This window comes from Pan troglodytes, chromosome 1 (assembly GCF_028858775.2).
Source record: "Pan troglodytes isolate AG18354 chromosome 1, NHGRI_mPanTro3-v2.0_pri, whole genome shotgun sequence".
Taxonomy (NCBI): Eukaryota; Metazoa; Chordata; class Mammalia; order Primates; family Hominidae; genus Pan; species Pan troglodytes.
Genome location: NC_072398.2, coordinates 40,454,208 through 40,526,296, shown reverse-complemented (window position 1 = coordinate 40,526,296; position 72,089 = coordinate 40,454,208). Strand labels below are relative to the sequence as shown.

Sequence of the window (72,089 nt, the reverse complement as noted above, 5' to 3'; positions counted from 1 at the left end):
GTTAAAATGGTGATAACATATTGCACTAGGAGAACATTATCTACAGTAACTGCATTATAATGGTTAGGGAATGTCGACAGAACTACATATGATATTCCCATAAACACCAAATGAATGCAGAGCAACTAGGCTATTCATTCCAAGTGTGGCCAAGGCAAGAGGTAACACTTCATCTTCCAGGCCCTCGTTTTCCAAACATTGCAAAAAGGAGACATATGCAGACAAGTGTTCACACGTCAAAGGCAAACAAATGCACATGCTTCTCTGATTTATAACCAATCCGGAAACCCACTTACCCAGCTTCAAGGGAGGGTGTGAGCTCACAAAATGTTCTTTCCCAAGGAAGAGAATGAATGAGAGGGACAGAGGGAATGTAAGATACTACATGAGCAGCAGGAACCATGAGCTCTCTGTCCCCTGTTTCTGCTTTACTCTACTAGAGAATTTAAAAGGGGTGGTTGGGTTGCACAGTAAAGCGTCTGCCCTACTTCCCACTCCCTGCACCCTCTAGGACCACTCATTGAGAAAGAATAGTTAAGTAGATAAAAGTTTCTCTTTGCCACCTTCAGCCCCAAGTTTCAGTACTGTTCTCCTGTCTCTTAGTATCTCCCCAATACTCTTCTCTAATACCTCCTTCTCTGATGTTCCATCTTAAAGTGTTATTCCTCTCATGGTATTTATACTGTAAAGAAGAGTACTACCAGAGCAGAGAGATTCGGCTTATTAGAACATATAGATGTGACTTTTGGCTTCCAACTTCAAATTGGCAATAATAATAGTTACCTTTCATTCAGTGTTTCCTATGAGCTAAGCAATGTGTTTTACATTATCTGTAAACTTCAGAAACATCCGCAAGGCAGGGTTTACAATTACCATTTTAAAGATGAGGTAACTGAGGCTCAGACAGTTAAACAAGTAGCCAGAAGGGAAGTAGCTAGCATTGATATACAACTCTGCAAAACCCTTGTGTTAGGCAGGTTTTCCTTTTAAAGAGCCAAACATCTCTGAGGCCATTCCTTATTTTTTACGTTCAAAAATATTGTTCTACCTTACAAGGCCACTGTGAAGGTCACTTTCCCTTTGGAAATTGCAAACAACTTATACAGATGTCAATAAACACCAGTACAAAGTAAAAAAAGAGCCCTGAGTCTGGAGTTACAAGACTTGGATTCGAGTTCCTCATTGAATAATATCCACTGGGAAAATGGCTTTATATCTTTGTGCCCTGTGATATGGTTTGACTGTGTCCCCACCCAAATCTCACCTAGAACTGTAGTTCCCATAACCCCCACGTGTCATGGGAAGGACCTGGTGAAAGATAATTGAATCATGGGGACAGTTACCTCCATGCTGTTCTCATGATAGTGAGTTCTCATGGGATCTGATGGTTTTGTAAGGGACTTTTCCCCCTTTTGCTTGGCACTTCTCCTTGCTGCTGCCATGTGAAGAAGGACATGTTTGCTTCCCCTTCCACCATGAGTGTAAGTTTCCTGAGGCTTCCTCAGCCATGCTGAACTGTGAGTCAATTAAACCGCTTTCCTTTATAAATTAGCCAGTCTTGGATATGTCTTTATTAGCAGTGTGAGAATGAACTAATACATCCTGTCTTCTTCCTGTAAAATGGGGTTGCTGTGAGCACTGGAATCCTTTACTGCCTGCCCACTATGTGTCCTGTAGTGTGCTGGATCCAGAGGCCTCTGCTCTGTGGCAACTTATAGTCTAAAGGGGCAAATAGATTGCATAAACAAACAGTGATAATAAAAGTCCATCAGTGCTATAATAGAGGTAAGTATAAAGTGATCTGGGAGCACCAATGAGGCAAAGCGACTGGTCCTCAGCAACCTCGTTACAAGGAAACAGATGGATAGTGTTCTATCAAAACTAATAGAATGAAAGATATTGCAAAGGCAATATGTGCTGAGGTGCTTGGTAAACTAAAGCACCAAACACATGGAGAGTTTATGATTTGCTCAAAGGAAGGAATTGCTATCTAGAAGAACAGCTATCTTGCCAGCAGGGGAATATTTTTAGGGGAAATACTTCCCTAAAAACATAACACCTCTGGGAGGCTGCCTAGTCCCCTGGCCTGCTTCAAACCCTGTTTCTTGGTTTAAACCTAAGTCCTTCCCCACCTCTCTCTATTATCAAGGGCAGGGAATTGTGACCTAACATGCTTGTAGGCCCCAGGCTTTCCCATCACCTGGGGCACTGAGCTGTAGGGAATGCCCCAGGGCCAGAAAGAAAGGCCTTTATGCTTTTAGAAAGTGACAGGGAGCTCTGAAACCCTGATCCCCCTGCCCTGGGGGAGCCTGAGGCCAGGGGAGATTTCTGGCAGCCTCTCTAACACTGCAATTCTCCCTGCTTACCTGGCTGTGATTTGGGGTCAGTGCTGTTGTTTTTCACTGCTTAATAAGGAACATCCTGGCAAAAGGCTATGCATTCCTCTGTTAAATCAAAACATTTTGTCATAGAAGACAACATGTGGTGTGATTCTATTTATATGAATTGTCCAGAATAGGCAGATCCATAAAGAAAGTAGATTAATGGTTGCCTTGGTCTGGCTGGGGAGTGGCTCTGGTGGAAGAGAGGATGGGGGAGTGCACTGCTAATGGGTACAGGGTTTTTTTGGGGGTGATGAAAGTGTTCTAAAACTGATTGGGGTTATAGCTGCAAATTCTGTAACTATACCAAAAACCATTGAATTGTGCAATTTAAATTGGTGATTGTATTTTGTGTGAATTATATCTCAATAAAGCTGTTAAAACAAAACACTCAGAAATATTAAGGTTTTGGCCAGGAAGTCACAATAAAGAGTCTCTTGGTGGTGAGAGAAAACAGTACAAGAAGCTGGTCTCTGATGCTCCAGGTTTCAGTGTTCATGTGGGGTTCTGCCTCTCTCAGTTCCACTTGCTTCACAATGACAGGTCCCCAGGGAAAGCTGGTGCGCTCTCCTCAGGACAGAGTCTGGCCAGCTCTTCTCTCCTCTGCCTGCTGCCTAATTTGCCTCAGCCAAGGCAGACGATCTTTCTTTCTTTCTTTTTTTTTTTTTTTTGGAGATGTAGTTTCGCTCTTGTTTCCCAGGCCAGAATGCAATGGTGCGATCTTGACTCACTGCAACCTCCACCTCCTGGGTTCAAGTGATTCTCCTGCCTCAGCCTCCTGAGTAGCTGGGATTATAGGCATGCACAATCACGCTCAGCTAATTTTTGTATTATTAGTAGAGATGGGGTTTCACCATGCTGGCCAGGCTGGTCTCAAACTCCTGACCTCAGGTGATCCACCCGCCTCGGCCTCCCAACGTGCTGGAATTACAGGCATGAGCCACCGCACTCGGCCAAAGATCTTTCTTTATAAGGCAGTTAAATGTAAGTGGAAAAGATTAGTATAGTGGATGGGGGAAAGGGGGTGTTATTTTTTTAATGGGCATAGAGTTTTGGTTTGGGAAGATGAAAAAATTTATGGAAATGGATGTTGGTGAGGGTTGTACAATAATGTGAATGTGCTTAATGTCACTGAAGAGTACAATTGAAAATGATTAAGAGGGCAAAGTGTATGTTATGTGTGTTTTACCACAACCTTAAAAAAATATTGTTATCACATAATTAGGGTGGTCTCTAAAACATCATTGGAAAAAAGTAGGAGTCATGAAAAGAGAACTTCCTTGCAGGGATGGTATGGAAAGTAAGCAAACTGAAAGTAAGCAAACTGATCATAGCTTAGTGAATATGACAATGCTGGCCTATTAGGAAATCTTGAAATTATACCCCTGTGAATGAAAAGGGTGCTTCTTCCCTTCCAACCTCCTTGATCCTGGAGAAGAGCTCCATGTCATGCTGTACTGTCTATTTGCAGTTGACAGAACCATGCTGCGTGCAGGATGCTTTGGAAAGACATGTGTTAATAAACACCAATCACAGAGAAAAAGGAGTTTGGTATTGTAGGCTGTGTCTTACCCATCTCACCCTTCCCAGACCTGATACGCTGTTCTTATCTCACCACACTATATTTTTTCTTCTCAAATTAAAATCACTGTCACCATACACCCCAAACTCTTTTAGCATTCCTAAGCTCATCCACCCAGGTTCTCAACCCAGAAACCTCGAGGTCATCTTTGACATCTCCATCTCTTCCCAATAAACCATCAAAAACCTCTTAATTCTAGTCCAAGATATCTCTTGAATGTGTCTGTTTACTTCCATCCACACTGCCTCCACCCAAGCCTAGGCACTATTAGCACTAACCTGGACCTCTACAATAGCTTGTAGCAGAGTGGTCTCCCACTTCCATCCTGGGTCCCTAGTACTTCATTCTTTGAGAAGCAGTAAGAGTGACCCTTTTAGAGATTAAATGAGATTGGGTTACTCCCGGGCTAAAGCTTCACAGGCTAGCAATCCCAGCTAGAGCAAACTCCTTCCTGTGGCCTGCAGTGCTCTGCAGAGCAACCACATGCCTGCCTCTGTCCATCATGTCATCATATCACCTTCTCCCTTACCACATTTTTCGAGGACTTTTAACCTTTGAAAAAGAAAAAAAAACCGGGCCTTTTTCAGTTCTTAAAAGGTCCCATGCTTTCCTTGGCTAATTCCTATTTGTCTTTCAGTTCTCAGATCAAATGTCACTTATGCAGAGAGTCCATTAATTAATTCATTTACAACTTACGCATTTATCCAATAAATAGATACCTAGCATATACACTAGTGGTAGGCACTGGAATTGGTTTTGAGCCCTCTTCCAGTCTAATTAAAGCCTCCTATTATTTTCTTTCTTTGCACTCTGTTCTCTTTATTCACAGTATTGAACACAATTTGTCAGGATAATTTTAATTTTTTTTAAAAAGCCTTTCTTCCTACATAATGCTAAGGTCTTTGAGGGCAGGTGCTATTTAGTTCGCCACTGTATTGTCCTTATAATAATAGTTATTCAATAAATATTTGCTGAATGAATGAATATATCTTTAAATAGAGGTTCTTTTTGCCAGCAGCATATGGCATATGGAAAGTTTATTGCTTTCATTCTCTTCCCGACTTCCTCCACATCATAAAATAACAGTACATGATGCTGAGGGTGGCTAAGTAGGAAATAGGCTTGCCAAATGCTTCCTAATGAGAATCAGCATTGGTTAATAAATGACAATAATAATGAGTAACATTCGTATAGCATTTTACAATTTGCAAAGCATTTTCCAAATGCATTATTAATAAAGATAATCTAGTTCTTTGTTGCCCTATAAGAATTACATTTAAAAAAAGAAAAAGCTTAAGGACAATAGGGATTAGGCTGTTACAATATTTAAAGTCTATTAGTAAAAGATGGGTGAGATAGAAAAAGAAGGATAACCCTTTCACTTGGTTGCTCCTTCCAAATCTTGAGGCCACTTTGCAAATTTGCAAAAACAAAGGCACATCTTTTAAGTTCTTTGTATCTGTGCTCTATCAGAGTTTTGGGCTGCTCACCATGCTGGATTAGAACTTATGGTGCAATGTACACGACATGATGGATTCCACCTTAGTGTTTCATCAGTCTGAGGAATCCTCCCTAGAGCTCAAGGACAAAGAGGAGTCTCAGCAAGTAGAAGCTGGAGTACAGGACTCCTTGATTATTGGTTATAGAGAGAGGGAGGTTTCCCTGGATTGAATGCCCTGCCCCTACAGAGGCAGCCATATTTGGGATTACTTACGTCGACCTGGGCACTCTGTTCCTCCCTGTTTTCTTCCAGAAGTCCTTCCTTTGTACCTGCACTGTATAAAGAATGGACCTTCCCAAATGCAAAGATCCATGATATATATTAGAAGCAGATATAGGAAATTGACTAGGGAATCTGCACAAATGATATTGTATAGAATTAAGTAGAAGATACCCCAACATGCACATCCCTTTACAGCTTAGCAACTGTTTTACTCTATCACATCCAAATGTCCTTAACTCTGGGCAGTAAAGTTCTGATCAGTTTACCTTTATCATCACAGCATGGCATTTTCAAGGACTCTGCCTGGCACTTTCAATCTTCTTCTCCTCTTGTTATTGATTCTCTGGTGTCATGATCAGCAAAAGGCCATCCTGAGGGGTGGAAGCCCTTGGGAGGTAGAGGAGAGTGAAGTGACAGAAGAGATAGATCTGTCACCTTGAACGTATTCCAGCTCAGCCAATCACAGAGTTGGCCTGGGTCAGACCTGTATAATTTGGGGATGGGAGACCAGTTTGGAATACCAGGCACTGTAGACTGAGACACCAGATGCTATAGGGGAGCCAGAACTGAAACTGCTCCATCAGCTGGAGCTGCGATTTTTGGCAAGTCACTCTTCCTCTTCTTCTGCCCTCCAAACTGAATAGTCTGGTCTGATTTTCTCTGGGGTCTTTCTGCTCTAACATTCTATGATCTTAATTTTCATTTAATTATTCCACAATGCCTCAAAAATGAGGACACAATCAATGGTGTCAAAGGGTAAAGAGATATAGGATAAAATGAGAATAAAAGGTACCCACTGATTTTTGCCATTTTGAATGAGATGATCGGGGTGGAAGAACATGTTAAATTGAGGAGTGAATAGAAAGTAAATAGAAATAGATTGCAAAGAAGAAAAAGACATAGAGAAATGGCCAGAGCTGTGATGAGTCTGGTGAAATTTGGAAAGGGGAAATGATAGTACAAAAAATACAGCTGCCCCTTGGTATCTGCAAGGATGATAGGGTCTTTCTTCTTATTTCCCAAAGTTCTAGAAGGGATTGGTCCCAGGAGCCACACCGCCCCCTAACTCCCCACCCTCGGGACACCAAAATCCATGATGCTCAAGTTCCTTATATAAAATAGAATAGTATTTGCATATAACCTACCCATATCCTTTCCCATATTTTAAATCATCTCTAGATTACTTCTAATATCTGATGCAATGTAAATGTTATGCAAATAGTTGTTCTACTGTGTTGGCTTTTATATTTGTATTACTTTTTATTGTTGTATTGCTATTTTGTCCCGAATATTTTCAATCTCAGATGGTTGAATCCAGGGGTACAGGGAGCCAACTGTATACTTTACTATTAGATATATAAAAGCAGCTAAGGAAGTCATATGCTATTCAACTTGTAGGATACTTTTCAGCTCTTAAGTTGGGATTCCTGAGTGTTTTGGTTTTTGTTTTAGGATGACCTGGGGAAAAGATAAAAATTGATGGAAGTGGGAAAAGAGTAAAAGAGTGAATTGTGCTAAACAGAAGGATAATAGTCTCTCTTCTTATTCCCCAAAGTTCTGGAACTGAAGAAATAGAATATCCCTGGACACTGAAGGTGGGTGCAGATGTAGAGGAAAGAGTGTGACATTGGAGCGTGTGGACCTGACTTCCCAACCATGGCCAGGGAAACAGGATCCAGAAGACATATGGGCACCACCAGTAGACTCATGACTCAGCCCCTCTTCAGTCTAATGTTTTAAAAGCACTTGTTCAACCATACTTAAAGGAGAAGCTGACCAAGGGAAGGACAAATGACCTCTAGAGCCCACAGTTCAAATCTGGCCCCACACTTGGCACTCATCCTTCCAAACAAAGGCTGACATTTGCCCAAACTGTCCTGTCTTAGAAAGCAGTTCAGCAGGTTCCTTAGAGGTCTCACCTCCCATCTCCAGTGATTTTTTTTAAAGTCTCCTGTTCCAATAGTCTCCCTGAGGTTAAATATATATATATATGTGTGTGTATGTACTAGTATATAAATGTCTATGTATATGTGTATGGTTGTATCAGAAGTTTAAAAAATACAGTTCATTCTCTTTATTCATAGCAACTGTGTTCTATAAAATTACCAGGAACTTTGAATTAATGACTACTGAACCATTGATCCTAAGGGAAGGACAGGACTAGGTTCCTTGAAGCCTCTGGTCATGATGTTGTCATCAACTGATCAATACATAGCCTTGTTTTATGTGTGTCTCTGTTTAAAGACACCTTTACTAGATATTGTTGACTCATTAACATTGAACTCTCGGCCAACAGTGCTGTAACTTATGCCTGGATGAAGCTTATCTAACACAGGTATTTTCTCTGTAAGGCTCAGAACAGTGTTCTTGTGTTTAGGAACAGTAGCCAGCCCTTCAGCATTGTATTTGGGGGGTCATTTTAAACAGCAAAATCACCAAAAAAACACATAAAAATGTAAAAACATGTGAGACTAAATAGACTGCTAAAAGGACACTCGTTTACAGTATGAGAGCAGAAAAACAAGGCAGAGTACCAGTTCATTGAACCTTTGCTGAAACCACACATATGGTGACAAATAGTTCCTCATTCTGCACATGTCTGTGAACGACTGAAAAAGGACCAAGAAAATGGATTGAGTTGTACAAACACATTTTAGCTAGTAGATGAATTCATGAATACAAAAAAAAAAACATAAATAATGTGGGTCAATCATACATGTATGTGTATATATTGATATTGGGCAAGTTCTCTAATCTCTTGAAGCCTGAATTTACCTAACTATAAAATAGGATTCATAATACTTCCTTATAGTGCTAGTGTGAAGGTGAAATAAAATAATCTGTGGAAAGCATCTGCAGGATATACAATAAGATTTTTGAGCCACTGAGGAGGGAGCTGTCACCTTTTCCCATGCACTCCCCTTCTCTTCATTTGGCAGCCTCATTTCTTCAGCAGACCATCCATGGGGAGCGGCTCTAACTTTCAATCTGCCCAGACCATTTTCCCCTTGTATTAAAATTGTCCTGGAAAACCATTAGGTCGATTTTCAATCATCACAGCTAATACATTCCTCGTTGCAAATGCCAAGTATTCTGCACTTGCTTCAGTTTTTCAGATCTTCTCTCTCATATTCTGTACCTGGGGTGAAATCCATGCCTAGTAAAACAGCCCTTTTGTATCCAGGCCAGGATGCATCTGAAACTTGAATGCCTTTGCTTTCTCTCCTGTTTTTTGTTTTTGTTTTTTTTTGTTTTTGTTTTGTTTTGTTTCTCTTCTCTGCCTGATCAATACTTTCCCATCTGAAGAAGCAAAACATTCTCTCTCTTCTGTTTCTCTTGCTGCTGATTCTGGCTCAAGGGGATGGGGGCAGGAGTGGAGGAAAGAGGGTCAGAGTCTATATTTAACCACAAAGATAATTCCTCCTTGACAGCAGCTCCAGAGAGAATTTGACATTTGAGGGGACTGAGTAGCAAGAGTAATTTGCATTTATCTGGCTATAGAAACAGAAGGGATTGGGAGCAACAAGTGATCTGTGGAGGTAAAAATGAGTCAGGGGTTTGGAAGAGGGAATATAGGGCAGGTGAAGAAGAAGAAATTATTTGCCAACAATGATGGAAGGATAAAGAACAAGACTCCTGAAACTGTTTCCTTAAATGTCGCACTAAAGCAACTCCAAGAGGATTGTAATAGCTTTGGAGTGGGACAAGTGGCACAGATGGGGAGGCTGACATGTCCCGGCTGCTTAAATACTCTGAATTCTAGATCTGCATTTATCAAAATTTAATGTACACCCGAATTTCCCTGGATCTTGAATAAAATGCATATATTAATTCAGTAGGTTGGGGTGGGCCCCAAGGTTTTGTATTTTTAGCAAGCTTCCAAATGAAGCTGATGTTGATCCTGGGACCACACTTTGATTAGCAAAGCTCTACTAGCGCGTTTTGGGAGTCCACAGGCAAAGAAAAGCAAGGCAAGGTGATCAGACAACCATCTTCCCTTCTCCCGTTTCTATTTATAGTTCTCTCTGCTTTTAAAGCCTCATTTTGTATTTTCCTCTTTACTTGTCTTTCCCCATCTACACTCAAGCACTTGGAGAATTTGGATTGTGTTTTGTCGATCTTTGCATATAAGGCTTTGTCCAGAGTGGGCACTTCATAAATATTAAAGTTGTACTTTAAAACATCCCTCTTTCTCCATGAAGCTTTGCCAGATCATTCCAGCCCTACAGCACTTGTTATCTGTATCATTCATTTGGCAATTAATCTTAGACAGCCTTATGACAGTTTATGTATTGTTGTACTGGACTGTTATATATCTTTTGAATTGCTATTTATTTTTTAGCCCTTTATGTATTGACTCTGCTGCTAGGTTGTAAATAAGTTCTTTGAGTTGAGGGACTGCATTTTTATTTATTCATCAATCATTTAGTTTGTACCTACCTGTGCAAGGCAGTGTGCTAGGGTCTTGGTACACAAAGATAAATAAGGTAGGGTCACTGAGAGACAGCATGGTATAATGAGAAGGGTTCAGCTCTCAGCCAGAAACAACTAGGCTTGAATCCCAGCTCTGCTACTAACTAGCTGTATGACCTTAAAAAAGAAAAACACACCACGATCTCGACCTTTACAGCTGTAAAATGGGTTAAACACATTAATCTTGTAGAATTGTGGTGAGATTAGCTAAATGACATATATAACAGTTCCTGTAATAAGGATCTGGTGGGCACTTTGAAAAAATAATTCCCTGCCCTTCGGAAAGTTATCACCAAGTAGTTTATAAAAAATGACAAATATACAAATAGCCAAAGCACCAGAGAGACTATTTTAGTGGGGTCCTTCTTTATAACTCCCCCAGGTCTAGCTGGGAAGGGCTTAATAAATGCCTGTTGCTTGATTGAACACAACCATAGTATCTACTACCATAAAGGTGCTTGGAGAGAGTTAATTGGATTCAATTTTATTTATTGATTTTAATTATTTGAAACGTATTATATTGACTCCTCCTATGATCAGGCCATGGACTAGGCTTTATAAAAGTATAAGGATCTCTCAGTTCTTTGCTTCATGGAGCTTGTAGGAAGAACTCTGCTTACAAAAAAAATGCTGTCACTAAAGAATGGATGACATAAACAAGAACCAGAAGTGCAAATAAAAACATAAGCTGAGAAGAGGAAGGAATATATCGATTCTGACAGTGGTAATAGGGAGGAGGAGGTGGCCTCTGAGCAAAAGGGGAACCCAAGGAACAGTGCAGATGAGGGGCCAGTTAGGAGGGCTTGGGGAAAGTTTGAGTTGGTGGAAGGCAGCCTATAGCTGTCCTCTAGGCCATGAAGAAGGCGACTAGATGGCAATACCCTAGATGCTGCTGGGGGACTCCAGGCATGGCCTCCTTTGCTCTGACACCCTCACTATTAAGAATAATCTCTCCTTTGGTCCAGATGAGAAGCCTGAGGCAGAGTCTAGGAGATGGCTGCCCACATGGTAGAGATAAGGCAGGGCTAATATTTGGTATACCTGTCTGCCAACCTGTGGATTAGGTGGGATCCAGACTTTCTTCCATTTTGAAATAACTAAAAGGAAGAAGATCTTGGAAGCAGAAGAGCAGAAAGTTCTTTTTGGCTCCTGGGCCAGATTATTGTCCCTACTCATCTACTTGGAGCAAGGATAAATATTTCTTCCACCCTAGTCTTCATGTTTTTCCCTGAGCCTGCGCTGAAAATATGACTTTAGTGACTATGGCCTCTGGTTTGAACCAATCCAGGAATTTCTGGCAATGACAGCTATCAGCAGGCAGTGAGCCCAAAGAGGTTAAAAAGTTAAGTCTGTCTGACTCATCATGGTGCTGAATTCTTAGCTTCAACAGAGTCCTGGTTCTTTACTCCTGCCCTTGGAATCTGCTAGAGTAAATGTCGGCCTGACATATGGTTCACATTTCTGCCATGCCCAGAGATGTCACGTGGGAGCAGCTCTTGATGGTTTCAGGGTACCAGGCCATATTTGCTGCACCCTTAATGGTGCTACCTGTCTTGCAAAAATCCTGTGGATTATTCTATAATCCAGAAAAGCCATTCAGAGGGATTTTACTTAATTTAACCTAAATGAGAGATGCTTTTAAGAGCTGTGTAGGTTTGTCCAATCACACCTAGAAATTAACAGTTTTCATACTTCTAGCTTCCTTCTCACAGCAAACAATCATGGGTTATCAAACCGTAAATCAGCAGTTAATGGATTTTTTATCTATGTGCTTTGGCCTTTGGTATGGTTTTTAATTTTCTTTTAATTTGTATCAGTCTCAGTCCGGCTTCTTCAATTTTTCCAGCATCTTCAGGTTAGAGGATGCTGCAGTGATGCCCTGCTCCTAGGTGATATGCAGGAAGGAAGGATGCATGCCCATACCTTCACAATCAAACACAATTTTCCACAATTGAATAGCACAGGCTGGGAAGAGGAAAATACAGTCATGTGCCATCAATATTTCAGTCAATGACAGACTGCATATAAGACAGTGGTCCCATAAAATACTACCATATTTTTACTGTACATTATTTTTTTCTCCCCTGAGATGGAGTCTTGCTCCATTGCCCAGACTGGAGTGCAGTGGTGTGATCTCGGCTCACTGCAACCTCCACCTCCTGGGTTCAAGCAATTCTCCTGCCTCAGCCTCCTGAGTAGCTGGGACTACAGGCATGTGCCACCACACCTGGCTAATTTTTGTATTTTTAGTAGAGGCGGGTTTTCACCATGTTGGCCAGGCTGGTCTCAAATTCCTGACCTCATGATCTGCCCACCTCGGTCTCCCAAAGTGCTGGGATAACAGGTGTACCTTTTCTATGTTTGTATACACTTAGATACATGAATACTTACCATTGTGTTACAGTTGCCTACAGTATCCAGTAGAGTAACATGCTGTATAGATTTATAGCCTAGGAGCATAGGCTATGCCACACAGCCTATGTGTGTAGTAGGCTCTGCCATCTAGGTTTGTGGGCATACACTCTATGATGTTCACATAACAATGAAATCACCTAACAATGCATTTCTCAGAACATATCCCTGTAATTAAGTGAGCAAGTACTGTATATGTGTGTTTAGAGTTTGGGTAGGAGGAGAAGGCTGAGAGCAGGATGGATTCCCTCATGAAAGCTCTGCATGGGAAGAATCTGTCTTGCAGTTCATATGACTTCAGCCTCCAGAGAAGAAGGCTGGGTGAGCAGTTAGAAACATAAAAATTAGAGCTGGGGAAGCCTTCTGATTAAAATGGGCAGCCAGGTGACCTGAGTGTTGCATCAACTGAAAAATTCATATCCAGTACCAGGCCTGTTAAAGACCAAGGGTGGAAATTAACCTCTCTTAGCACAATGATTAAGCTGCTGTCAAAAGAGCCCTTTTCCACTAGTGCTAAAAACTTACTGATTTCTCTTTTCTTTAATTGGATTAAAATGAAGGCAACCCAAGACCTCAGAGGAAAGAAAGCTGAGTAGAAACCATACTCTCTAGGGGCTCCAGACTCTGCCAACTGTGTTGCTCCAGGTGTGAGAGAGCTTTGTGTGCCTTTGATGCCTGGATTGAGCAAGCCAGCTATGTGGCTTAATTATCACAAGGCAAACTGCTAGGATAGGGTCTGCAGTGGACTTTCTTCAGATACTACAGACTTCCAGAGCCAGAAAGAGAAGTGAAGCACGTTGTTTAGCCTACAAGTGGTTTTAATCTGTTGCTGTCTTGAGACATTAGGGACCTCTGGCTGGTGGTGAGCACCTGCCTGCATTTGTCTTCTGGGTGGATTCAGACCATCCAGTATACCTCTCCTGTTTCTGCAAAGATCTATAACTTGCTCTCATTATCCTGAGATGCATAAGGATAGATAAATAATGGGGGTGATGAACGCCCTGGGGTAATGGTCCTGAAGTGGATTCCCAGGGCCAGTGTGAACCTGCACAGTGTCTTTGGGTGAATCAGAAAAAGGGTGTCCCTCTGGGCAGTGATAGTCACTCAGCCGCACTAAGTGGCCAGATAAAATGTTGATGCCAAGAAAAGAGTGGCCCTTTCTGGGAAAAGAGATGGAGGAGGGGGAATCAGACACAGCCCTTATGGTTCACAGCTTGATAAACAGAATGCAGACTGGACTTCAGCCATCCCTCCCCACCTCAGCAAGATGCATCGGGACAGGGCAAAAATCTGCATAACCATCATTAGTGGCCCTGGTGACAACTTGTGAAGCAAGGGAGCAGTGAGATATCTCAAGGCACCGGACTGTGTGGAGGAGGAGGAGCCCTTTACTTCTGTAGGACTTTCCTAGCAGATTCTATAGGATTTTGCTAGCTCCGGACTCAGCTAAACAAATGTTGGTGAAATAGGAACACAGGACTTTTGAACCAAAGCAGATCTGAAGCAACAGGCCAGGAACTGGTGCAAAGGGAAGGAAATGATGTCTGCTTCCCAGATATATGCTCTGATCAGCACCACTCATCTTTCCCTGTGAGTTGGTGCCTCAGTCTTCCCCACAGCCCCAATGTAGTATATTCGGAAAGACGGCTGTAACATCCCCAACATTTTTGCCGCAGATGGAGTCAGGACGCACTCTTGCACTTCACACACAGATAATGGTGCACACCTCAGGTGCCTCACATTCTTCCTTTCTTTGAGGTTGTGTGCTTTTTGATGTCTTGGTTCCCAGCCACAATGGACTTTAAAGGGATTTGGGAGGAATACATGGGAAGAAAAATTATTTCCACGTGAGTTGAACAATTGAGAGGAATTTCTGAACCAGACAATGACCATAGTGCAAGAAAAAAAATCTGTTGGGGGTGATTTGAAAGTAATACTAGACCCACATATATCTACACTTAGATGGGAAGAAAAAGTGCTTTCTTTTCCCTGTCTCCATTTTTCTCTCTCCCTCTCTGTCTCTCTCAAATGATAATCCTATTGCCGGAATAGAAACTAATTGTTTTCTTCTTCCTAAGTATTTTTCCTTCCTGAATACTGCCTCTTCTTTAATATCCTAAAAAAGCATTACCATGTGAATAGGTTCCAGCCAGCACAATCAAGAGCCTTTTCTGGGGTTTGCCAGATGCTTTTAACAGACACCATACTTGCAAGCATCCGTGAAACATTTAAAACTGTTTGTTCATCCTCATCCACCCCCACCCATCTGCATGGTTCTTTTCTTCTGTAGGAATACAAGTCTTACCCTGGGTTCCAGATTCTGGGAGTCCCCACAAACCCTCTTCAGTGCCTTCTTGAGCTGTGCCTGTTATGATATGGCCAGCAAGATAAGAATAGTTTTTTAAATGGTTGCATACAAACCAAAAGAAGACACATACAAATTATATGAAATTCAGATTTCACGGGTAGAGTGGAGTAATTGCACAGAGATGGTATGGCCAATACAGCCCTAATTATTTGCTCTCTGGCCTTTTACAGAGAAAAGTTCCCTAAATCCTGAGCTTCTTAACTGAGCTTCCAGTCACTGAGGAAGAACTCAGCCAGAATTGTTTTCTAGGCTAGGCCCGTCCAGGGAAGGCAATACACTAGAGATAAGAATTCAAAGGGAGACTCATGTTGAGGGCTCTGGATTGAGATGAGCATAGATATTTTTGCGTGGAGATTTTGGAAGTGCAGTGTTCATACACACATGACGCTATGCAATTTTTCACCATACACAAATGCACATGCACACACACACACACACACACACACACACAAATCAGGAAGTCAGAGTCTTCTATTCATGGGGCTGTGGTTGCATCAGCCCCTTAGGTCAGGTTGTCAAAGGAGCCAACGGTCAGGTTGGCTCAAAGGAGCCCCTTAGGTCAGGTTGTCAAAGGAGCCAACGGCAATGTGGCTGGTCTGGATGGAGGATTCTAGGACTCTGCTGTTGATCAGTTTACTCCTGATAACTGAAATATTCAGGGGCATTGGGCTCTTATAAGTGAAACAAAACCCATGAGGAAAATAGTTTAGTCTTCCTGCAGGTATCTTGTTATCTGTCCTATCTCTGCTTAATTCCAAATCCAACCTCTCTGCTGATTGGACACTCCAGAGGAAACTGAGCTTTTGGCAGCTAAGTGTAGATCTATGCCTGACTCCTCAGGTTCTCAATGCAACACTTTAACCCGGGGGTGGCTTGTAAGCAATTAAAAAAATGTAAATCTGATTCCTAGACCTCATACTCAGGAGAATGTGATCTGTGGGCCTGGGATGGAATGGAGACTAGTTATTTGCATTTTCAAAAAGCACCCCAGGTGATCCTGATACACACTAAAGACTAAAAGCTGCCTTTCTCTTCTTCCTCACAGGTGTCATTGGCAGCATTTCCACCTCAAAAAAATTCAGAGGAAACACACCCCTGCTCCATTTTTCCTCATACCCACATATTGTCCTTCAGTTCTGTTCAGTTGGTTCATTAACTCTGCCTGGAGAGCCTGCTATGTGCCAGACACTGCACTAGGCTGCATGAGTACCAAAGCAGGTTAGACAGGGAGGCAGGGGTAGGAGATATACATGCCTCAGGAGGTCATTCTCCCCCTGGAGGGTGACCAGTGCTCTGATGGGTTGCCAAAGGTGCTATGACTCACAAAAGGGCAGGGGCATGCTCCTCAACCTGCACTCACCTGGGCAGGTTCTCTGGACTTCTCTATATCTGTGCCACCACGTTGCCCCTTTGCCTGGGCTGCCAGCTTCCCTGTGGCTGGGTCTGCAAGAACATTCATAATTGCAGGAAGGAGGGAAGCTTTGGTGGGAGTGTTTGGCCCTTCTGTTGAACTAAGAGTCCTCTTTTCCTCTCTCTGCAACTCATCGCAGGGGCTGGAAGGAACAATGAAGTTTGCACTCAGCTGTCGATTCAGCTGATGATGCAGGAGGCTGGGAACGAGGTGCTGGGGCAGCCTTCCATGGACAGCTATATTGGCCCCGCGGCGCTCAGCTTAGAGATAATAAAAACTTTGTTCTTTTCTTTACTCTTTTTGTTATCAGTAAACAAAGCAGATCCGCTGCCGGGGTGACACTGAGGGATGAGATGCACAGTGACAAGGTGCCTGAATATATATTTTTCTGAACTATGATGAATTTTTTTCAACAGAGTCAGTATTCTGACCACTGTCCCCCGCTGACACTTTTATTATCTGTAGCTCAATTTCATGGAGCAGATTTGGTTTTCTTCTCCAATCCTAAGATTCTTTTTAAAACAAATCAGCTTCACTCTCTGGTGGTGGCTTTGTTTGTCCTTTTCTTTTTCTGGGATGACATTTTTTGAGGACTGAATATTTGTAGCTCTGTGTGGAATAAAAGCATTCATTTTCTCCAAGAAGCCTCTTTTTTCACCCCCTCTTGTTGCCAAAGAAGCAGGGCTGGACAGTGAGACCAATAATAATAATAAAAGATAATATTTATTGAATGCTAACTCTGTAACAGGCACCTTTCATTTGGCTCTATACCCATGATGGCTTCTACTCCTCACAACAGCCCCATGAAGTAAGTGCTAGTATTATTCTCATATTACAGAGAAAGAAATGCAGGCTCAAAGAGATTTTGAAAGTCATTTGCCCCACATCACAAGTTCATAAGTTGCAGAGTCAGGATTTAAACTCAGGCTCAGTCTGGCTACAGAGCCTGGGTTCTTATCCATCACACAATGCTAGGTTGCTCTGGACACAGTCTTGGCTCTCACATATGCATAGCATTCCTTAACTCCCTGGATACTGAAAGTGGCTAACCTGGAAGAGGAGAGAAGGGAAGCTGTTCTTTTGAGTTTCTTATGTCATTGCTTTCCCCGGACTTAGTGGTGTAAGTAATTTGGGATTGAACATGGGGATAAGAGCACACCACACAGTTCAAAATGAAGGTACTGATGTTCCCTTCTCAAGGAGCTGGGGCCCTCATTTTTCCTCGGTATGTTATAATTATAGCCCCACTGGCTGCAGTCTAGTTAAGATGGAAATGTGAGTTTAATAAACATTTCAAAGTGACTTTATTGGCTGTACATTCTTGATGATGGCGCATCAAGAGAAAGAAGATTTTACCAACATAAAGATATTCAACCTCACTGAGTCCATGGCTATGATCAGTTCACTATGAGTTTTCACCTAGAATTAAAAACTGTGGATTATCAAGGTGAGGGTGAGGATAAAGATATAGAATAACATATCAGAGATTCCAATAAGTAGCCAAGAATATTTCATCAATTTTTCCAAGGGGATTTCTCTTTCCCTCTCTTTCTATTCTAGCCTTTCCTCACTCCTCATTCACATCCTATCAAATTACATCCTGGAAATGGCTTGCCTGTCCCTGCTGCCTGAGCTTACTAAAGGTAATGCTGAGCTGCCTGGCATAAGCTACCCCATAATCTAGTGTGGAGTTTTGTCAATATTCAGATCACAGAAGCAAAGGAAAGAAGAGGTACAAATCTACCTATGCACCTTATGGGACTCATCTAAATGGCACCTCCTCCACCTAAAGCCCCTAGCCTCATTTTCCCCTACTCATCCATTCATTCACTCACCAAATATTTATTCACTTCAACAAATATATACTGGGCATCTAATGTAGGCCAGGCGCTGTGCTAGGCATACACAATAGGGAAGAAGTAGAATAGCCCCTGCTGTCCACATGAGCATAGTTAAGTGGAGGAGGCAAACAATAAAATAAGTGCAATGATTGCATGTGGCTGGGATACACGGAACACTTTGGGAACTCCTGGTGGGAAAGTGAATGTGTTGATATGGTACCCCAGGTAGAAGGAACTGTCTGTTGGGTTTTTCTGTTACTTGCAGCCTGTAGCACCCTAACTGAAGAAGCATGCTTGAGAAGTCACTACATATACGCCACACTTCTACTTCACTGGCTATGTTCCTGTACATTCTGCAAGCATAGATATCTTCTTAACAGCTCTACCTATAGTCTTACACACTGTATGAGAACTACCTCAAATGTCCCCTCCCTTCATCCAAACCAACATGCTTCTCCTTCCCATATGACTTTATGCCCATTTTGGAAGGCAATGGTCACATTTTCCCTAGTATCATAATTACTTCTGTGCTTATCTGATTCCTCCTACTGAACTGGAGGCTCTTTGACCCTAGGCACAGTGTCTTATGCTTCTGTACAAACCCTGCAGTGCTTTCACAGTGTCTGACCTCAGTAAATACTAAGTGATGAATGGATGAATGAATGGATGCAATGCAATGGGGATCTGGGGAGAAGTGAGATGCAAACAAAGGAGAAGGTGAGATCTAGTGAAATGTGAAGTGAAAGGGAGATCCAGCTAGGCAGAAAAAGTATATGGCCTGAGAACCACTGATGTCAGGGCATGAGGAATCACCAAGTTGGAAAAGCCATATTGCTTGGCATCTCAGGTTAGGGCTGACAGTACCATGTTGGTTAGGAGTTGACAGCTGAGGATAAGAAACTCGGAAGCTAAAAAATAACAAGCACAGAGATAAATTTATATATATACATTTATAGTTCATCTCAAATAATGTCTTTCTACCTTAATAATGCAGGAGAGAAAGCCACACTCTGAAGTCAGGGATGGCAGTGTGGCATGTACCTAACAGGTGAGATTCAGCATCATGGAATGATTACTTGCTGTTAAGTTACTCTTAGCCAGGGCTTGAGAACCTATGATACCACCTTGCAACAGCTGTCCGGACCTCAGAACAGCCCCTAGTTGATGCTAAAGTGGCTTTTGAGATCCAAGAATGTGCGGGAGCTGCAAATAAAGTGGTAAAATATATTTGCAACTGAACACATTTAAGAACTTCTTGTGACATTCAAGGCCGTAGGGGAGTGGGCCAGACATGCCCCAAGGGTAGATGTGGAAGAGGCTGCTTTTGAGATCTGCAAATGAAAAGATGAGGAAGTGAGAAGTTCAAGTTTTATTTTGGGTGAAGAAATGAAAAAGTGAAACTTATTATTCCAGGGCTGGAAACAGAAGAGAGGCAACAGGCATGTTAATATTGAGAAACTAACTTTTGTCTAGTTGGCTAGACTGGATCCTTTTATTCTGTGTAGACCAGAAAGTTTATTTACATTCTTCTTTACTTCTATCATTTATTCCTTCATTTTTCCTCTTTCTTTCCTCTTCTTTGTCGAGAAATGGGGCTTCTACATCTGTGAAGCAAAGTAATGGCTTCAAATTGATAAATGTGTGGCCTAGTCAATTCATGTCCACGTCCCCTTTTAAGAAAGTGAAGACTCGGCTTGTAGGTAGAAGAACCAGTGTGAACTGTGGGAGTGGGCTAGGGGGTGTCCGTTTCTCAGGTGAGAACTCAAATCAAGCCTTCAGTAACACTCATAGCTCCTGTTCTGTTTTTGTGATGCATTCGGTTATTTATGGCACATTTCTATGTCTCTGCTGGACTGACAGTCATCCAGATAGACAGACCTGATGGAAGAACACAGGAAATGCTTGCTGAGTGAAATGAGTCAGATGAAAATTAATCACTTTGTGCTCTCTGCTAGAGTGACAACCCTCCCCATTGTCTGAAGCTCACAGGACTAGAAGTTGAGAGTCAAGTTCAAGTCTAACTGTGGCCCTATCCAGAGCATGCTGCTTCTCCTTTCTAGCCTTCTTTTTTTTTTTCGTCTCTAAAGGCAATGGACTGAATAATCCCTAAAATCCCTTCCAGACATTTCACTCTGTTTTTCTATGCTTCTTTACTGTGCATTTCTAAGCTTGTGAAGCAAGAAAGAGAACAGGCAACACTAGAACCCTCAGAGCTGGGCATGTTTCCTCCAGGAAGCCTGGGTCCTGCAGATGATGCCTGGAGAGCTCACAGGCCCTGGATATTCTGGGCCACAAAGATGGGCTCAGCTGGCCCTGGGCCCAGACTGAGTTTAGGGGCAGTATGGATTTTTTATAAAGAGAAAAGTTTTGTTTGATAAGCATACACAAAACTCAGGGTTGCTGAGTGAAGCTGACTGTGTGCTGATTCCCTGTAGCCATGTGGAAAACACGAGTCAAGTGTGAGTCATACATCAACTTATTTCGTGATTCTTAAGTTGCAAGGTGTTTTGTTTTATTTTTATTTTATTTTTTATTTTTATTTTTGCCTTGTTTGGAAAACTGGCCCTTTCTCCTCTAAATGCCTCTTCCAATCTGCTGCCTTTGCCCATTATAACTACATCTAGAGGATGCCTCTGGACATGCTATGGTCACTGCTTTGGTCCCACCAAACTCCTTTTCCTTCCCACTCCCAGCTTACCCTGCCTCTCTTTTCCTGAAACCCTCGTCCTCCCAAGTTTTATGGAAATCAATCTTAAAGGAATGCTGCTCATTTGATTCACTCTAGTTCTCATTAGACCTGCTATCTGATTTCATAATGTTCCGGGTTTGTGAGCCAGTGCCATTTTATGACTGTATTTTGTTTGAGTTTTATAGGAAGCACACACACAGACACAAATATCAAGCAACTGATACTACGCTTGTTTTAAGTACCAATGTAAAGTCACAACTAAAACCTAAACTTGCCCTTCTCCTGAACCATGCCTACTGATCCAGCTCTACAATGTGCTCTGGAAGGGGCCCTGGGACAGCCATCTCCTGTCCCTCCAATGTTCCATCGAGTCCAGAAACCCACATGTAACCCCTGCCACCCTGCACGGGAGGGGAGAAAGCTTATCTGAACACTAAATTCATTATACTCAAAGGCAACATTTGTCCAAAAGCCAAAAAGAGCAAATGGAACAAAATAACAACTAGTGTCTGTGTATCACTGTGTAATTTGCAAACCACTTTCCCACAGGCTGTCTCTCAGAGGCATTACCCCTGCCCTTTGAGAATATGTAGACTATCTCCATCGTGTGGGTGAGAAAACAGGCCACAAAAGTTTAACTTACTTTTCCAAGGTTTTCTCATTATTAAATGGCAAATTCAGGCTTTAATCCCAGGTTTGCCTCCTATAGATTCCACGGAAATTTCATGGCGAGGAAATGATGTCCACAGTAGATGAATATAGGCTGTAGGACAGACTAAGTATTTTTACTGCATTTAAAAAATAAGTTGTGCCAATTTTGTTTTATTAGTTTCAAGGTAAAACAGCAATTTTTTCAAACATCAGAAAATATGTGTTCTTTTCTATATACTTAGATAAAGGTTCAGCTGAATCACCAGATCTGACTGCCAATTTATGTGGCTATGAATTTTTTATATACTTTTTTTTTAGATCAGTTTTAGGTTCACAGAAAAATAAGCAAAAGATACAGAGATTTTCCATGTGTTCGCCACCCCCACACAAGCCTTAGCCTCCTCCATTATCAACATTCCCCACCAGAGAGGTACATCCAAAAGTCCACAGTTTACATTAGAGTCCACTCTTGGTTTTACTGAGTTTATTAGACTGGGTTTTAGTATTCCTTAGGGCTTGGTAATTCTAAGACGTCTACTATGATTGGTCACTAAAGACCACAAAATATCATGAGCATTATTTTATTCATGCATTAAACAAACACTTTTAAAATCCATGTTGAGTTCAAGGTCTCATGCTAGCTGTCATTGTACCAAGACCTGCCCCCTTGCCCCTCAACACACACTGCAATCAAACATGTACCACTCCATCCCCAATCTGCCTGTGTCATGACCAAAGCCTGAGCACTGTCTTCATAAACCCTCTCCAAGTCACTGCCAAAGAGTTCTCTGTCAAAGGCTACCATGAAGTAGTTTAAAGGGCTTTTGGGACTCCTGGATAAAGCCAATTCAAAAGAGACTCTGGCAGTGGGTGGTACCACTACCTTCCTAAGAACCCCTGGCACCCCACCTCTCTCCCTGGATGCACCACTCTTAGCTTTTATTATCTACAAACTAGGGCACTTTATTTCCCCTCAGACTGTTTCATAAATCCAAAGCCATTCTATGAGCTGCAATACTAGTTGGTGGATTAAAACTACAATCTGGACTGGCAAGCTGCTAGTCAGTAATGTGCTTTGGGAGCAGGAAGGCTGGTGGAGGGGGGTGAGAGTAGAGGGAGGGAAGGAGATGGGGGCGGGGAGGACAGTGCTGTCCAGTCCTGCATTGTGCCACAAGAAAGGTAGAAGACAAGGCCATTGTGTTTGCTCAGTGGCTTTTCTTTGGTTTTGTTCTTTTCTCCAGTGTCTGACAGCACGTGGGCAGGGGACTTGTTTCATTGTTTAGGTTCTCTCTTCTCTCTGTGTTGTCAACGGCACCCATCTACAAAGAGACAGCCAAGGAATAGTTTGTTTGTTAAGAAAATAAAAAGGAAAATTCTTTTGTTTCCTGTTTCTGTGCAGCTTGGAAACAGCCCTCACAAAGAAAGATTTTCAAAGAAATGCTTCATCATTCAGAGACAGGTCAGTCCATTTATTTCTGACCCCATCAACCTTCTGATCTAGGTTTCTTCCCAGTGCTTCTTGCCCACCACCAAGAAGAGCCACCTAAAACCTGGGCTCTAAAAAAAAACTGTAGACAGACCTCCTAACAAGATGGGCTACTGCCTGGCACCACCATAATTTATTTATTGATTATAATGGGTAGGAACTTGGCTTATTTATGGCAGACTTTTCTGAGTATTTATTGATACTGCTAATTCTTGGCAGCCAGAAGGGAGAGTTGGCAGGTTCAGTAATCCAAAGAGTGGCGCTATGAAGCTCCATCCTCAGAATAGCACCAAGGAAGCAAATGATTTGTGATGCTCAGAAGCAATTGTGAATATTCAACTAGAGTTTAGGCTGAGGTGATTTCCCAAACAAATCATTACAGAGAGAGAATGTAGGGAAATAAGGAAAGGTGTTGCTAGATAATATTTACCCCAGCCCTGAGGCCAGGCTGAGTTCATGCAACCCTAAAAATAAAGCAGTTCAGATGGTGAGTTTGGGCCTACTGAATCAGAGGGAATTCTGTGATTTGGATGTCACATCATATTTACAAGGCTTGTCCCTGTGGTGCCATTCACTATATGGAATTTTTAATTTAAAAATTAAGAAATAAATTATTAACATAGACTCTGACACATGGGTGGTAGCAGCCATCCAGGTTGGCATATTAATGTCTGCAACTGTTGGTTGCTGGACTATAATACCTACTGGCAAAGTTTGGGATTACATCTCATCACAGACCACTTATTATTCGTGCAGTCAGTATAGTCCCTCAATAGTTATTAAGCACTTATTGTGTGCCCAGCATTCTTCTAAGCTCTGGGGTTACAATGGTAAAGAAAGACTGACACATTTTTTGTCCTATGAACAGAAAACATATTTAGGTGAGACAGATAGATATAATCAAATAAATATATAAGACTATTTCAGATAGTAGTAAGTGCTATGAAAATTAACAAAATTTAGTAATGTAATAGAAAACAGAGCTACAGGGCCAACGGTGGGACTGCTTTACTTGGGGTAGTTATGCAAAATCTGACATTGGGATGAACCCAGAATGAGAAAGAGTGAACCATACAGAAACCTAAAGGATCAACATTTCAGGAAGAGAAGACGTCAGGTACAAAAGGCATGAGATGGGACCTGTCTTAGTCCATTCTGTGCTGCCGTAACAGAATACTACAGACTGGTTAATATATAATGAATAGAAATATGTTTCTTCCAGTTCTGGAGGCTGGGAAGTCTAAGGTCAGACACCAGCACGTTCATTGGTGAGGGTCTGGCCTCTGTTTCCAAGATGGCACCTTGAATGTTGCAGTCTCTGTGCTGGGGCGGGGGATGCTGTGTCCTTACATGGCTGAAGGAAGAAGGGAAAAGGGTACAAACTGCACTCCCTCTCTCAAGCTTTTTTTTAGAAGAGCACCTAATCCCATTCATGAGGAAGGAACCCTCATTGCCTAATCACTTCTTAAAGGTTACATTTCTTAATGTTATTACATTGGCAACACAAGATTTTGGAGAGGACACATTCAAACCATAGCAGAACTCATTTTATGTGTTTGGGAAACAGAAAGAAGGTTAGTAACACTAAGAGTAGAGAGTCTGGGAGAGCATGGCAGAAGACAAGATCAGAGAAGAGTATGTAGGAAGCCCACCATGGTATTGTGTGCCTACAGTCCCAGTTCATGGGAGGCTGAGGTGGAGGATCCCTTGAGGCCAGAAGTTCAAGGCTGCAGTGCTCTTTAACTGCATCTGTGAATAGCCGCTGCATTCCAACCTGGGCAACATAGCGAGACTGTCATTTGGGGTTTTCAAAAGAAGTACATAGTAAAATTAGGATTAGAAGTTTGGATTTTATTTTAAATGTCCTAAAAAAACTAGATGGCTTTCAGAAAGAAAGTGACAAGATATTATTTCAGGTTTCAGATGATCATCCTGGCTGCTATGTGGAACATATAAGCAAGGAACACCAGCCGGAGGCTGAGCAATTATCCAGGCAAGAAGTTATGGTGGCACTGGTTATGACGGCATTTATTTTTTTGTATAAAGGTAGAGATGGAAGAAAGATGTCAAATTTGAAATAGATAAGAGGACAGTTTTAAGAATTTCTAAGTATGGAATCACAACACATTGCTTTATACTTTAGATTTGCAAAATTAATATTTGAACTAAGTATTTTACTGATACTTAGTAAATACTCAGCACTAGACTCAACTGTCTCCTTCCAAAACCCCTCCAACCCATTCTAAATTTCTCTAAAAACTAAGTACCTATTACCAATAGCATAGAAATTAAGAGGCTCAATTCAACTATCAAATGAGCCTGTTTTCAAATTTTTATTATACCAATTAGCAGTCCTGAGGTCTTTGGCAAGTTATTAAATTTCCTGAGCCTCAATTTTATCAACTGAAAATGGAGATAATAATAGGAACCACCTCACAATTGTTGTGGGGCCTAACTCACATAGTGTATGTACATAGCCCGCTTGTAGACACATAACAAATTCTCAATACACGTTAACTAGCATTCTTCTTAAAACTTCTTCCAGGTGGAAGTAGATGCCTTATCATTACAGTCTAATCTATAAGACACGTAAATGTCTTGCCGGACTTGCATATTCACAGAGCAACGTTGAAATTTTCAAATTGCCAAAAGTGTAGCTTTTATTTTTTTCATTTTTAATTGATGTATAAATAACACACATAAACTGTACGTATTCAAAATTTACAATTCAATTTTTTTGTATAAATATATAACTGTGAAACCATCACCATGATTGAGATGATGAACATGTTCACTGTCTCCAGGAGTTTCCTCATGTTCTTTTGTGGCACCTCTCTGTCCCTCTCTGCAGCCCTGACACTAGCCCCTAGGCAACCACTGATCTTTCTGTCACTCTTGATTGGTTTCCATGTCATAGAATTTTATGTAAATGAAGTCATAGAGTTTGCACAGTTTTTGTTGTTCTGGCTTCATTCACACAGTCATGCATTCCTTTTAATTGCTGAGCAGGGTTCCATTGCATGGATGCACTACAGTTTGTTTATAACCGCTGATGGACATTTGGGTTGTTCCTAGTTTTTTATTATTACAAACAAGGCTGCTATGAACATCCATGTATAAATCTTAGTGTCGTGTCTTAGTCTATGCTGCTGTTACAGAACACCTGAGAATGGGTAATTTATAAACAACAGAAATTTATTTCTCACAGTTCTCAAGGCTGAGAAGTCCAAGATAAAGACACCAGCATCTGGTGAAGGCTGCTGTCTGTTTCCAAGCTGGAACCTTGAATGCTGTGTCTTCAGGAAGGGAGGAACGCTGTGTCCTCATGTGGAAGAAGGAGGAAGAGTAAAAAGCGGCTAACTTTTCCTCTGTCAAGTCCTTTTGCAAGGGCATTAACCTATTCATGAGGCAGACCACTCATGAGCTAAACACCTCCCAAAAGACTCCACCTCCCAACACTGTTGCATTGTAAATTAAGTTTCTGTGTTTCTTCTTTTTAGAGACAGTGTCTTACTCTGTCACGCAGGCTTGGGTGCAGTGGCACATTCATAGCTCACTGCAGCCTCCAAATCTGGTGCTCAAGTGATCCTTCCACCTTATCCTCCTGAGTAGCTGGGACCACAAGCATGTGTCATCATGCCCAGCTACTTTTAAAATTTTTTTGTAGAAGTAGGGTCCTGCCATGCTGCCCAGGCTGGTCTTGAACTCCTGGCCTCAAGTGATCCTCTCACCTCCATCTCTAACACATGAATTTAGGGGAATACATTTACACCATAGCATGTGGACATATGCTTTCATTTCTCTTGGGTAAATGCCTAGAAGTTAAATAGCTGGATCTTATGGTAAATATATGATTAACTTTTTAAGTAAGTACCAAAATGATACAACTACATTTTCCAAAGTGGTTGTATCATTAAAGTGGTTGTGTCATTTTACACTTCCACTAGCAATGTTTGAGAGTTCCACTTGTTGCAGTATTTGGTATGGCCAGTCTTTTTAATTTTAGCCATTCTAATAGGTGTATAGTGGTTTCTCATTGTGCTTTTAAGTTGCAGTTTTGTAATGACTAATGATGTTAATTAAGCATCTTTTCATATGTTTACTTCTTTCTTCTCTGAACTCTTAAGATAATTAATTGCCTCTAAGAATTCATTAGCTTCTGTAGGCTATCATAAGTAAATAAAGAATTAAATAGATTATAAATAGGTAGGAAGGTAGATAGGTAGGTGGATGGATGGGTAGCTATATTGATAGGTAGGTAGGTAGGTAGATAGCTACCTAGCTAAATAGGTAGATAGATAGATAGATAGATAGATAGATAGATAGATAGATAGATAGATAGATAGATAGGAATTTGAGTTCCTATCATGTGCCAGACATGATTTTAGGCAATGAGAATAGAGTGCTGAATGAGACAAAAATTCTGCCCTTATGGAATTTCTATTCACATGACAGAGACAGGCAATAAACAATGTAATAAAATGTTAAATATATATAATTACTATGAAAAAACCCTGAATAGTACACGATGACAGATAGTGAAGGGATGAAGCAGGGATGGAGCAACATTTTAAGATGATCTCAGACTGTTACATTTATTACCTGCACCTCCTGCGAGGCCCTGAAGAGCACTGTACAGCACTGCTCTGCAGTACTATGTGCCATGGATTATGCTCAGTGCAGATTTGTTCATTATTTCTAGTCCTCTGTCCCCTTCACAAGGGTGGGGTGTCTTAGTCCATTTGGCTTGCTATAACAAAATACCATAAACTAGGTGGCTTATAACAACAGACATTTATTTCTCACAGTACTGGAGCCTGGGGAGTCCATGAACAAACTGCCAACAGATTTGGTGTCTGCTGATGCCCACTTTCTGGTTAATAGGTGGTGCCTTCTAGCTGTGTCTTCATGTGGTGAAAGGACCAGCTAACATTTTGGGGTCTCTTCTATAATGATGTTAATCCCTCATGACCTAATCATCTCCCAGTGGTCCCACTTTCTAACACCATCATTTTGGGAGTTAGGTTTCAACATACGAATTTTGGGAAAACACAAACCTTTGACCATAGCAGTGGGGCTCCTCCCATCTGTCTTGTTGCCTGGTGAATCTCTCACATGTGGCTCAGGGTCAAGAACATGGTAGGCATTTGTTTAATAGATATCAATTAGATAAATTAATGGAGGAAGGGAGGAGTGAATGGTTCACAGTAGGAATGTAATGTGCAGGGAGAACTCAGTACCAGAACTGAGGCAAGAATTCAGACTTACCAAGGCCTCTTCTGCCAGCTTCCTCTTCTTGGCAGAATGCCTGTGCCACAGCTCATCCAGACAGTTGTGTTCATTCCTTTTGGTCCAGATGAGATGCAGGTGCTCTCCTGAGTATCTTTGTCTCCACCATAGAATTATTTGATTCTAGGTAACATCAATGGCTCCAAACCCTCTCCTTGTGGCCTTACTATGTGGCATTTACCACACTCTGCATCATGAGTGATGTGGGAATTATGCTTCTTGAGATGAGAAAGAAGCCCAGATCATCAACTTTGTGACCCTCTCGGCCCCATTTCAGTATCAGATACGTAGAAGCTCAGTAAATATTTATTGTATTGAATTGAATCCTAAGTCCCTCTAAATGATTCAAGATGTCAGTGAAATACCCTTCACCATTCCAAAAGGCAGAACAAGAGGAAACATCCTATGTTCCTGAAGCACGACTGATTAGACTTAAGAAAATTTTTTATTTTGGTCCTCTAAGTTGTTTAAACAAACTCATTCATATAATTTATATTTGGCAATTTTTGAAAACAGGAGACATTTTCACTCTGAAATAATTTTGAAGTCTTCCAAAGAAGAGACAGAGGCATGGATGAGATGACCTTTAAAAGTTGTTTGCAATGTGTTCAAGACGTGTCACTTGTTTATCTGTAGGTGACATCCTCAATGAGCTCAAGTTCCAAGCCCATAGAGCTGCATGGGCCACCAGAGTCCTCCGAGGCCCCTGGCAAGCTGCAGATCCTGCCTCCCTGTCTCAAAGTTTACAGCCACTGCAAAGGTCAGGAATTGTGGTCCTCACATGGAAAAGATGAGACAGCCATGGAGCAGGCAAGTTTGCAACCCAGAGCTCTCTTGAGGAACACGGAGCAAAGCCACCAGCCAAGGCGTGTTGTTTCCGCCATAATGTGTGCTGCACAGTGTGGAAGAGTTTTATGGTGGCCCTGGCCTAGAGCTGTAAAGTTTATTTCTGCACATTAGCTAGTCCATTGTCCCCTGCCCCCAATATCTCTTTCAGCTTCTTTAGGTAGACTTGTCAGGATCCTCTTTTAAACACAAGCCAACTCGGGTGGGACAGAGTTTGTATATCAGCACCTTAATAAATGATCTTCTTTTAAACACAAACCAACTGGGGCAGGGCTGCTTGTATATCAGAACCTTAAAGAAGGCACTAATGTGGCACCCATGGCATCCTAGCCTGTCTTCCTCATTATATGCTGTACTATGAGAATCTAAATAATCTCAGTCTCTCCTGCCTGTGCACTGACTCTGAGGATGCAGTGAACTAACAATAGGTAGAATCATTGCAGACAAAAAGCAGCATCTTTGCATTGCATGGTGTGTTGGGGAAAATGAAGAATTGTATCTGTGTTCACATTTTTACTTCTACAAAAAGCTGTGTTTCTCCCTAGGCCATGATCCCTGAATCCAAAGAAAAATATTTTAATGCAATTGGGAAGTAAGGAGGAGAGAAGAAAAAATGTGGTGCAATATTCTCATCCAGAAGATGGGGATAAAATATCATCTTCTTTATGGGTATTTTGATGATTAAATTGTAAGGTCCACATAAAGAGCTCAACACAGAAACTGGTACCTGGAAAGTGATCAATAAATGTTACATAGAATTATTATCTGCTATAACTGTTATGCCCAACTTTCTGGGAAGTTCACTGGACATGGAGGGAGGGAGAGGGAGATGAAAGGGTAGGAATAAAAATAATATAAGTGAGAACACATTTCTTGCTGAGAGGCAATGTAATGTAGCAGAGAAAGTGCTAATGTTGAGTGCTAGACGAGCCTGATATGTTGTGGGAATGAAAGGCAGGTTAAGAGGGAACACTCAATACATGTTGGTTCATTTTTCTTACTTCTATCTTTTACTTAACTGATTTGTTCTCAATAGGAAATACTTTTTGTCTGAAATTACCTCACAATTCTTCCATAGCTAGGTTCAAATCCACAACTATTGATTTCTTCTCTCTCTTAAGAGACAGGGCCTCATTCTGTCTCCCAGGTTGGAATGTAGTGGCACAACCCTAGCCTTGAACTCTTCAGCTCAAGTGATCCTCTCAACTCAGCCTCTCAAGTATCTGGGACTAAAGGTACATGCCCACTAGGCTGAGCTAATTTTTTAAATTCTGTTTTTATTTATTTATTTCCACTTTATTCTCCACTTGAGGAGAGGAGAGGGAAAAGGAGAGAGTAGAGATGGATGCTTACTTTGTTGCCCAGGCTGGTCTCGAACTCCTGGCCTCAAGTGATCCTCCCGCCTCAGCCTCCCAAATAGATGGGATTACAGACATGAGCCACTGCCCCTGGCCCCTGATTCTCTTTTAATTAGGACAATCCTGGTTTCCAATGCCAGTTGTCCTGTTTACTAAGCATATGGTCTTGCGTATGTGACTTAACCACACAGGGGCTAAATACCTGATACATAAAATAGAGATGCTAACCCCTATACCAGAGGGTTATTAGGATGATCATATAAGATAACACATGGAGCGGGCTTATCATACAGTGGTACTCAATAAATGGTATCATTGGTAGATTTCCCTAAGCATAGCTGGGTTGCAGGAGTGACTGCTAAAACAATTACCTTAGCTAGCATTTATGGGATTTTTACTAACAAAGAGGAAAAATAATTTGCTTCATCTAAAATCTTGACAAGTGAGCTATAAATGAAAGAAGATGTGTACACCCTAGAGAGGGAAGGCATTCAGCTTCTCTGTGGTCCTACAGAGGTTTGTCTCCATTCCTGAAAATCTCTTTCATTGCCTCTTTTGACATTCCTACCAACTGACTGTATAATACTACAGTTTCTCTCTGGCTTGCTTGTTGCTTCCTATTGAACTCTCTGGGGAATATCATGCCCCACTTGCAGATATGTTGTACTCACTCTGGGTCATTAAGTCCTTCCCTCATCAATACCAATGGCGCACAGAAGCAGCTCATGGCAGGTGTTTACTTCTTCTGAGATGTGTTAACCTCAGGTCTTGTTGGACTGGTATTTACCGCAATGGCTCTATTTTGTAGATTAAAAAACCTGAAGCTCATGGGTTAGAATGAGTAGGTCAAAGCTCTAATGAGGAAATAACATAGAAAGATAATCAATTTCAGGTTGTTCTCAAGCTGCAGTGGATTTTGTTGAGTTTTTTTTCAAGTTATAAAAGCAGTTTGTGTTTATTACTCTAAGACAAACAAAACAGTTCTTATAGGAGCTGGAAAGCAGGTGCCAACCACCAGACCCATAGTACCTGCCTTACTTGGAAGACTAATTACTACTGCAAAAACTACTCTTTATTGTGCTCTAGATGAATAGAAGGGTTTAACATCTTAATCTCTTAGAATTAAAATCTGCGTGATATTCTGGCCCTCATCAACCCACAGCAAGAAGGCTCGTTAAAACCTGGGCAGAATAGGAGGTGAAGCAAGATGGTGTTAGAGAAGGCTTCACTGATCATCCCCCCAGACAAGGACACCAAGTTAACAGCTATCTACACAGAAAAAAAACACCTTCATAAGAACCAATAAACAGGCGAGCACTCATAGTACCTGGTTTTAACTTCTTAGTGCTGAAAAAGGCACTGAAGAGGTAGAAAGAAACAGTCCTGAGTTGCTGACGCCACCCCTCTCCCACCCCTGGCAGCAGTGGCCTGGTGCAGAGAGCCTCTTTGGGTGCTGGGGCAGGGAGAACCCAGCAATTCTGAGGCATTGAACTCAGTGTTGTCCTGTTAGAGCAGAAAGGAGAACTGGGTCAAACTCAGCTGATGTCTGCCCACAGAGGGCGCATTTAAACCAGCCCTAAACAGAAGCCAGTCATGGATCCCAGCAGTCAGAACTTGTGCCTGCAAATCTCACCACAGAGGGCTACAGTGCTCTGTGACTCCAAGTAAACTTGAAAGGCAGTCTAAACCATAAGGACTGCAATTCTTAGGCTAGTCCTAGTGTTGAATTAGGCCCAGAAGCAGTGGACTGGGGTGGGCGTGGTGGGGAGGTGGCTTGGATGCAACCTACTAAGACACCAGCTGGGGCAGCCAAGGGAGTGCTGGCATCACCCCTCCCCTAACCCCAGGCTCCACAGTTCGTGGCTGCAAAAGAGACCCCCTTCTTCCACTTGAGGAGAGGAGAGGGAAAAGTGGATAGGACTTTGTCTTGCATCTTGGATACCAGCTCATCCACAACAGGATTGGACACCAGTCAGAGTTGTGAGGCCCCCATTCCAGGCCCTAGCTCCTAGACAACATTTCTTAACACACCCTGGGCCAGAAGGGAACCCACTCCCTTGAAAGAAAGGACCAAGTCCTGGGAGCATGCATCACCTGCTAACTGAAGAGCCCTAGGGCCCTAAATAACGAGCAGCAATACCCAGGTACTACATCAAGGGCCTTGGGTCAGCCTCTGAGACTTGCTGGCTTCAAGTGAAAGTCAGCCCATTCCCAGGTGTAATGACTATGGGGCAAAATGCCTCCTGCTTGAGAAAAGCAGAGGCAGAAGTAAAGGGGACTTTGTCCTGCACCTTAGATACCAGCACAGCCACAGAGGGGCAAAGCATCAAACAGGCTCTTGGGATTCCTGATTCTAAGACTTGACTCTTGGACAGCATTTCTGGACCTGACTGAAGCCAGCAGGGAGCCCACTGTCCTAGAGGGTGAGTTCCAGGCCAGGCAGCATTCACCATGAGCTGACTGAAGTGCCCCTGGACTTAAGGAAACATGGGTGGTAGTCCAGCAGTACTCCTTGTGGCCTGGGGTGGTGGTGGCTACAGGGAGAGGCTCCTTTGCCCTTAGAAAGGGGAGGGAAGAGTAGGAAGGACTGTGTCTTATGGTTTGAGTGCCAGCACAGCTGTAATACAGTAACACCAGATAGACCTCTAAGGTCTTTGACTCTAGTCCCTGACTCTTGGATAGCACCTCTGGACCCACCTGGGGCCTGGGAGACCTCACTATCCCGAAAAGAAGAATACAGGCCTGGTCGGCTTTACCACCTGATGATCATAGAGCCCCAGGGCCTTTAGAGAACATAGGCAGTAGCCAGGGAATGGTTACAGCAGGCCTTGGGCAAGCCCCAGAGCTGTGTTGGATTCAGGTCTGACCCAGCCCAGTTGTATTGCTGGTGGTGCTTGTGTCACTCCACCCCCAGCTTTATGTGGCTCAGAACAGAGAGAACGATTTCATTTGTTTGGGAGAAAGTAAGGGAAGAGAACAAGAGTCTCTGCCCAGTAATCCAGAGAATTCTCCCAGATCTTGTCGAAGACCATCAAGTCAGTACCTCTATGAGTCTGCAAGAATCACAGCATTATTGGGCCTGGGGTGTCTCCTAAAGCAGATACAGCTTAGATCACAACACCCAAGTCTTTTCAAATATCTGGAAAGCCTTCCCAATAAGGATGGCTACAAATAAGCCCAGACAGTGAAGACTACAATAAACACCTAACTCTTCAATGCCCAGACACCAAAGAACATCTACTAGCATCAACACCATCCAGGAAAACATGACCTTACCAAATGAACTAAATAAGGCACCAGGGACCAATACTGGAGAAACAGAGATATGTGACCTTTCAAACAGAGAATTCAAAATAGCTGCATTGAGGTAACTCAAAGAAACTCAAGATCACACAGAGAAGGAGTTCAGAATTCTATCACATAAATTTAACAAAGAGATTGAAATAATTAAAGAATCAAGCAGAAATTCTGGAACTGAAAAATTCAATTGGCATACTGAAGAATGCATCAGATTTTCCTTTAATAGAATTTATCAAGCAGAAGAAAGAATTAGAGAGCTTGAAAACAGGCTATTTGAAAATACAGAGTAAGAGGAGACAAAATTAAAAAAATAAAAAACAATGCAGCGTGCCTACAGGATCTAGAAAATAATCTCAAGGGCAAATCTAAGACTTTTTGGTCTTAAAGAAGTGGTTGAGAAAGAGATATGGGTAGAATGTTTTTTCAAAGGAACAATACCAGAGAACTTCCCAAACCTAGAGAAAGATATCAATATCCTAGTACAAGAAGGTTATAGAACACCAAGCAGATTTAACCCAAAAAAGTCTACCTCAAGGCATTTAATAATCAAACTCCCAAAAGTCAAGGATAAATAAAGGATCCTAAGAGCAGCAAGAGAAAAGAGACAAATAACATAAAATGGAGCTCCAATATGTCTGGCAGCAAGCTTCAGGGGAAACTTTACAAACCAGGAGAGAGTGGCATGACATATTTAAAGTGCTGAAGGAAAACAAAAACAAAAACAAAAACAAAAATATTTCACCCTAGAATAGTATATCAGGCAGAAATAGCCTTCAAACATGAAGGAGAAATAAGTATTTTCTCAGACAAACAAGAACTGAGGGATTCCATGAATACCAGACCTTTCCTACCAGACGTGCTAAAGGGAGTACTCCCATCAGAAAGAAAAAGACATTAATGAGCAATAAATAATCACCTGAAGGTACAAAACTCACTGGTAATAGTAAGTAAATGGAAAAACAAAGAATATTATAACACTGTAACTGTGGTGTGTAAACTACTCTTATCCTAAGTAAAAAGACTCAAAAATAACCAATAAAAAATAATAACTAAAATAACTTTTCAAGACATCATCAGTACAATAAGATATAAATGGAAACAACCAAAAGTTAAAAAGTGAGGAGACAAAGTTAAAGCATAGAGTTTTATTAGTTTTCTTTTTGCTTGTTTGTTTGTTTATGCAAATGTTAAGTTGTTATTCAGTAAAATAATAGGTTATTTATAAGATAGCATTTTCAAGCCTCATGGTAACTTCAGACCAAAAAACATACAATGGACTCACAAAAAATAAAAAGCCGGAAACTACTTTATATGACCAGAGAAAATCACCTCTGCTAGAGGAAGATAGAAAGGAAAGAAAGAAGAAAGAGAAGACCAAAATACAACCAGAAATCAAATAACAAAATGGCAGGTGTATGTCCTTACTTACCAGTAATAACATTGAATGTAAATAGACTAAACTCTCCCATCAAAAGACATAGACTGGCTGAGTAGATTTAAAAAAAAAAAAACAAGACCCATTGATATGTTGCCTACAAGAAACACAGCCTACAAATACACACAAAGGCTTAAAATAAAGCGATAGAAAAAGAAACCCCGTGCCAATGGAAACCAAAAAAGAGCAGAAGTCACTATATTATATCAGACAAAATAGATTTCAAGAAAAAACTATAAGAAGAGACAAATAAGGTCACTATATAATGATAAAGGGGTAAATTCAGCAAGAAGATATAACAATTTTAAATATATATGCACCCAACAGTGGATCACTCAGATATATAAAGGAAACATTATTAGAGCTAAAGAGAGAGCTAGGCCCAAATACAATAATAGCTGAAGGTTTCAACACTCCACTTTCTGCATTGGACAGATCTTCCAGACAGAAAATCAACAAGAAATATCAGACTTATTCTGCATTATAGAGCAAATGTATCTAATAGATTCTTACAGAACATTTCATCCAACAGCTGCAGAATACATATACTTTTCCTCAGCATATGGCTCATTATCCAAGATAAGCCATATATTAGGTCACAAAACAAGTTTTAAAACATTCAGATGATTAGGGCATCTTCTCTGACCACATGGAATAAAAGTAGAAATTAGTAATGAGAGGAGTTTTGGAAACTATAAAAATACATGAAAATTAAACAACATGTTCCTAAATAACCAGTGAGTCAATGAAGAAATTAGGAAGAAAATTGAAAAATTTCTTGAAACAAATTATAATGGAAACACAACATACCAAAACCAATGGGATACAGCAAACTAAGAGGGAAGTTTATAGCTGTAAGTACCTATATCAACAAAAAGGAAACACTTCAAATGAACAATATAACAATACATCTTAAAGAACTAGAAAAGCAAAAGCAAACCTAACCCAAAAGTAGTAGAATAAAATAAATAATAAAGAGCAGAGCAGAAATAAGTTACATTGAAATGAGAAAAAATACCAAAGATCAATGAAACAAAAAGTTGTGTTTTTTTTGAAAAGTTTAACAAAATTGACAAATCTTTAGCCAGACTAGAAAAAAAAAGAAAGAAGATCCAAATAAATAAAATCAGAAATGAAAAAGGAGGCATTACAATTGATGCTGCAGAAATTCAGAGGATGATTAATGGCTACTATGAGCAACTATATGTCAATAAGTTGGAAAATCTAGAAGAAATAGACAAATTCCTAGATATATAGAACCTACCAAGATTAAACCAGGAAAAAATCCAAAACTTGAACAGATCAATAACATGTAACAAGATTGAAGCTGTAATAAAGTCTCCCAATAGAGAATAGCCAGGACCTGATAGCTTCAATGCTGAATTCTAACAAACATTTAAAGACCTAATACCAATCCTACTCAAACTATTCTGAAAAATAGAATAGGGGGACACTACTTCTAAACTCATTTTGCAAAGCCAGTATTATCCTAATACCAAAATCAGACAAACACACATCAAAAAAAGAAAACCACAGACCAATATCTCTGATGAATACCAATGCAAAAATCTCAACAAAATACTAGCAAACTCACTTTGGGAGGCCAAGGTGAGTGGATCACGAGGTAGGTCAGGAGATCGAGATCATCCTGGCTAACACTGTGAAACCCCATCTCTACTAAAAATACAAAAAATTAGCTGGGCATGGTGGCGGGTGCCTGTAGTCCCAGCTACTCAGGAGGCTGAGGCAGGAGAATGGCATCAACCCAGGAGGTAGAGCTTGCAGTGAGCCGAGATCACGCCACCGCACTCTAGCCTAGGTGACACAGCAAGACTCCATTAAAACAAAACAAAACAAAACAAAAAAAACTAGCAAACTGAATTCAACAATACATTAGAAAGATCATTCATTATGACCAATTGGGATTTTCTCTGGAATACAAGGATGGTTCAACATATGCGAATCAATCAATGTGCTACATCACATCGACAACGTGAAGGATAAAAACTGTATGATCATTTCAACTGATGCTGAAAAAGCATTTGATAAAATTTAACATCCCTCATAATAAAAACCCTCAAAAAACTGGGTGTAGGAGGAGCATACCCAAACATACTAACAGCCATGTATGACAGACCCACAGTTAATATCATACTGAATAGGAAAAAAATGAAAGCCTTTTCTCTACGATCTGGAACACAGCATGGGTTCCTTCCCACTGTCACCACTGTTATTCAAAACAGTACTGGAAGTTCTAGCTAAGGCAATCAGGCAAGAGAAAGATATAAAGGGCATCCAAATTAAAGAGAAAAAAGTCAAATTATCCTTGTTTGCAGATGATATGATCTTATATTTTGAAAAACTTAAAGACTCCTCAAAAAAACTATTGAACTGATAAAAAAATTCAGTAAAGTTGCAGAATACAAAATCAACGTACAAAAATCAGTAGCATATTTATATGTTAATAGTGAACAATATGAAAAAGAAATTTAAAAGGTAATCCCATCTACAATAGTCACACATGAAGTTAAATACATAGGGATTAACTTAACCAAAGAAGTGAAAGATCTTGATAATGAAAACTACAGAACACTGATGAAAGAAATTGAAGAGGACACCAAAAAATGGAAAAATATTCCATGTTCGTGGATTGGAAGAATCAATATTGTTAAAATGTTCATACTACCCAAAGAAAGCTACAGATTCAATGCAATCCCTATCAAAATACCAATGGCATTCTTCACAGAAATAAAAAAAATTATAAAATTTATATGGAACCACAAAAGACCCAGGATTTCCAAAGCTATTCTAAGCAAAAAGAATAAAACAAGAGGAATCACATTACCTGACTTCTAATTATACTACAGAGCTATAGTAATCACAACAGCTTGGTACTGGCATAAAAACAGACCCATGGACAAATGGAACAGAATAGAGAACCCAGAAACAAATCCACACAGCTACACTGAACTCATTTTTGACAAAGATGCCAATAATATAAACTGGGTAAAAGAGTCTCTTCAATAAATGGTGCTGGGAAAACTGGATATTCATATGCAGAAGAATGAAACTAGACCCCCATCTCTCACCATATACAAAAATCAATTAAAAATGGATTGGAGACTAAAATCTAAGGCCTCAAACTATGAAACTACTACAAGAAAACATTGGGGAAAATCTCTGGGACATTGATTTGGGCAAAAATTTCTCAACCAATACCCCACAAGCACAAGTAACCAAAGCAAAAATAGACAAAAGGGGTCACATCAAGTTAAAAGCTTTTGCACAGCAAAAGACACAATCAACAAAGTGAAGAGAGAATCCACAGAATGAGAGAAAATATATTAATTAATAACCAGAATATATAAAGAGCTCAAACAACTCTATAGGAAAAAAAATCTAAAAATTTTATTAAAAAATGAGCAGAATATTTGAGTAGACATTTCTGAAAAGAAGACACACAAATGGCAAACAGGCATATGAAAAGATGGTCACTATCATTGGTCATTAGAGAAATGCAAATCAAAACTACAATGAGACATTATCTCATCCCAGTTAAAATGGCTTATATCAGAAGACGGGCAATAACGAATGCTGGTAAAGCTATGGAGGAAAGGTAACTCTTGTATACTTTGGTGAGAATGTAGATTTTTACAACTACTATGGAGAACAGTCTGAACATTCCTCAAAAAAGTAAAAATTGAGCTACCATATGATCCAGCAATCCCACTTCTTGGTATATACCCCTAAGAAAGGAAATCAGCATGTGAAAGAGATATCTGCATTTCTGTGTTTGTTACAGCACTATTTACAATAGCTAAGATTTGGAAGCAACATAAGTGACCACCAATGGAAGAATGGATAAATAAAATGTGGTACATATACACAATGGAGTACTATTCAGCCATAAAAAATAAGAACCAGTCGTTTGCAACAATATGGATGGAACTGGAGATCATTATGTTAAGAGAAATAAGCCAAGCACAGAAAGACAAAATTGCATGTTCTCACCTATTGTGGTATCTAAAAATCAAAACAATTGAACTCATGGACATAGAGAGTAGAAGGATGGTTACGAGAGGCTGGGAAGGGTATTGGGAGGGTGGCAGAGGGAGGTGCGGATGGCTAATGGGTACAAAATAATAGCCGGAAAGAATGAATAAGACCTACTATTTGATAGCACAACAGGTTGACAATAGTCAATAATCACTTAGTTGTACCTTTTAAAATAGCTTAGAGTGTAATTGAATTGTTTGTAACTTGAAGGATAAATGCTTGAGGGGATGGATACCCCATTCTCCATGATATGCTTATTTCACATTGCATGCCTGTATCAAAACATCTCCTATACCCCATAAATATATGCACCTACTATGTACCCAAAAAAATTGAAATTAAAAAACAAACATGAGCGGAAGGCAAACAATTCTGCCTGAGGAGCAGCGGTTCCACCCAGTTTTCTCTCATAGAACCCCAGTTGCTGTCTTGGAGTTGGCTTGTGTCCAAACCCTCTACTTTGTTCCATTTGTTCTGCTCGTGTAGCCTGCCTTTGCTTTTGACCAGGCCCATGCCTAGCTGTATAGCTATCTGCTAACCTGGACTTACTGACCTGGAGTGCACACCATGCCTGCTCTCTCATGGCTGGCCTCACATGCTGAAGTCTGGACTTGGCTTCCTTCCCTGGATTCATGGTACCCGTGGGCACTTTCTGCTTTCCCTTGTGTTCCACGGCCATTCTTCTGGCCTGGCTCTGGTTCCTGGCCTTTTCTGAGAGAAGTCCTATTTTTCTGCTGCTTCTGCTGCTGCTGCTTCTGCCAGGCTGGGTTGGATTCCTTTGTACTCTTGTCTGAGCAGCTCAGAGTTTTTGTCATTTTTTTATTCCCTCACGTTACTAATAAGAAGTAATTGCAAGAAGGGTAGAAAGTAGAACCAGAATATTGTCTCCATTTTACAGATAGCTAGACTCAAATCCAAACATTAAGGTGGCTATGTTCGTCAAATTAAGACCAGCTTAATACAGTACCAACTTCCCCTGACACTCATTCCTGCTCTCTTCTCTGCCAGTATTCTCAAGATTTGGGAGAATGCTGTTGCAGTAACACAGGAGATGAGACCCAAAGCAGGACACACCACCTGCCAATGTCTTGTTCACCCTCAGCCCTCTGACATGACCTTGGAAGAAAGAGGAAATTCTGTTTCTATGTAAAGAAGGCCATCAAGGGAAGGTTTACTATATTGGTTTCCCAGTACTACCATAACAAAATACCACAAACTGGGTGGCTTAAAAAAACAGAAATTTGTTGTCTTATAGTTCTGGAGGCTGGTAGTTCCAAATCAAGGTGTTCAAAGAGCAATGTTCCCTCAGAAAACTGTAAGGGACTTTTTTTCTTGCTGCTTTGTAGCTGCTGGTGTTGCCTGCAATGTTTGGCATTCCTCAGCTTGTAGATGTATTATTCTGATGCTCCATCTTCACACAGCAGTCTCCCAGTGTCACTGTCTTCACCTGGCTGTCTTCATAGAGGATAATAGTCATATTGAATTAGGGGCCCACCCGACTCCACTATGATCTCATCTTAACTAGTTACACCTGTAACAACCCTATTTCCAAATGAGGTCACATTTTGAGTTACTGGGGCTTAGGACCTCAACATATCCTTTTTTCAGTGACACGTAAAGTTCACTCATAAAGTGACTATCATAAATTCAGCTCATAAAGGTATTAAAATAAGTTGAATTCCCTTTTAGGAGAAGAAGTGGTCCAAGGGCATGGGGATCACAGAGCGTGAAAAGGCAAACACACCTTAAAAATGCTTTTGAGGGCTGGTCACGGTGGCTCACGCCTGTAATCCCAGCACTCTGGGAGGCCGAGACAGGTGGATCATGAGGTCAGGAGTTCAAGATCAGCCTGGCCAACATGGTGAAACCCTGTCTCTACTCAAAATACAAAAAATAGCCGGGTGCGGTGGCACGCACCTGTAATCCCAGTACTCAGGAGGCTGAGGCAGGAGAATGGCTTGAACCTGGGAGATGGAAGTTGTGGTGAGCTGAAATCGTGCCACTGCACTCCAGCCTGAGTGATAGAGTGAGACTCTGTCTCAAAAAAAAAAAAAAAAAAAATATATATATATATATATATATACACACACGCACATATGCTTTTGAGGTTTGCATCAAGAAGCAGGTACCCAGGTATCCTATCTTCTAGGTCCCCTCCTCACAAGGCAGGAGAGGCTCACAGGCACCAGCTCCCCTGCAGGGCCTTGTAGGAAGACTCTGACGACAGCAAGATCTCCCCAACACATATTATAAAGTGAGAGGCACAGGCATTTGTCCCTTTGCTTCTGGGGAGAGTCCTGCATTCAAAACTTTTCTTGACACTTAATTCAATCTTGTCCTCAAATTTTCCAGAATCTAGAGGCCAAAACTAAGGTTCAGTTCTTGAATTTGCCTCATGTTCAAGTGTTATCACATTTATTATACTGAGGACATGTGGCCCAGATGAGTATGTTCTTTATACAGGTTGGAGAATCTGGAAAATCTAGAAATCAAACTACAGTCTCAGTTGAAAAAGCCAGGGAGATTTATTCTGAAGAAGAGAATAAAGGATTGGGGAATGGAAATAATGACTGCTTTCAAACAATTGACGAGCTGTTACTTAAGGAGACAAATGGTTCTTACATATTAGTTTTTCTTTTTGATAGAAACCCCTAGCAAACAAAAAATATTAATACAGAAGTATAAAGAAATTGAACAGGGAAAAAGAGAGAGAGAGATGCTCAAGTTGAAGCAGAATGTTCCAGGAGATAGGCCAAGCTCTCTCAAAATATAATTTTGAGCATGTCAAAGACTCAAAGAACCTGAGAGTTGTAAAGCAACTTGAGGTAATGTCATCTTTTTTTTCTTTCTTAGTGCAGGAAATACTTTTATTGCATTCCTGACAGTGGTCTTCTAGCTACCACTTGATTATTTCAAAGACACAGAAATCACTAACTATACCACAGAGCATCCCATTACCTTTTGGATGGTCAGTTTTAATTATTAGAAGATTCTTCCTTATCTTGAGCCAAACTTTAACCCTTGATTTCAACCACCCTTTGGATAATCCTCGGCCTAGTTTCCAGTGTATGTTTTCCAGACAGGGTTCCATTCAGCCCTAGGGTTTCTGGAGACCCTCCTGTATCTGTCTATGATGGAATGAGGAAGAGAGAGTGATAACACTTGAACATGAAGACAGTGCAGAAATCATATAATTAATTTTCTCATTTACTTGTAGTCCTGAGACGGAGGGCATAACCTGCAGAAGTCAAGTTTGCCTATATATATATATATATATATATATTAATTTAATTTTTTTTTTTGGAGGCACAGTCTTACTCTGCTACCCAGGGTGGAGTGCAGCGGTATGATCTTGGCTCACTGCAACTTCTGCTTTCTAGGCTTAAGTGATTTTCATGCCTCAGCCTCCCAAGTAGCTGGAATTGCAGGTGCACACCATCACGCCCAGTTAATTTTTGTATTTTTAGTAGAGACAGGGTTTCACCATCTTGGCCAGGCTGGTAACTCAGGCAGTCTGCCTTCCTTGGCCTCTCAAAGTGCTAGGATTATAGATGTGAGCCACATTGACCAGCCAAAACATTTGTGATACTGAATTCCAATCCTCTCAGAAGTGATCATGAAGACTAATTTCCTGGTTCCGAAAGTTTTCCTTTATTTGATCTTTGTATGTCATTTTACTGTCACAGAGTTGCTAGGGAGTAATCATTTCCACTGTCAGCCTACCCTAGACACACACCATGCTCATTCTTAAATCCATGAGTGTAGCACACTTTATCCCTCAACTAGTACTGATTGTATTTAGCAGGTTGCAGTCATTGAAGGCAAGGACTCTGTATCCACATGCACTAATGCTTGCCTTTTACTAGGTGCTCTATAATGTGTGTTGAATGACTGAATGATGCATCTTTCTATGCTGTTATTCTTGGCTTCTTGTCTATATTCCCTCTCCCTACCCATCTAAATTGGATGATAAGCAACTTGAGGTGAGGTCTGATGCTCTGTATGCTGCTGAAATGGCAGAGCCCTTAGGGAATGCTGGGCACTGGAGAGTAACAGAATAAATACTGTTGATGGATGATTAGAGAATGAGTGGGTCAATTGTTGCCATGTAAGTCTGGGATTCATACACATGGGCATGTACTTACATTTCTATTCATGTTTTATATAAAGGGCTTTTGACTCACCTTGGTACCTTGATCCAGTTTCCTCCAGCACAGTCCTGTAGTCAATGCTCGGGTCATGGAAATACTTCACATAGATGCGACAGCACACACATCTTTTATGAGCTCTGGTGACTTGGGTTGTACCTTGAAATTGCAAAAGTGAAGGTTTGTTTAATGATTTTAATTAATTTTAATTACTTACATTTTGAATGGTGACTTAGCATTCTGAATCCCAGCCCCTCAGATCACTCTGGGATGCATGCCAATTTCCTCATTACACACTGCTCCCCTAACACTATTTGATAATGAAAGGCTTTAAAGCAACCCCCACTCAAATATTCAATATGTAATGGGGAGCTCTTGGGAGACAGGAGTGGATTACAGTGTGAGGTATAGATAATATAGCTTATTGGACCTGAATTTATAAAAAGATATTTTCAGCGGGGGAACATTCTGCTTTTGGCAATGAGGCAGAACTCTTCCTCCTTTTACCCTTGTCACTATGCTTCAGTGTCCTAACCCTAATGCAATCCTCATCAATGCCTGGAATGATGAGCTAATAGGAGCAATAGTCCCAAAGGGATTAGATGGCATTTCCCATAAAGGTTGAAATGTCATTTAATTTTAAAAGATGTATTGGAGATAAATCAGAGGAGAGCGAGAAGTGGGAAGCATTCACTCACTAACGGAGAGGACATAGGTGAGATACTTTTTAGTTTTAGATGGTAAAACACACACCAGCATAGACTTCCAAGCAAGGTTGAGAACTCCCTAGGGGCAAAGACCATAGCATTTTGTAATGTACGTGAACTTTGACACAATACCAGTGAAGTTCCAAACACTGAAATGTTTTAGCTGTGGGATCAGGGCAAATAATTTGGCACTCAGAATTTAGTTTCCACAGTTCTAAACTCATTCCTGTCTCAACGACCATGGAGAAAGTTCAATATAGTATTTGGCACATATTAGATGCCCCCAAGTAGTAATCTCTTCCCTCCTTTATCTTATGTTTAAAACTATAAACAGGTCTTGTTTTTTTTTTTTTTTTTTTGAGACCACATAGGGAAAGTTCTACCTAGAGGCAAGGGAGGATAAAATGATTCCTGGAATTATATATAGTGCCGAAATATTCCAAGGATATGATAATTTAACAGGCCTCATTTGTCTGTCTCCACTCTGATGTTGTCTAGAGAGAAAAGCAGTAGTAGAAGAAAGAGTTATATCTGCTGGAGAATGTATGACAAACTTGATCCAATAGGTGATGGCCTATGGCCCTGGTTTCCTGAGGGTCCTGAGACTATGAATGAATGTTGTTCAGAGTGCTTGTGCTAGTGATGTAGCCTGAACCAGCTGATCAGTCTTGGGCATCAGAGAACTATGTATACAGCTTCCTGCTGCTGCTGAGACACTCAGCTTATTATCAGAGCTGAAATGGGAGGGGGTCAGACTACTATATTTTTGTGGACAATGTGGCTCACAGAGGAGTAAGATATAGCCACTCGTTTATTCAAAGGATTTAGAAACACTACTTTTTGATGTGAAGGCTGAATGTTACTCCAATTCCAGATGCTTATCAAAGATATTTACTGGTCATCATATAAGATATTTCATTTCTCTCTTTTTCTCTGCCCATTTCATTCTTAACTGGCTGCTTTTCCACTTTCTTTATTTTCCCTTGGCTAACAACTGAGAGTTGCCATTTGAAGTCTCTGTCAGGAGTTGTGAAGTAGAAATTCGTTAAGGTGATTAGGAATTGTTATCAAAGGAAAGAAATTTTAAGAATTATATGAGGCCAGAAGAGATGGCTTATGCCTGTAATCCCAGAACTTTGAGAGGCCAAGGCAGGCAGATCGCTTGAGCTCATGAGTTTGAGAGCAGCTTGAGCAACATGGCAAAGCCCTGTCTCTACAAAAATACAAACATTAGCAAAGGTTGGTGGTGTGTGCCTGTAGTCCCAGCTACTCAGGAAGCTGAGGTGGGAGGATTGCTTGAGCCTAGGAGGTTGAGGCTGCAGTGAGCTGTGATTGCGGCTTTGCACTCCAGCCTAGATGACAGAGTGAGACTCTGTCTCAAAAAAAAAAAAAGAAACAGAAAAAGAAGGGAATTATATGAGTTCACCAAAGTCAAGGATATTTGTTCTTAGCAGACTTCTTTTCTTGATCAACTCCTTGTCAAAAGACCGAAGCGGAAGTGATGGGTGCTGCCACCCAGGGATGTTGGAAGCGAAGGTGAACTCAGTAGAGGTGAGTCAAGTGGGAAGTAGCCGACCTCTTTTCTGTCCACAGTCTGTGCATAATTCATAGCACAGAGATTACATACAATTTCTTATTCGTGAACCATTAAGCAGACTGGTTATTACTCTTGGCCAACTGAAAGGAGATGACTCCCTCTACCAGCATCAAGGACACATAAACATTCTCAGACCCTTAGAAAACAGTCATCGGTTCCTTCAAAGTCCTTAGTTTTGAACTCTTGCTAAGCTGTTGCATATCCACTTTCAAAAGGACCTTTTGCACCAAAAGACTCCACTGTCAGCAGGTGTAAATACAAGTATCACTCCTGGAGTATGGAGGACTGAGGGACAGGAGGTATACAGGCTGAAAGGGAAAGAAAAAAATAGAAGGAGTAAAGTCTACTCATTTTCTTCCTTATGGCAGTTGGAACTGAATAAAAAATAAGCCAGGGGCCCTACATTAACTAGCTTTCAATTCTATTCCTTCCTCTCAGCCCCATTTCCCCTGTCTTCTCATCCACATCAGAAGATGGTCCAAGTGTCTGCAATCTTGAGATGAATCATAACGGGTATTTGAAGTAAAAGCTGGGAGTACTACTTCTGCTCTTGTGTTTTCCATGCAGCCAGAGTGAGTGAAGAGAGAAGAGCAGATGGGAGGGGGAGTCAGAGAAGAAGTGTGGGCACGCAAGCTTTGTGTCATGGGAACTTCCCCCCAAGAGTGGGGTGCATTGTCATCGTGGTTTCACATAGGTGTGTGCCACAAGACACTGAGACTCACCTGCTTTCTTTACCCAATAGTTTAGAAAGCCAGCAAAATCCTTGTGTAGCCTGGATCAAATTCACTCACATGCTACCCTGCTCAAGGTCCCAGAAGTATTTTTGTGTTCAATGCTATGGAGTAAAAGCTAAAAAGATATATTTCCTGTCTTTGCAGTTTAACAAATTTTTATAGGCATTTCATATCTGACAGCCATTTCATGCTTCTTTTACTAAAGCTTGGGAGGCAGCCGGGGCCAGTTCTCAACACCTTTGAGAAGAGAATTTTGCTTCTCTGAAATTTTAGAGCAAGTTTTTTATAGCTTTGGCTCCTGTGTGTTCCTCGGCGCCTGTATGTGACGCATGTTGTGTTGCTTCCACATTTTTGTCAGTGTCTGGAAGTCTCCGAAGAGTTGGCAATGTCTCTCGCTAGCCCCAGGGACTCACTTTTGTTTCTTCATTGACTGAGTTTGTTCACTCTCTTTCTACTCTTTTCTTTTCTTCTCTCACTTAAAAAAAAAAAAAAAAGCAAAAGGCATTTTGAATGAGTGAGGCAGTGAGGTGCCAGAGTTGTGACTTCCATACCTCAGTGAGTAATGATAGGATTAAAAAACATTCCATATGTTTCATTCAGGTAGCTGTCCAGGGACGTTGCCAGAAATAGAAAGTGATAGAAAGCAGGATATCACAGTGGAGCACAATACAGAGCCGTGTTCACAGAGTCCCGTTACACCTCTTTCTTCCCTTCCCATCCAGCTCCCCAGGGACTGGAGGAGCTGGGATGAAAGAGCCTTTCATGGAATGAAAAGCCAAGAAAGCCACACAATTGCCAGTGTCTTGGAGACAACAGTAAATGGAGTGTGACGCTCAGTTAATTAAGTGATGAAGGCAACAGAGCTCTTCCTGAGTTCGGTTGCCCTGGTCCCTTCAGAAGCAGAGGCAAGTCTGAGTTCGAGCCCTTCTGGTCCTAACAACTTTGCCATCAGGGGTTTATCTGAGCTCTGCCTTGAGGCAGAGTGAAAAATAATCACCACCAATTCTAAAGCTGACAGAAGTTCTTTTTCGAGGTGGTTCTCCTCCGCTGCGGTGGCGTGTGGTGTGTGGAAATAGCATTGAATTTGCAATCCAGTAGTCTCAGATACCAGTCCTGGCTGGACTTCCTTCTTGCTACAACTTGATTTCTCCTCCGTAAAGTGGGTTAACAGTCATTCTTACATCAAATGGCTATTGAAAGGATCAAGTAACATAAATATGTGTTTTATAAACTAATAGGTATTATCATGACATTGACATTGTAACTACTCCTAACTGGACTGAAAACATTCAAAGAAAGGCAGACTAGAGCTGATGAGAAAATGAAAGAGGTCCAAATGGAAGGGAGTGAATTGATATATATTTCTTTTTTTTCTTGAGACAGAGTCTCACTCTGTCACCCAGGCTGGAGTGCAGTGATGTGATCTCATCTCACTGCAACCTCTGCCTCCCAGGTTCAAGCAATTCTGGGACTACAGGTGTGCGCCACCATCCCCGGCTAATTTCTGCATTTTTAGTAGAGATGGGTTTTTTGCCATGTTGGCCAGGCTGGTCTCGAACTCCTGGTCTCAAGTGATCTGCCCGCCTGAGCCTCCCAAAATGCTGGGATTACAGGTGTGCACCACTGCGTCCAGCCAATTGATAATATTTTCGTGAAGTACATATACATACGTATACATACATATATATTTTATTTTCATTTATTTATATTTTGAGATGGAGTTTTGCTCTTGTTGCTCAGGCTGGAGTGCAATGGTGTGATCTTGGCTCATTGCAACCTCTGCCTCCCAGATTCAAGCAACTCTCCTGCCTCAGCCTCCCGGGTGGCTGGGATTACAGGCATGAGCCCCCACACAAGGCTAATTTTGTATTTTCAGTAAAGACGGGGTTTCACCATGTTGGTCAGGCTGGTCTCGAATTCCTGACCTCAGGTGATCTGCCTGCCTTGGCCTCCCAAAGTGCTGGGATTACAGGCATGAGCCACCATGCCTGGCTATATATTTTTATTTTTAAAATTAGGTTACACATGCCATCTTAAAAATTAGCCCTTGTTTTTTCTTGTCTCCTCATTCTATTTTGTTTTCTTTAACATTAGCCCACCCAGCTGGCTAGAGAAAAATTAAATCACAAATGAATAATCATTTAATTGTGATTTTTGCACAGTAGTAAGTGCTCAGGATGTATATGAATTAACCAGAAAGTCCACATCTAGTAGACAAAAAGAAGACTCCCTGGATGAAGCCTGGGTAGTCTTCTGGCAATGATCCGCCTGTCTCTGCATGGAAGGTGGCCTGCCTCTCAGAGATTCTTGAGTCCCTCCTATGACCTCTGGATTTATTGGTGTTCACTTGACAAATGAACTTAGCCATCTGAGTTTCTGAATTTGTCTGAACAATGTGAGTTTGGTTTCTCAGAGGTCTTTGCTCCTGGTGCCTATATCTGCTTCTCCCCAGAACATCATCTCAACTTTTCATCTCCACATCCACACCCCTAGACTAATAAGTCAATCCTTCTCTGCGATTGCTCCTAACTTTATTGGTTGGTGTTGACACCACTAGCCTTGTCAGAGCTATTGAATAGGTAAGTTTTTGCATTCCTTTTCTTGACAGATTCAAAGTCTTTATTTATGTCTTTCCTAAGGTAAAAACTTTCTCAGAATCTCAGGTGTGTCCTATAATTTATAAAATAATATAAAACTCCAACCAAGTCTGGTATGAAAGCATATATCAGCATTTCCAGTGGTACCCAAATGCCCATCCCCAGTCTTTTCAGATACAATAGGTGAGATTACATTAAAACAGTGGTTCTCACATTCTTCTACAATCTGGCATTCTCAGATTAGAAGAGATAGCTCAGTACAGAAGTGATTCTTGTGAGGATAGGAGGGGTGGTAAGGGGAAATACCTTTCTTCAGTTGGACCAGAAGCTTGAGGAGGAAGAGGAGGTATGCTAATTTACATAGGACTCTCCAGTGGGAGCTGGAATGTGGTTAAGGCTAAACACATGAATTGACCATCAGGGTTACTTCTTGAAACATGAGACTAATGTCACTACTCCTTGGCTTTCATCATCAGCTCTAGAACCACAATTTTTCCATAATGTATCATATGATTATAATTTGACTTGTTCAGGCTCCTCCCAGGACCAGAGCACAAACTCATGCTGTACCTCTATTCAGATGTTTTTATATTGTTCCATGGAGCTGCAATCTCTTTTGGGAACTGTACCAGGCTACATAGTATGCCTCCTTCATATTAATGTTCACCCAGAACCTCAGACCTTATTTGGAAATAGAGACAGTGATGATGAATTTTATGTGTTAACTTTACTGGGTTAAGGTATAGACCAGATATTTGGTCAAACATTATTTCAGGGTGTGTTTGGAGTGTGTTTATGGAAGAGATTAGTGTTTCAATTGGTAGACTGAGTGAAAAAGAGCACTCTCACTAATGCAGTTGGGCAGCATCTAATATATTGAGGGCCCAGATAGAACACAAAGGCAGAGGAAGGATAAATTTGCTCTATCTTTTAGAGCTGAAATGTCTGTCTTCTCCTGCCCTCAGACATCTGTGCTTCTGGTTCTTGGGCCTTCAGACCCAGAATGGGACTTACACCATCATCTTCTCTGGTTCTCAGGCCGTTAAACTTTAAAAGAATTGTATCACTGGCTTTCCTGGATCTCTAGCTCACAGATGACAGACTGTGGGGCTTCTCAGCCTCCAAAATCACATGAACTAATTCTTATGATAAATTACCTCATATATATATTTATAAATAAAGCAGATTGCCCTCTGTAATGTGGGTGACCTTAATCTAATCAGTTGAAGGCCTGGATAGAACAAAAAGGCAAACCCTACTGCAAGTAAGTGGGAACTCCTCCTGCCTGGCTGGGAGCTGGGACATTGATCTTTCCTGGCATTTGGACTCAAACTGAAACATCTGCTCTTTTTGGGTTTCAAGGCTGCTGGCTTTTGGACTGAAACTTATAGCACCGGCTTTCTTGGATTTCGGGCCTTCAGACTCAGACTGAACTGCACATAGCACCCCCGGGTTTCTAGTTGCCAACTGCAGATCTTGGGACCTCTCAGCCTTTATAATTGTGTGAGCCAGTTCCTTATAATAAATTGTGTGTGTGTGCCTGTGTGTGTGTGTGCATGCAATCTCCTATTGGCTCCATTTCTCTACAGAACCCTGACTAATACAGGGGCTTTGGAGATGTAATTTATTAATCTAAGATAAGGTCATACTGCATTAGGGTGGGCCCTGTTCCCACGACTGATGTCTTTATAAGAAGAGAAAACAGAGGCAGAGGCTCTTAGAGAGAACATCACATGATGACAGAGGCAGAGGTTAGGGTGATACACCTGCAAGCCCAGGGACACCAACGACTGTCAGCAACCACCAGCAGCCAGCAGAGAAGCATGGAGCAGATTCTCCCTTGGAGTACCCAGAAGGAACCAACTTTGCTGGTATCTTGATTTCAGACTTCTAATCTCCAGAACAGTGAGAGGATACATTTCTGTAATTGTAAGTGATCCAGTTTGTGGTACTTCGTTATGGCAGTCCTAAGAAATTGCTACAGTTTCCTACTCAACAACCTGCCTGCAATCAGTTCCTCTCTACTCTCTACTGCCATCCAGGACCGAGGTGCTGTTTCCCAGGCCCACCTGATGTCACATTGCTCCAGCAATGTGATGAAGGCCCTCCTACTCTTACCCTCCCCATCTGCCTTCCCTGCTGATGAGCAGCTGTCTGTCTGGGTCTCTTCTAGTGCCTGCCCTGAGTCTTTCCCTGTTATGGTCTGGAACAAGCAGTCACAGCCTTCTTGCTACCTTCACTGGCACCATCGGATGGCCTGGACTCCCACCTGCTTCCTGATGTCAGCCCTCTGGCCACAAGGAGCCATCCACCTGGCTGCAGCAGGGTCCGTCTCCACAATGCCTACTCCATCCCCACTGTGTTGGGAGGAGATAGTTTGTTCTAGGTCTGATTCCAGTCTATTTTACCCTCTTAGATATCCTTCTGTGCCAGGTTACCTGGTGAGGCAGGAAAGTCAGGATCTGAATTCTCTGAAATCTTGTTGTCATCCCCTCAGAAAGTATTGTTTGATGCAGGCGTCCTCCTGCCTCCATTTTATTTACTATGCAGCAAGTAGAGTCCCTTTATCTGCTTGGCACTTGGCCTCATTTAGATTCTTAAATGTGCTGGCAAAAGAGTCTGTCTTTCTGTGGGGAGCTCCTTTTGTTCTTTCATCCTTTTGACTTTCTTCCTTCTTCCTCTTCCTTTCTTCTAAAAATGAAAACAAAGGAATTTTAAATGAGCCATTTCATTGCTTACAAAAATGGTCTTATCCATATTTTGGTGAGTAATTAGTAGCATCGGAATCCTGCCTGAACAATTTTTTTTGCCTCCCATCCCACCCCAATCAGCCTAAAAGTTATAATCTCTAAAATCAGAGTAAGAGGATACTTTGGCTGCTTCTTATGCCCAAAAAATTATATATATGTACATATGTGTACATATATATGTCTTTTTGTGTATTTATAGAGTATGTGAGACAGAGAAAGACAGATTAACTAATCACTCACAGGAGGCGTATGACACATGGATACAAGAGGCAACTACAAGGATTACTAGAAGCCAGTTGGGTGAGAACCGTGTACACCTGCACAGGACAGATGCTGGAAACAAAGATACACTATCTCTGGCACCTTTTTATGGAAAAAGAAATTTACCTCACTTTGGGGATGTGTGACTGTGGAGAATGTGGCTTAGTATTTATGGAGTGTTCATCTTGTAGTTAGTGGTTTGTCAATTTGTAAAATTTTAGAACAGAGGACCTCTTACCTTAAAGATTAGCAAATGGAGCCCACGGAGGTTATCCATTCCATAAGCCACAAGCAATAAAGTATGGCCACTCACATCTAGAAACACATCTTCAGTGCAGAATCAGTGCCCAGCAATCACAGGACTGAAAGGAACTTTCATGACTTTTCTTCTCTGTCAACAGTAATAGGTGGATCTTTGGGATTTCTGGTCATTTAGGCCACTCAGTAACTGGATCCCAGTTTCCCTAATAATGTGTTGCATTTGCAAAGTCGACCCCAGAATAATCTGCTTCTTCTAGTCCCACTGTCCAGTGTGCCATGAGATAGATACCTGCTCTTCTTGTCCTTTTTTGTCTTCATAGATAATGTTTATGTATACACTGTATATAATAAAGGGAGATTTTACCAGTGGGTTAGGATTGGCACAGATCATGCTAAAACTCTTTCCATAATTTAGCAGATACTCTCAGAGCACCTCTCACATGCCCTCAATCCTTTGCCGGTTACCAGTCGTGCATACAGTTTCAGATGTGCTTCTTTTCAGGACAGTCAGTCCCCAACTCTGTCCGAGGACTTCCCTCAAGATCCAGAACTTCAGCTTTTCTTGTGTATGCAGACAGCTGCAAGAGCTTAGGAATTTACATCCCTCAGGGAGTATCCCTTAATGACTGATGCGTGTGAGGGTATAAATAGTCCAGCTACCCTGCTTCTAGTTTGGGATAACCCTAGTTTTGTGATTTACTCTCCAGTGTTTCCTTGCATGACTGAGCTAAAGTTACACTCACAGAACTTTGCTTCCTATTGCACCCTTGCTTGGCTTCCTTCCCTTTCTATGTCCCACTTCCCTTCTCCCCTGTGGATTTTGCGAGGGGGCACTGTGTAATAAACCACTTCCATAAAGATCATCATCTCAGAGTCTGTTTTTCAGGGACCAGAACCCAGAACACATGGACTATCTTATTTAGTGCTTTCAACAAGCCCATAATGTAAGTTTTTACAGAAGAAAAAACAGAGGCTCGGAATTATGGAGCCAAGATTCCTGTCCAGTTTCCCTGGCAGCTGAGTCCATGCTCTCAGCCCCTCCACTGTATGAGGCTTAGTTCTCTGGTGCTCCTCTTCCCCTGACTCAGGGCTGGCTAACCCACTCTTATTCCTGGGTAGGTGGAGCCAATGTCCTCTATCAAGTTTCTCTCAGCTGACCCCAGCATGTCCACTAGGGAATTTGACCTTTTTCCCAAGTCTTTGTAGCTCCTTTACTGAGTCTGGACTCTAGAAATCCCGTACATCGTCATCCCCCATGAGCACCAATGAATGATTTAGACTCCAAATGAATATACATAGCATACATTGTACTCAAAACCTTCACCCCACATACATTTGAACTCTAGAGTTAGATTCCTTATGCCCTTGCTATTCAAAGTGTGGTCTGTGGACTAGCAACACGGACATCATCTGGGAGCTTGTGAAAAGTGCAGAAGCTCAGGACCCATCCCAGATCTGTTGAATCAGAATCTGTACATTGAGAAGACCCCCTAGGAGTCATGTAGGTTTTAGAAATTGAGCCTGAGTGGAACAGGACCTGATTTTGCCACGCTCCCATGAATTCAGCCACCTGGATTCCAACCCAGTCCCTCTGCACACCACCCCTCCCTGGCATGAGCTCCCAGCATTCCGTTTAGCCAGGACCAGGCCTTCTGTGTCTACTCAATTCACAGGATTGTGAATCTCTCCTCTAGCTAAGGAATTCTGCCTCTCTTCTACAACAATCTCCCTCTCGATCAATTTAAAGTTATTTTTTCCTGAACTAAAATGGACTCTCACCTTGGGTGGGAACAAGATGGCTATTTGCCTAAAAGACAGATAAGCTACGCATACTCTTAATATAGAGGATACAACCTGCAGGAAAGACTCAAGTAGAAAGTGTAAGATGAGTCCTGATTTCTAACTTGAATTAAAAAATACCTAATGCCCTGACTAGAAAGATACATTCTAAGAAAGGAGTACCTCCACGTCAGATCATTTGTGAAAAGTGATTCCTTGAAGGTTGGCTGTATTGACGGCAAAGATTGCTGCATTCAGCTGTTCTTTATTAGAACTCCTGAAGATACACCTTCTTGGAAATACAAACCTGCTCTGTGGAAAAGGGAGAGAAATTTGTGGAAGAACAGATGGAAGTAGTGAGGACGCTGCTCCATAGGTTTATTTTGCAATCTTCACAGGCAGTTTTATTAAAAAGACTTCCAGTCATAATAGGGCTGTGAGTGACGTTTGTTGAGAAAGGAAATAATTTGGTAGATGGCTAGTTCCATATGCAGAGCTATTGCAGCCACAAGGAGATCTGAAGGTATGGAGATTACTTCAGATATTTGTTATGGTAAAACACCAGCAGGCCTGACTTCTTTCCACCAACAGTAGCTCCTTTTAACTCCAGTAGCAATTCAGCTTTGCTTTTTTCCCCATTCATTCAATTTTTCCGTGGCCCTTCTTAAGTCCTCCTTATTTGGCCTTGAGCTGATCAAAAGAGAGATTTCCATTGTATATCAAAGAAAAGTTTAAAATACTTACCCTGTGGTAAGTATTTATCTCTCCCATTCCAGAGAGAAAGTGGCCATAGACAATATGGACATGAACAAGAGTGGTTGTGTAGCAATAAAACTTCACAAAAACAGGCAAAGGGTGCATTTTACCTGAGCCCAGCTCTAGAGAGACTTTTTGATCTTCTCCATCACACATCTTCACCCTGGTCCAAGCTACCTTTATTCCTTGGGAATGTAACAGTAGTTTTCTAATTAGTCTCCTTCTGCTTCCATTCTTATCAGCCTCTAATTCTTTCTTCCCACAGCAAAATGAACTTTAAAACATAAGTCAGAACATGTCCCTCCCATGTTAAAACCCTTCTGTAGGTTTCCTTTTCAGAAAGCTTTGGATATTCTGCCATCACCTCCCCTCCCCTTCCAGTCCCTATCTTCATCTCTTATTGCTATTCTCTTGGTGTCTCTGTCACATTGCCTTTCTTTCAATCCTTAAAACACTCCAACTTCTTTTCTATCTCTGGGCTTCCCATAGGTGGGGCTCTGCCAAAAAGACTCCTCTCCCTCCTTTGCCTGGATAGCCCTGCTCCTGTTTTAAGTTCTAGAATTGGTGTCGTGTCCTACACTGGCTCCAAACTGAATTTCACCTTCTTTGTTATTCTCTCATATGGCAGCTTGCTTTTTTTTTTTTTTTAAAGCACTTTGTGTAATATGTAATTATAAGTATACCTTTGTTTGTTGGCCACCTGTCTCCACCAATGCAGTAAGCTCTGTGACAGCAGAGGCCATGCAGTTTGCCACCATGGACTCGGTGTCCAGAGCAGTGTTGGCACAGGGTAGGCCCAGGGTCTTGATTTTTGATAAATGAATAATTGGGCAAATGTGTAAATCAGGTGATTGTGTGTGATGGGAAAAGGATTCTTTGGGTAGAAACACAACAGGGTGCAAAGTCAACACCAGATCAGTTGCAGATTGTTTTGTGGGAAATGAATGATTCAACAAGAAAAGCCAAGTAAAGACTGAGGTAGGGGCTGGGTAAGAACAAAGGAGTTAGTAGGCAGCAAGTGTATTCACGTGCTGTGGACTGAATGTGTCTCCACAAAATTTGTGTGTTAAAATCTCACACCTCAATATGATGGCGTTAGGAGGTGGGGCCGCTGCGAGGTGATTAGGATGTGAGGATTGAGCTCTCCTGAATGATATCAGTGCCTTATAAGAAGAAACACTAGAGAGCTTCCTCTTCTCTTTCTTTCTCCCTCCCCGCTGCCACACCCCCCCCCCCCCGCCCCCCGCCCCACGATGTAAGGATACAAGAAGACAGCCATCTGTAAAAACCAGAAAAAAGGACTTCAAAAAGAACCCAACCATACTGGAACCCTAGTGTTGAACTTCCAACCTCCAGAACTATGAGAAAAAAAAGTTTGTTATTTAAGCCACCCAGTCTATGGCACTCTGTTATAGCAGCCTGAACTAAGACAATGAGAGACAGAAGACCCTTGAAGGCAGAAACCAGATTTCTTTGTTTCTTTTCGTGTCAGTGCATGACAGAATACTCCATAAATCCCAGTGTAAACTCAGAAAATGAAAAGAAAAAGTACTTGATTAAAGGATGAAAGCTTAGAGAGGGTTTTGGGGGGCTCCCGTACAGTTTTAAGGTTCAAAGACAAACACATTAGGAGTCAGGGGACATTCTACTTGGTTAAGTACTAAAGAGAATGGAAAATTAGAAAAAAGAATATGATTGATTCCTTAGGGTAATAGAGATAGAAGATTTGGTTAGTGGAAGTATGGTAGAGAAAGGAATGAAAGACAGGGCTAATTATTTCCCAGTATTCCTTCTTTCTTTCTTCTTTTTAGTAATAGAATCTCTCACATCTTTACTTGAGAACACAAATTTTTGTGATACCCCATATTTTCCAGTCTGCTTTGCAGTTAGATATGCCATGTTCCTAAGTTTTGGACAATATATGTGAGTGGAAGTGAAGCATGCATCACCTGAATCTTTACAATGTAACAAGTTTCCCTCTACTCTGCCTTTCCTTCTTTCTGTTCCACTACTGAGTGTGGTGACATCTGGAGTAGCCACTTTGACCCTAACATAGAAGCCTCATGTTGACGATGGAAACACTGGAGCAACCAGCCTTGGTCCCCGTGTGACTCTGTGGAGCAGAGCTGCCTGTCCACCCTGTGCCTCCCACTAAGTTTCTGCCTTATTTAATCTCATGTATTTAAGGTTAGAGCAGGTTAGCCTATTACATAGCTAAAGCAGTGTGGTAGAGCTAGAAAAAAAAGTGCCCTTCTCAGGAGCCATGTAACAAAACTCCCTGGGCCACGAAAGACTGAGAATGTGGTACTAAGTCAATAAACTCAGTTCCAATTTATCTGTCAAACTGGATAACAGTTATTCTAAAGGGGTGTGATTGGTAGATCTTTAGATTAGTAGACCTCTCCACAGTAAGTTCTTATAACTCTAAACATATGGTGAAAATGGATTAATCTTACTGATGACTCATTCCCTGGATGGATATAGAAGGACTAGGATTGGACTGAGGATGTGAAAAGATAGCAAAAAGAGGACAGTTTCTTCAGTGATTGTGATGAATGTCTGCCTGGTATTTGTGGATTGCTCTATGTGTGCATTCTATCTGCTCATCTAGGTTATAAGTTTCCTGAGAGGACGTTTAGGTCATATTTATGTCCTCCATGACATGAAACCCAATGTTCTGCACATGGTAAGTGCTCAGCAAAAAATTTCTGACTGAATGATTAACCGAAAATTATTTTCCTCTGTCATGAACACTTCCTTGTTTCCTGTGCTAACCTCACCCCTCTTCTAGCCAAACTATTCTGACATAACCCTAAAAGTAGCAGAAACAGGCACCCAGTAGTTCAGGAAACCCTGGGACTTCCCGGCAAGCTAAAAGCCAAACTAGATTATTGGTATGAATTTGAAAACCAAGAACCTCCAAGGCTTTAGAAAGAGAAAAGGATTGAATTCGCATCAGTATCTGTCCCAAACTGTCTCTTGTGAAGAGGGAGAAATGAATGTCAGAGTAGGTAAGACGAGACCCAGAGACCAAGAGATAGAGAACAAGAGGTGGACTGAGAACAGCATATTCCAATTCCCTGAGCTGTCAATCCAACACCTTTCACCACACATCAAATTCTCTTCCAATTTCTCCTGTTAAATTGCAATCCAAAACACACTGCAGATGTGATATCATTTTCCCTGATAACTGGACCCTCTGAGTTAATGACTTTCCTTCCTTCCAGTGGGGAAACAATTTCATTTTGCTTAATGTAATTATTGTAGTCTTTTTCTGTTCACCACTCTGACCCGAGGAGGCCCAGTTTCAGAGGAGCTCAGCTTCTCCTCTCCAGCTGCACGTGGGAACATTATTATTACTATAAGTCTACATTGTGAATTGTGGCACAACAGTCCACCTCAGCCTAGCCGATGACCTCTCATTGACAATAACCAGGGCTGGCCAGGAGACAAAACTGGTCGGTATGAAGGAGAGGTGTGTGCCTGAGAGGAAAATACAGACAAACTGCTTATGTTCTATGTTGTAACGTGGTTCACCCACAATTAAGTTCCCTGGTCTAGGGACAGAGTCTGGGAAATGTGAGTAGCTTGGTTCTGTCATTTACCTTTCCCTGAGCCACAGGTGGGCTCTGGGAAATATGAGTAGCTTGGTTCTGTCATTTACCTTTCCCTGAGCCACAGGTGGGCTCTGGGACCCCCTTTTCCTTCAGCGCTCCGTACTTCTATCCAGAGGAAATTTAAAGCAGACAAGGGTTAGCAGCGCTGAGCCCCAGCAGCCTTGAAACAATTGAATGGAGACTACTGAGCTCTGTGAAAGATGTGTCGGGCTCCTGCGAGGAGCTCCCTGAAACCAGAGGCAGCCACCTCAGCTTCACTGCTGACTCAGGCGAAGGCTTAGCGCTTGCACCAACATAGTTGATGAATGGGAGTGAGGCTAATTTGGTGTCATTTGTTTCCCATTTCCAAGCCCTCATTAAAATAATCTGCTCTGATTGTCTAGGGAAGTTATTTTTTGCACTTCCTTTCCCTTCACTTTACAATTTCACAGGCAGCAGATTTCTGTGTGGAGGGGTCCAGTCAGCTCTGAGGAGAGATGGGGGAGGATAGGAGGGGCTCAGGAATTGCTGGGAGCACAGCCAGACCTCTTGGCAGCCAGTGAGGTGGGAATCCCAGACCCTCCACTGTCCCCTGGACTGGATCCCTGACAAGCATTGGATTCCTGGTATTGAGGGATTCCACCTCCCTGGGAAATTCCTTTGATTAGAGAGTAAAAATAAAGGGAAATCTTGGTTCTGGTTAGCATATTTCAAAAAGGGTTCTCCGAGGAGGAAATGAAGCATCCCAAAATAGAATTCAGAGCTTTCATTCTCTCAGTCACCCATACGTGATATAGTTTAGCACACGCTGAGATGGTGAAGGGAATGACTGTCCATTTACTCAACTCTTGCTGAGCACTTGCTATGAGACAGGCAGTGTCCAAGATGATAGGGACACAGAGATGAGTGGAACACAGGGCCTATCTCCTTTTCTATCTCAGATTGTATTCTTGCTCATGTATCTCCATTAATTCAGAATACTTGTCTCTGCTAACAGGCCCACATTGCCATCTTCACACCCTTTTTGGGGATCCAAGTAATTTCCTGTAGGCTTTGTCTTGACTCACATCTCTGGCCCTCGTCATTTTCTTGCCCTTGGGTAGAAATGCTTTGGTTTAGATTTTACTGTTCCAAATCCAGTCTCTGACATCTGCTTTTGGCTAGAGCCCAAACAGGCCAGCCCCAGCCCCAGTCCCACTGAGGGTAGCCCTTGAGTAGCAGCCCTAGAAATTATTACATTCAGCTGGGGAGACAGAATGCCCACGTTTGCATAGATCATTGAAACTGACTGGACAGCACATGCCAGAAGTCTAATGCAGGGCTCATTCCTGTACTCGCAGTCAGATGTTTGTTCCTGGCCACTCTCTCCGAGTCACAGATGCAGCAGAATCGCCCAGGGTCTCCTGCCCCAGCCAGATTTCCCAGAACCATAGCAGCAATCTCCTTCATTTGGCTTCTGTTTAAACCAGTAATAGGATTTACCCTTGGTTTGTATAACAGAAGAAGAGTTCTTTATTTTTTCTACTATTTATTATGACGTATAAATTATGATAATACTGGTTAAACTATTTTTTATTACTCTAAATTGTCACTTACTATTTGCCAGGCTGTATGCAAGGCAATGAAACACAAAAGTCAGCAAGGTACAATCACTGCCTTCAAAGAATCTATTAAAAAATGGGCCAAATAGCCCCTTTGGTTTCTGACTGTAAAGGAAGAGTCCTTTACATACAGGGTAGATATTCATGAAAATGTCTTCCTCCTGTAACATCTTTTTTTTTTTCATTCTGGTGTCTGAATATCATTGACTCACTCCTGCCTCTTTTCCCCACTCCCTCCCCCAGCAGCTCCCTCCCCCAGCAGCTCCCTCCCCCAGCAGCTCCCTCTTATCCCAAAGCAGGGATGCCTCTTGCATTCAAGTGTATTACATGGTCTTCAGGCACTTCATGTTTCTACAATCAACATATTTTAAAGTCTTGGGAAAGGTTTTTAATTGGCTGAAATGCTGATTGCCATAACAACTGGCTAATGAACCATCTGGTAGCACATGTAATATTTATTTATGAATTAAACAGCTAGGCACTATGAAGTCTAGTTTCCTCTCAAGGACAGCATGGGGGCCATCTTTGGAGAATGCAAGTTCTCTGCAGGGGTTTGCTTAATGGATCTCCAAAAAGTCAAGAGAAGGGAAATGATGCTTCATTTCAGGGCAGGTGTGTGTTCATGTTGAGAGGAAAACAGCAGAGTCATGGGCAATGGGCAGGAAATCCAGAGAGGAGAGGACAGAGCAGGGTTCCAAGGCCTAGGAAGTGACCCTGCCTATCTTCTGCCCCTTAAGATGTAAAAAACTCTCAACAGTAATTTACAGCTAATTTGTTCTTCCTAAATTTAAGTAAATTTCCCATTCTAGCTGTGACTGTCAGATATTGAATGTATGGCAAAAAAGTTTTTATTTCCAACTGATGCCAGTCACTATGACTCTCGAATCTAAGGGTTTACTTTTAGGGGATCAGAAACCTTTTGAATATCTAATTCAAGCTATGGACCTTTCCTAGAAAAATTAATATATTCATATTCACACAAAATATAATTGCAATATTGGGGCCCATACCCAGTTGCCTACACCCCAATCTCAGGATTTGAAAATTCCAGGTTCAGATCCTGGGTCACCCCCATGAGTGTTTTAAATATCCACAGGTAATTTAATGACAAGGTGAGCACTTTTTTTTCCCCATAGTCACTAGATGAACTATTCCAAGATGAATTTAGCAAATATGAAAGTCTAGCACCATGATCGGATCAAAAGGCGATTTCGGTAAAGATTAGCATTGACATTTGAAGGGGTCATATAGGTAATACTTCTTTGTTTTCACCTGATTTTAAAGCAATTCAAGGACAGATTAGAGGCATGTAAATGGAGACCACAATGCCAGCTTTATTATTTGTTAATATATTTATTGGAAAGTGTGACTTAGGCTTTCCAAGATTGAACCCCAGAATTAAATAGACTTGTCCTCATAAAGGGGGAAGACTGGTGTTAATAGTCAATGCAGTGTCAGGAAAAACTGAAAACTTTAACAGGATCTGGGCATGAGGAGAAACCTAGATCTAGGGCTTTGGGAGCTGACCAAAGAGATTCTTAGAACAAAAGTTTAGGAAAATAAGTTGAGTACACAAACACACACACACACACACAGACACACACCCCACAAAAACAAAACACAACCGAAATCAGTGCACCAAGAAGACGGTAACAAACTAGTTAGGGCATCAGGGTCTCTCCCTTTTGTGCTGAGGTGGATTTTGACTGTGCATGGGTTTTGGAGCTGTTTGTTCATTGTAGTTTTCTTTGCTCTAGGCAACACTTGCAAAGCATATAAACAAAAAGAGAAAAAATCTCTATACTTGTTGGCTACCTTAAAAATTATCCTCCAGGCCCCCATGAAACTGGACAGCACGGGATTCTTCAGCCTCTTTCTTTACTTTCTTTCTTTTCCCCGCCTTCCTCCCTCCATTATTCCTCTCTCCAGTCCCTCCCTCCCTCCCTCCCCTCCTTCCTGTCTGTTTTTCTTTCGTTCTTTCTCTTTCTTTTCTTTCTTTCTTTCTTTCTCTTTCTTTTCCTTCTTTTTCTTTCTTTCTTTCTCTTTCTTTCTCTTTTTTCCTCTCTTTCTTCTTTCTTTTCTTTCTCTTTCTTCTTTCTTTTCTTTCTTTCTTTCTTTCTCTCCCCTCCCCTCCCATCCTCTCTTCCTTCCTTTCTTCTTTCTCTCTCGTTCTCTCTCTTTCTTTCTTTCCTTGTTTGTTTCTCTCTTTCTTCTTTCCTTCTCTTTCTTTCTTTCTTTCTTTCTTTTTTTTTTTTGACAGAGTCCGAGGCTGGAGTGCACTGGCATGATCTCGGCTCACTGCAACCTCTGCCTCCCAGGTTCAAGTAATTCTTGTGCCTCAGTGTCCCAAGTAGCTGGGATTACAGGTGCATGCCACCACACCTGGCTAATTTTTGTATTTTTAGTAGAGGCGGGTTTTCACCATGTTGGCCAGGCTGATCTCAAACTCCTGGCCTCATGTGACCCACCCACCTCGGCCTCCCAAAATGCTGGGATTACAGGTGTGAGCCAATGCACCCAACCTGCGTCTTTCTTTCCTTTTTTCTTTCTTTCTTTCTCTTTATTTCTTTCCTTCTTTCTTTCTTTTCTCTTTCTTTCTCTCTCTCTTTCTTTCTCTCTTTCCTTTTTTCCTTCCCTCCCTCCCCTCTCCCTTTCCCTTCCCCCTCCCTCTCTCCCTCCCTCCTTTCTTTCTTTTCCTTCCTTCCTTCTTTCCTTCCTTTCTTTCCTTCCTTCTTTCCTTCCTTTCTTTCCTTCCTTCCTTCTTTCCCTTCCTTCTTTCCTTCCTTTCTTTCCTTCCTTCCTTTCTTCCCCCTTCCCTCCCTCCCTCCTTCCCCCCTCCTTCTCTTTCTTCCTTTCTTCCTTCCCTCCTTTCTTTCTTTCTTCCTTTCTTTCTTCTTTCTTTCTTCCTTCTCTCTCTCTTTCTTTCTTTCTTGCTCTTTCTTTCTTTCTTTCTCTTTCTTTCTTTCTTTTTCGCTTGGTCTACCTGCCTGACAGCCTTCCTTTCTTGGTTCTTTCTTTTTCTTTCCTTCTTTCTTTCTTTTTTCTTTCTTTCTTTTCTCTCTCTCCCTCTTGCTACACACACACACACACACACACACACACACACACACACCCTAGCAACAATAAAAAGAAGAAACAGGCAAATAAGATATCCTCCATCTGTCCCAGTGAGCCAGCCTCTTGCCCTGTGTAATTTTCCTCTTTGCTGTCATCAAAAACCTCTTCCTTGGCCCCTGAAGATTCACACATCTCATCTGTTAACTTATAGGCAATGTCAATAAAGATATGTAATTTCTTAGAGAATCCTAGGCATTTGTACCTACCAATCAGCAGCTCCTCCATGAATTGAATGGAATGAGGCTTCAGTTTGATGGGAATCAGATATATTTTTAGTTTGTGGTGGGGGAAGGGGACTGAAGGGGGTAACCAGAGAAGAATGGAAAAAGCCCAACCCTATTTCATTAAATCTTCATGAATATGCAAAAGAGGAGTAATTGCCCTCTTCAAAAACTAATCATTCTGAATTTTACAAGCTGAATTATAAAACCTGACACACATATTTTTCTCTTTTATTATATTTGTAAGCACTACTCCTTCTGCAAAGAAAATCAAGTCCTATTTTTATCAGTTGCCTCCATCTCCCCTTTTTTTTGCTCCCGACCCTGTTTCTCCCTCCCTTTTGCTGAATGCTGCAGCATTGCCATGTGTATTAATTGCCCTGTGAAATGCACTGGAAGTCATTAGAATTTCCCATTCAAAACTGTTATCTTGTGCCATTATGCCTTTGCATTATATTTATTTAAATGTGCCTCTTCTGAATTAGCTCATTTTTAACAGCTAGCCATGCCTGAAATATTGTTCCCATCCAAGCTGCTCTCGTATCATTTTTCTCTCTTCTGTGGAAGAGATGTCTGCACTCTACCCTTCTGCCTTGACAGGCACAGCTTTGTGGGAAGGCAGACGTTGGTTGTGTGTAACAGGCTTCCTTGAGAAGGAATCCCAAGCTCGGGATATTTCTGCAATGAGGGAACCCCAGGGTCTGGATTAGATATATCCTTCCCAAGAGCAGGTTGCCTATTATCTGTCATATTTGATCTTCATTTATTCTAGAGCATTGACTGAAGAAATGGAGAAATCAAACCCAAGCTTCTAGTATGTTCTTTGCCTTTTGCTCTGAAGAATGCAACAGCGATGCCAATTATCACAGGTGTGACTTCCCAGGCACCATCCAATATCCACATGGTAATCTTACCTTGAGGAGAAGGAATGAATTAAATGGCCATGCAAATTCCCTCCCAGATGCGGGCTTCTTGGGGCTATAGGGAAATTCTGATATCACTTCTCTGATACTGAACTTTTTTTTTTTTCCCTACTAAGACTTTCCCTACTGTGAAAAGGAATAGCTGTTCCTATTTATCAAACTGACCTTTCTATTTTCACTTGTCTACTAGAGAATTGGCTTCCATTCCCATCTTCTCTCCGGTCAGAGGAGAAAACATACTTGATATGGTTTCACTGTGTCCCCACCCAAATCTCTTCTTGAATTGTAGCTCCCAAAATTCCCACATGTTGTGGGAGGGACCAAGTGGGAGATAATTGAATCGTGGGAGATAATTGAATTGTAGGGGCAGTTTTCCCAATATTGTTCTTGTGGTAGTGAATAAGTCTGAGAAGATCTGATGGTTTTATAAGAGGTTTCCCCTTTCCCTTGGCTCTCATTCCCTCTCGTCTTCTGCCATGTAAGACATGCCTTTCACCTTCCGCCATGATTGTGAGGCCTCCCCAGTTATGTGGAACTGTGAGTCCACTAAGCCTCTTTTTTTTTTTTTTTAAATAAATTCCCTAGTCTCAGGTATGTTTTTACCAGCAGCATGAGAACAGACTAATACAATACTTTATTCAATAACTGAGCTTAGAAAGTATTATTCTTATATGTTTGTACCCCAGAAAGAATTCCACTGGGTAGCTTTTGCTGCTAAGCTCATGGGATCTCTATGTCACATCTGTGTAAAGCATGAAACCAATAACACAGCATCTCCCTAAGTGTGGTCTCACAGAGTTCTTATTTTACCCTTATTATAACATTTTACTTATGAGAAAATTGGAATAAAGAGACTTGACTAAAGTTTACTATCTAGTGAGTGGTGGAGAATGAATTTGAGCTCAGGTTCATTCTGGATTCTTTTTTCTTTCTATGACACCAAGCTGCCAACAGTAGAAATAAAATCAGTGCGTAGACATAAATAGTTGGTAGAGAAAATCAAGAACAACATTATGATTGGGTTGGTCAGAAGTTTGACTTGGAGATTAGGAGGAGTGCTTTATGATATGAGGAGCAGAATAAATAAGTTTATCCTTCTGTAAAGAACAGAAAGTTGAGACCTCAGCACTCTTAGGATTCTTGCAAGGCTTCAATAAGGTAAGTTTAGGCAAAAGCTTTTGTGAGCTATGATGAAAGCTGCACGTGTGCGGAAATGTTAACCTTTTTATTCACTGATGAATCCCAAGTACCTAGAATGTTGTCTGGGTAAATTCTTTTAAAAAGTCTTCAGTTGAATGAGTATGTGACATTATTATTATTGTCAGTACCCTTGGAGGTTCCCTTGATGTTATTATTAGTAAAGCATCAGACACCTGAGCTGGGAGTCTCAAAATCTAAGGGACTAGTCAGCCTACCAACATCACTGTCTGTGAACCAGCTCTGAACACCTCTTGCCTACATGCAATAGAGAGACCTGGCAGACGAGGGCACTCTGTAATTACTCTGGGGTACTTAAGACTAATGAACAGGTAAGGCCAGCACAAATAAAGATGTTAAGATACATGTTGGCCTTCCATTAACCCATTCGATCTCTCACATCAGTCAGTCTAATTAGACAGTGGAGACTTGTGCCAGTGGAGACTTATACTTCCTGAATTCTAAGAAGAAAAGGAAGTAACTGGGAATTGAGGAGTGCAGGGAATTGATTGAAATTCCTCTATGAGAAAGGCACCGGGCATCCTACGTGAGCCTTTGCACATAGGCTCTGGGTTAGGGTTGGGCATCATAGTGGTTGTCTGCCTGCCCCATGGTGTTATAAGCAGGCTGGGGCATAGGAAAATGAGGTTGAGAATATACTGCATGTTGTAGTTGGTGTACCTCGTAACCTCAATACTGACAGAAACTACCATACAGTCTAGTTCTGTCTCTTGGATTTCTTTTTTCTTGTTAGGGAATGATAAGAGAAAATACCTTGTGGAGGTTACATCTGGCTTGATTTCCTCCTAAGGACTCATCTGGCACAACTAGCAGCCTCTTGCTGAAAGGAGAAATATCCCTTCCTAACCTTCATGTGGAGGACCTCAGCACATCCACAGCAGAGAGCTCAGAAAAGATGCTGTGTTGGTCCTGAGAGGTTTGCACCCCCATCTGGCTTGAATCTCTGAAAACTTCCTGTCCAGCCCTATCCCTTAGGAACATAGAGAGGGCTTTCTCTTATAAATATATTTTTTAAACAAGTAACATCCAGAAAAAGCAAACCCATCCTTCGCTTGCTATGTCAGCCCACAAGTCAAGACCTCCATCAACAATGCCTTCTTTCTAAAACAACCAAACCACAGAAGATTGCTTCTCTTTCAGAGGATGTCCTGTGATTGTGTAAGCGGCTAAAGGCTGCGGTACTTGAAAGTCCAAGTACCAAGAGATGTAGCAGCGAGGGATGACAGGCAGCTTGGGCTAGGGTAGGAGTAGGTGAGGCAATACCTGAGAAATTCTGTGAGAAATTGGAGCCTCTGTAGAGAGGGAGTGGCAGAGGGAGTGGATGGGGTAGAACGCGTTTTTACTTTTCAAACACTTTTTAAAAAATTCTACTGTCAGATGACCTTATTCATTAATTCATTTTCTCCCTGAAGACTATTGAATATTTAAGCCAGGGACCTGAGATGTACCCAGCGATTTCATATCAGGTTATATCCGGCTTAATTTCCTCTTACAAGGACTCTTCTGACACAACCAGCAGCCTCTTCCGTATTCCTGGATGGCCCCATCGTTCACTGCCACAGGGACCCAGCAACCCCCTCCTCTCTGCAGCCAGTCCATATCAAGCCGACTTCTTTTCTTCCCAGCGAGAAGATTTGTTATTCTCATGTACGGAGAGGGAATTTAGAGATGAATTTGCAGGTGGAAGAAACTCTCTCCTGACTCAAAAATACTTATGTAAAATTGGCTCCAAACACTAAGCCAATTTTTGTGCAAGGGCTGGGGTCTGAGCCTGGTGAAAAACCAGTCTCTTTTTTCTTTTTTCTTTTTTTCTTTTTTTTTTTTTTTTTGAGATGGAGTCTCTTTCTGTCGCCCAGACTGGAGTGCAGTGGCGCCATCTCGGCTCCCTGCAAGCTCCGCCTCCCGGGTCCACGCCATTCTCCCGCCTCAGCCTCCCGAGTAGCTGGAACTACAGGCGCCCGCCACCACGCCCGGCTATTTTTTATTTTTTTATTTTTTTAGTAGAGACGGGGTTTCACTCAACACTTCCATGTCTTTTCCTAGAGTCAGTAAACAGTTGATCACAAGTGGGAAGGTAAGGGCTGAGGGCCTGACTCCTAGCTCCTACTTCATGGCTCACTAGCTGAGTGATTTTGCTCAAGAAGCATAAATTATGACTGATCATCTCGTCTTTAAAAAAGAGATAATGATGTTACAAAATTCACAGGGCTGATGTGAGAATTAAACGTGATAATATTTGTAAAAGTGTTTTATACAACACCATAAGCATAAGACATATTATTCGTGCTGGCTGGAGGCAGATGTCTTGACAGAAAATCTCTGGAGGTTGCTCCCAATATAAACATTCTATGATTCTTCCGGCCATTTAGTCAGAGTGGAGATAAATGGCTGCAGCTGCTACCCTTAGCAACCCGCCTTCTTCGCTGTAGGCTGCTGTTTGTCACAGTGACCACTAGGTGTCACCTCCTTTTAAAATCTCTCCCCCTTTCCCAAGCGAATCTAGATCCTTTGAGAAGCAAAAGGCATCGAAGACGGGGATTTAGTCAAGACCGGGGTAACTTGGAGTACTGTCTCCTCCACAGTGACAGAGGTCTTTTGCAAGGATCAAAAGGACTCTTGAATTTAAGAAACATGGATGCATTCAACACACCACCCTTTCTTGCTTGTTCTCAGCTCTCTCTCAGGAGTAAGAATACTAGTGAGATTAGACTGTTAATTCAAGTCTGTCCAGAAAAAAACTGTGGAACCATTTTGAGGGGTCTGGGAGAAGAAAACTCGCAGCTTTATCTGAACTCCTTGAGAAGAGAACAGTATGAGGAAAAGCACCTGCAAAGCCCCCTTTCTTTTTCCATAACTAGAAATGTGTCTAATCTCACTGCCAGGACCTCTTTATCAACAAGCTCCTACTCAGATTCCCCCACAACATGCCACTAGCCTGAGCTCAGAGCAAGCAATTTGGTTAAAAAGGCCATTGGGCTCTAAGAGTTTTCACTCCAAGTCAGACAGAAGGAGGCTTCAAGAGGTTCTAGAAAGAACTCTGGACTAAGAATGGGGATACTGAGGCTTTAGGCTTCAAGAGGTTCTAGAAAAAACACTGTGCTGGCGATGGGGATACTGAGGCATTGGTCCAGGCAGTCCACACGCTAGCTGCACCACCTTGGGTGAAATCACTCTTCCCCTCTGCATGTATTTCCTTCTCTGTAAAGGTAAAGATTTGAGTAAGAGGATAATTAAAATCTCCTTCAGAGGCTAAAATTCTATAAAATCACAGAGTAGTTACGTGTGTGGGTAATGTGTCAGATACATAACATTGACATTCATCTGCTTGTTGCCTTGTCAGGACACTTGATGAGGATTCTTGCCAGTTTAAGAAACATGCATCCATTTACTTATTAAACCCCATTCTTTCCCAAGGAGTTCAGATAAAGCCATTAGTTTTCTCTTCCTGAAGCCTTCAGAATGGTTCAGTGGTTTTTCTGGAAAGATTACAACAGACAGTGATGAAAATCCACTCATGTTCTTATTACTCAGAGGACAAGCAAAAAAGAGCGGTATGTTTAATTTATGCATGTTTCTTAAATTCAAAAGTCCTTTCATCCTTGCTAGTCTTTGCATGTGCACTATAAACTCCTGAAGGCAGAGGCCACGTCTTCAGTCTATCCTCCTTCCTCTTCCCCTTCCATATAGACTCAATCCGGGGCTCTGTACTCTGTAGTTGTGCAGTAAATACAAATGACTCACTGACTTCAATTACAGGGGAAGAAAAGACTTAGTCTAGATGAAAAGTTCTAGAGTATTCAGGTTTAGTATAATATATCAATAATAATGGCTAATATTTATTTAACACTAATTGATAAGCAAAATAAGGACAGAGATTTGTCATCTGCATTGTTAATTGCTGTATCCAAGAGGCTATAACAGAATAATGCTTGGGACATCTAAGGCACTTGCTAAATATTTGTTAAATAAATAAATGAATGAATATTTACCATGGGTATGTTTTACACATTGCCTTGAGAGGCATTACTATTATTTTCATCCATATTAGGGGGGAAAGAACTGAAACTAAGAATATAAAAGTAACCTGCCAATTCTCATACCTACCATGGGCAGCAGTGGGATTCATACCAGCTTGTCTGGTCCCCAAATCTACCTTATATATAAAGCTCAACACTATGAAAACAACTTATCATTTCCTTTGATAACATATCTGAGGCGAGAATATATACTTTTCTTTTGTGATGCATTAATAATTGTTTTCCCTCAAAAGAAGAGGATAGGAAAAGATGTTTTCCCAGGTCCCTAACTCCACAGAGTGAAGAGGGGAAACCTTCCATGTCTCTGGAAAGGAAGGTTCAGCAGGAGTCAATTTACAAATCTGGCACTAGGTGGCGAAAAGCAGATTAGCGTATGTTGTCACTAAGGACCTGTACTAGGATTAAGCATGGATTAAGTGCTTTGTGTGTGTTGGTGAAAGGATGAATAGGGAAACCCTGGAGGCATTCATAAGAAAAAGAACTTTGGCTTATAAGAAGAGGATTGGAAATTGCCATGATGGAAGAATCCAGGTATGATTCATTTTCTTTCTATAATTCATGTGCTTGTTCTGTAGATATCTGTTGAACACCTATTTATGTCATTATTTTTCTCAGTGCTGGGGATACAGGAGTGAACAAGACAAACATCCCTGCCCATATTATGGAGCTTATGCACTCCTGGCACACCATGGATCCTAAGCAAACTCATATTTCTCCCTTAGTCCTGCTAACCAGGGTTCAGGGAACCTACTGAAGGCTTTGCAGAGATCTTCCCAAACCTGAAAATGAAAATCTTAACAGTTGAGTTATTTTTTCTTAATTATTTCCGATATATTAAACTTCCATAAACACATACATCCTTATTTCATCCCACCTCTTTCCCCATAACTCCCAAAAGTTATGTACATCCTGATTTTATTCTACATTTTTTTTCTAGTCTTCCCAAGGCTGGGGGAAATGGACCCTGTGAAGCACAAGAATGCATAAACTAAATCAGATATTCTAAGATTATTTTATCAATGTTAACTGGCATGAGGAGAGTAATCCTGTACTCGCTGCCAATACTCTTCAAGAAACTGTAAACCTGGTACTGAAAGAGACCTTAGAGATGGTGGATTTTAACTCTTCTATTTTACAAACGGGTCTACTGAAGCCTGGAGAGGGAACATGACTACCTTATGAAGGTCACAGAGACAGTTTGAGTAATAGGCCTGGATCTCAGGTCTCATGTTACCTAATCCAGAATGACACAATTGCAAGGCTCCCAGTGGAGACACAAAGACAGGAAGAAACTTCAGGGGGAGAAAGCAATGTGGAAGTCCTCAAGCATGCTGGATATTAACTGTATGATTTGCCACAGCTTAAATTGATTCTTCCATTAAAATAGGCATTGAGTATGCCCATGACATCTGTTCCCAGGGCTCTCCACTTTTACCCAGCAGGACCATAAGACTTCAAATGTGTCAGTAGGTATTCACTGTCCTCATCATCACATGCCTAGGCCATTAGCACCACCTCCAGGAGTGTCTCAAAGCTTCCCACCTCTCTCTCCATACTTGGACGAAGTTAATTTTCAAAGCCCACCAGTTAGCCATTCTCTTTCTTCACACCCACGAAGATACTATGTTGTTTCTCAAATCAAATACAGCCTTCAGAGTCTGACATCAAAGGGCTGGCTCAGAGTAAGCATCCATGGTCAAATACCTTCCTGTCAGGTACCAGACACAGGCTTCATGTCAGCAAGTTGCCTTTAATTTGCCCCCAAGCCCTATGAGTTCAGTGTGAGCTGTGAGTGCTGTTTGCCAAGTATATCCAGCTCTTCTCCTTCTGAACAAATACAAGATTGTACTTCCCTGAATCCCTTGAAGTAAAGCACGAATGATTAGAGAAGACCAAGCGCGTGGTTCACAAAGCATCCTACCCCTTTGACAAGGATAGGCTTGAAACAGGAGAGGAAAAGTAACCTTTTAGAAGCCACAGAGATGTAGGGGATTGTTCCTGCAGTATATTCTATTCCAGCCTATCCTGACTAATTCAGCTGTTCTTATTAACCCCATTTTACAAAGCAGGACACTGAGGCTCACAAAGGTCTTATAAGTTGCTCCATTTATGCATCTGGCAATTAACAGAATGAGGTTTTAACTTTGAGCCCTGGCATGCCTGATTTCACAGCTTGTGATCTATGGACCACAAAGAGGTGTCTACCCATCTAGGCTGGGGCTTACAATTGGTCCCTCTGCCTTTAATCTCTTATGCTTCCAATATTGTATATTCAAATATTTATTGTTGTCTTTTCTAAGTACCACTTTGATCATGTTTTTCATAGAGAAACTTCCAAGGCTTTCTTTTGCCTATATAATTAAAGGAAGAAAGTAATAGGAAGCCTGAAACAAGATCCTTCCTTTCAAAAACATCTGCTTGCTGCTCCCCTGACTGCCTGGACTCTGACATCACCTGTGAGGTTGTACCAATCAGGATGAGCTGA

The 72,089-nt window shown here is 41.5% G+C and overlaps 1 long non-coding RNA gene across 1 annotated transcript; it reads right to left on the bottom strand.

Annotated features, from left to right (window-relative positions):
* Positions 1-19,411: 19,411 nt before the first annotated feature.
* Positions 19,412-56,675, bottom strand: LOC107970012 (uncharacterized). Its single transcript, XR_001712214.4, has 6 exons — positions 55,002-56,675; positions 52,334-54,825; positions 51,523-51,775; positions 43,486-43,608; positions 21,524-22,850; positions 19,412-20,069 (listed from the first exon to the last, which is right to left on the bottom strand). It is a non-coding gene; the product is annotated as an uncharacterized LOC107970012 (long non-coding RNA).
* Positions 56,676-72,089: the final 15,414 nt, after the last annotated feature.